The 61,419-nt window shown below is 42.2% G+C and overlaps 6 protein-coding genes across 9 annotated transcripts; all 6 read left to right on the top strand.

Moving 5' to 3' along the window:
• Nucleotides 1–1,936: 1,936 nt before the first annotated feature.
• On the top strand, nucleotides 1,937–49,785 carry LOC117432754 (uncharacterized). The gene is made up of 22 exons (XM_059020390.1): nucleotides 1,937–2,264; nucleotides 2,695–3,861; nucleotides 7,321–9,366; nucleotides 10,342–10,581; nucleotides 14,706–14,876; nucleotides 16,270–16,655; nucleotides 16,842–17,199; nucleotides 20,719–20,874; nucleotides 21,067–21,234; nucleotides 24,687–25,895; nucleotides 26,343–27,715; nucleotides 31,777–31,891; nucleotides 34,250–35,248; nucleotides 37,363–38,224; nucleotides 38,896–38,957; nucleotides 40,614–40,744; nucleotides 41,882–41,966; nucleotides 43,162–43,405; nucleotides 43,557–44,014; nucleotides 46,546–47,532; nucleotides 47,802–47,888; nucleotides 48,085–49,785. Exons 1-22 carry the CDS (start codon nucleotides 2,234–2,236, stop codon nucleotides 48,801–48,803), a joined length of 12,054 nt encoding a protein of 4,017 aa, XP_058876373.1. The 5' UTR covers nucleotides 1,937–2,233; the 3' UTR covers nucleotides 48,804–49,785.
• LOC131730130 (trichohyalin-like) lies at nucleotides 13,437–18,441 on the top strand. The gene is made up of 3 exons (XM_059020394.1): nucleotides 13,437–13,512; nucleotides 14,706–15,827; nucleotides 16,270–18,441. Exons 1-3 carry the CDS (start codon nucleotides 13,482–13,484, stop codon nucleotides 17,610–17,612), a joined length of 2,496 nt encoding a protein of 831 aa, XP_058876377.1. The 5' UTR covers nucleotides 13,437–13,481; the 3' UTR covers nucleotides 17,613–18,441.
• Nucleotides 20,233–22,226, top strand: LOC117965703 (GTPase IMAP family member 4-like). The gene is made up of 2 exons (XM_059020401.1): nucleotides 20,233–20,337; nucleotides 20,719–22,226. Exons 1-2 carry the CDS (start codon nucleotides 20,307–20,309, stop codon nucleotides 21,825–21,827), a joined length of 1,140 nt encoding a protein of 379 aa, XP_058876384.1. The 5' UTR covers nucleotides 20,233–20,306; the 3' UTR covers nucleotides 21,828–22,226.
• Nucleotides 38,254–42,094, top strand: LOC117963537 (uncharacterized). Of its 3 annotated transcripts, XM_059020398.1 has the most exons (5): nucleotides 38,254–39,543; nucleotides 40,169–40,744; nucleotides 40,925–41,177; nucleotides 41,313–41,638; nucleotides 41,882–42,094. In XM_059020398.1, exons 2-5 carry the CDS (start codon nucleotides 40,169–40,171, stop codon nucleotides 41,981–41,983), a joined length of 1,257 nt encoding a protein of 418 aa, XP_058876381.1. In that variant the 5' UTR covers nucleotides 38,254–39,543; the 3' UTR covers nucleotides 41,984–42,094. The 3 variants fall into 3 exon arrangements, with proteins under 3 accessions (XP_058876381.1, XP_058876383.1, XP_058876382.1); XM_059020400.1 differs by lacking the exon at nucleotides 41,313–41,638 and having other exon boundaries at nucleotides 40,925–40,960; XM_059020399.1 differs by lacking the exon at nucleotides 41,313–41,638.
• On the top strand, nucleotides 42,134–46,673 carry LOC117963538 (uncharacterized). Its single transcript, XM_059020402.1, has 6 exons — nucleotides 42,134–42,264; nucleotides 42,515–42,672; nucleotides 42,802–42,910; nucleotides 43,162–43,405; nucleotides 43,557–44,059; nucleotides 46,546–46,673. The coding sequence occupies exons 1-5, from the start codon at nucleotides 42,159–42,161 to the stop codon at nucleotides 44,056–44,058; spliced, it is 1,119 nt and encodes a 372-aa protein (XP_058876385.1). The 5' UTR covers nucleotides 42,134–42,158; the 3' UTR covers nucleotide 44,059; nucleotides 46,546–46,673.
• Nucleotides 49,786–52,949: 3,164 nt separating the features above from the next.
• Nucleotides 52,950–58,576, top strand: LOC117433158 (trichohyalin-like). Of its 2 annotated transcripts, XM_059020391.1 has the most exons (4): nucleotides 52,950–53,175; nucleotides 53,418–53,578; nucleotides 55,292–56,746; nucleotides 57,181–58,576. In XM_059020391.1, the coding sequence occupies exons 2-4, from the start codon at nucleotides 53,548–53,550 to the stop codon at nucleotides 58,554–58,556; spliced, it is 2,862 nt and encodes a 953-aa protein (XP_058876374.1). In that variant the 5' UTR covers nucleotides 52,950–53,175; nucleotides 53,418–53,547; the 3' UTR covers nucleotides 58,557–58,576. The 2 variants fall into 2 exon arrangements, with proteins under 2 accessions (XP_058876374.1, XP_058876375.1); XM_059020392.1 differs by lacking the exons at nucleotides 52,950–53,175; nucleotides 53,418–53,578 and adding an exon at nucleotides 54,747–54,860.
• The last annotated feature ends 2,843 nt before the right edge of the window (nucleotides 58,577–61,419 follow it).

The raw sequence follows: 61,419 nt of genomic DNA, 5'->3' as shown, positions 1-61,419 counted from the left end.
AATAAATAAATTGTCCGTTTTTATTTATTTATTTTTTTATTATTATTATTAATTTCATAGCAGACACCCTTATCCAGGGCGACTTACAATTGTTACAAGATATCACATTATTTTTTACATACAATTCCCCATTTATACAGTTGGGTTTTTACTGGAGCAATCTAGGTAAAGTACCTTGCTCAAGGGTACAGCAGCAGTGTCCCCCCCACCTGGGATTGAACCCACGACCCTCCGGTCAAGAGTCCAGAGCCCCTGACCACTACTCCACACTGCTGCCCTAAGTGTGCAAAGGTTGCTGGGATTGAGAAACTCAGTGTTTTTTAAATTTTATTATTATTATTATTATTTATTTATTTATTTATTTATTTATTTATTTATTTATTTTTCCCAGAAGCCACCAGGCCAGGACAGGAAGTCATTTTATCGTTCAGTGATGCCTGTGGCCCACATGACTTGAAAAGTGAAGAGGGGAAAGAATATTCAATAGAAATGTGTTGCTATCCAGATCAATCAATCAATCTTTATTTTATATAGCGCCTTTCATAGCCGACCCCCGTCACAAAGCGCTTTACAAGATACAGCAACGACGAGAAAATCCATAATACCTTAAATACAGAGAAACGCATTATTATTATTATTATTATTATTATTATTAATTTCATAGCAGACACCCTTATCCAGGGCGACCTACAATTGTTACAAGATATCACATTATTTTTACATACAATTCCCCATTTATACAGTTGGGTTTTTACGGGAGCAATCTAGGTAAAGTACCTTGCTCAAGGGTACAACAGCAGTGTCCCCCACCTGGGATTGAACCCACAACCCTCCGGTCAAGAGTCCAGAGCCCTGACCGCTACTCCACACTGCCGCCCCAGATCATACATGATATACAGTAAAAAACAATGCATAACACATTAAATACAGAGAAACGCATCATACATGATATGGTAGCATAATACATGAAACCGCAGCAGCTGATAGCAGATACCAGGCTTGAAGAGCGTGGAAAGCGAGAGAGAACAGGCGGGTCTTGAGAGGTGATTTGAAGCGAGCGACGGTGGGAGCGTCACGCTCGAAGCCGGGAGAGAGTTCCAGAGAGGCGGAGCCATGAAGCTGAACGAGCGCTCCCTCCGAGTGGGGATAACAAGCGGGCCAGAGTCGGAGGACTTCCGTTTACGGGCGGGGACATAATAGCGGGTCAGAGAGGCTGGAAAGATAAATTATCACAAGACATTTCAAACCGTTAGTAAAATAACTTTTATAAGATACTGGTCATATATATTAAAACGTTGCTAGTTTTAAACTTTTACACAATATTGACGGTTCTGTCCCGGTTAATTTGTCCATGTTATTTTATTATTATTATTATTATTATTATTATTATTATTATTATTATTATTATTATTATTATTATTATTATTAATTTCTTAGCAGACGCCCTTATCCAGGGCGACTTACAATTGTTACAAAATATGACATTATTTTTACATACAATTCCCCATTTATACAGTTGGGTTTTTACTGGAGCAATCTAGGTAAAGTACCTTGCTCAAGGGTACAGCAGCAGTGTCCCCCCCACCTGGGATTGAACCCACAGTGAGGCAGCGGTAGAATTGTGCGAGTGGTTTTTTTGTAAAGTTTCAAATGCTTTTGTATATTTTTAGTTAAAGTTTTTGTTTTCGTTTTAAGAAACTTCATGTTACTGTGCCTTTACTCAGACACACGTGTGGTTTCAATGGTTGTGTAAAGAAATCTGGTTTTGCTCTAGTGTGGGCGTCTGTGTTTCAGTGCGCTTCAGTTCTAGCTGCGCTGTCGTAGTTATTGTGAATCGGGACAGCCCTGGCTATAGGACTACAGCTCCCAACATGCCTCTGCGCCCGCGGACATGATGAGGGATGCTGGGAGCTGTAGTTCTTTAACTGCAATGCGCTGGCCGGTGCTGTATCACATTTCTACTGGTTCTAGTCCCTGTTGTTTAAATATCATTCTTATATTATCCGCGCATTACAATTTGAAGAAGCCTCGCCAGCGCATTTGATCCAATCCGTTCTCATGTCGGTACAGCAGCAATCCCTTCATATTAACAGATCCTCAGCGGTTGGTTTGATCCGCTTCTGTGCCGGTGTTGTAACACCTGGCTGCGGCTTATCCTGACGTCACGTCCCAGCGACACGCCCCCTGCTTCCTTGCCGTTTGAAAAGCCTCGTCAAAGCGCCGCTGTAGAGAGATGGCAGCTGCAGGTTTTGAACCCGGTGCCGGTGAGTTAAAAACATGACTGTCTTATTAAAGCAGAGGGCTATGTAATAATTACGAGACTGCGTCGAAACAAGAGTTTTATCAGGTTAAAGAAAAGAAAGAAGAACAAGTTTACTTTCGGTTTCAGGTTGAAACGAGCTCGCACAGACTCAGTTGTTACAGTCCATAGTTTTTTAGTCTTATTTGATAAAATGCACGTTTTTTTTTTCCTTTCTGATACATCTCGACGTTGCCTACTTTATCGAGTCGGATAATCTGCAGTATAAAAGCTTCTCCGCGGCTGAGTTTCATTCCCCGCGAGTGTGATACATTACCACGCATGTCTGTAATTATACAAAGTGAAAGTAAAACGTGTCCCGAGCGCGTCGCAGCGTCAGCAGCAGCCATGGCTTTCATTTCTAAGAGGAGCAAACTGTTCTTTCTCTTTAACAGGGCGGGGAATCATGGCTGCAGAACAAGAGTCTGAAGAAACTGTTTCTCAAGAGCTGCAGAGCGCCTCTGAGCTGAGGATCGTGCTGCTTGGGGGATGGTGGGCTGGAAAGAGTGCATCAGGAAACACCATCCTGGGCAGAGAGGAGTTTAGATCTGGATTCAGCCTCTCTAGAAGAACGAAGGAGTGTGAGAAGGGAACAGGAGAAGTGTCTGGGAGACGGGTCACTGTGGTCGACACTCCAGGCTTGTTAGACACAGACCGGGTCGAGATTGAGAGATGTGTTTCTCTGTCTGCCCCGGGACCCCACGCTTTCCTCCTGCTGATACCGGTGTTTACAAAAGAAACGATTGACACTAACCGTGAGTCTGTAGTAGAATGGTATTGCAAATCCTTTGATCAAGTGCAGGAGCTGTTTGGTGAGAGAGCTGTGAGGAACATGATGATCCTTTTCACCCGCGGGGATGATCTGACAGACAGGACGATTGAGCAGCACATTGAGGAAGCTGGTGAGGAGCTCCAGCAGCTTGTTGAGAAATGTGGGAACAGGTATCATGTTCTCAACAATAATAACAGGAGCGATCGCACTCAGGTCACACAGCTCCTGGACAAGATAGACAACATGGTGAAGGGCAGTGGAGGCTGCTACATCCCAAATGAGATTTACCAGGAGGTAGAAGAAAGGATTAGACTAAAGGAACAGGAGCTGAATGAGAAACACAAAGAGGAACTGAGCAGGAGAGAAGAGGAGAGGAAACTGAAATATGAGGAGGAACAGAGGAGGAGAGAAGAGGAGATGAAACAGAAATATGAGGAGGAACAGAGGAGGAGAGAAGAGGAGATGAAACAGAAATATGAGGAGGAACAGAGGAGGAGAGAAGAGATGAAACAGAAATATGAGGAGGAACAGAGGAGGAGAGAAGAGATGAAACAGAAATATGAGGAGGAACAGAGGAGGAGAGAAGAGATGAAACAGAAATATGAGGAGGAACAGAGGAGGAGAGAAGAGGAGATGAAACAGAAATATGAGGAGGAACAGAGGAGGAGAGAAGAGGAGCTGATGGAGAAGTTGAGGAAGCAAATGAAGGAAGAGGAGCTGGAGAAAGAGGCAGAGGAATCCAAGCTGCCTGTCAGGAGAAGGAATAGCAAAGAATTCTTACCCCCCATCAGTAAGTTCAGTTAAAATAATAATATTGTAATATTCTAATGAAGCTTTTCTATTGACCTCATTGTTCAATATTAATGTATTCTCGTGTCACAGGAAAAAAGTCGATATGACCTTTACTGCGCATTCGTGAATTTCTGAAATTAAAGGGAGGGTTCACGATGGCAGTTGGTATTTTCTATCTGTGTGCTTTTATCGTTGAGCACCCTCTAGATCAACGTCTTGGTTTTAAATTGGTTACCATAAAATTGTAAAACATAGGAAACTGTTTTCAACTTAAAAAAATCTTGGCTGAATCTTTATTAAAATCTACATTTCACGAGAAACATGACTTTGCTAATGAACTACAGACATAAATCACATCATTTTAAATAGCAGCACTTTTTAATATGACCACAGGCGGCACGTGAGTCTTTCGTTTGGGGACGCTGGGCCACACTTTTCCCCTGCATTTGTTGTACAGTAAGATATATATTTGTTGTGTAGGTCAGAACGTTTTTTTTCGGGGCTTTCGTTTTTGATATACTGTATGTGTGAAAGGGATCTTGCTTGTGGGTGCGTGCATTCGCTGCTGAGTGACAGGCAGGAGACCAAGACAGGTTGAAATTGACACGCCCCGCAGGCGCGCAGGATTTATTTACACACATACACATAGAACAGCTCACGTGACACTACCAGCCATGGTAGCTCACTGAGTGCGTACGGCCAGCGTACGAAAAAACAAAACAAAACACAATACAAAAAACTATAAAATAAAAGGTGCCGTAAAAACGGCGTGCGCTACTCCTTAATGCGTGGAGGTCCCGCTTGCTCACCTCGCTATACTTTAAAGGGATCTACCATGCCCGAACTAATCTTTAGTATCAACACAAACCCTGACTCCGGCCGTCTGCGGTTTTGGCAGCTTCTTTTGGCTCCGATCCCGGTTCACCATCACGGCTATCGGAGGATTTCAGCAACGTATTTCTCTCACTATGCTTGGGTAGCGTGGACGATCTTCAGCCCGTTGTCCGTGGCTTTGCAGCAGCTCCGAGGTGAAGAAACAGGACCTCTTTATACCTGACGCCGTGCTGATCATCCACAGCTGGCAATCGCACACAGCAGGCAGTTTATCCCAGGAACGTCAGGTACTGCACTAAATTAAACAACAACAATTACACAAAAACACTATGTACAATGCATACACACAAACCTCCTCTTCATGTGCAGGGCTCCTTATGAAACATTATGAAATTAGTGTTTTCAGTAAATTTTCCAAATGCTTGAGCGGTTTTTTTTCAGTATGTAATAGTAGTAACTGGACAGGACTTCCACTCTTAAGCTGTCCCTTCTTTCCTTTGCTGTCTTCCACAGTGAAATCCTGATTATGTGTAATCATTTTATTAAACCTGAACAGGAATGTGTGTGACTCTCTTCTCAATACAGTTGAGTGGAAATGATGTTTTTTTGTCGTCGTTGTTGTAATAGTGTCTAAATATCAATACTGAAACCGTATCCATTGTTTTCATTAATATATGTGTGACACGTATTTCATGACAATCAAATTATTATTATTATTATTATTTGTTTATTTAGCAGACGCCTTTATCCAAGGTGACTTACAGAGACTAGGGTGTGTGAACTATGCATCAGCTGCAGAGTCACTTACAACTACGTCTCACCCGAAAGACGGAGCACAAGGAGGTGAAGTGACTTGCTCAGGGTCACACAGTGAGTCAGTGGCTGAGGTGGGATTTGAACCGGGGACCTCCTGGTTACAAGCCCTTTTCTTTAACCACTGGACCACACAGCCTCCTACCAAATTAGCTTCTTGTTATTGTGGATTTAAAACAACCATACAAAATAAATCAAACCCTGCTGCTCACCGCTGCTAAATTAAACAAGGATTTACTTCTAAAGCAAACGTCACATTAATAAATAAATAAAACCTTAGTTTTTGTTTCAGAACTTTTTTTTTTGTCCTTTAATCTTCCATCAAACTCTCCCTTTAAATTCAGAAATTCGCGCAGTATAGGCAAGATCTACCAATTTCCTGTGACACCGCAACTATCCGTTATTATTATTATTATTATTATTATTATTATTATTATTATTATTATTATTATAATTATAATAATAATAATAATAATAATAATAATAATAATAATAATAATAATAATAATAATAATAATAATAATAATAATAATAGGGCAGCAGTGTGGAGTAGTGGTTAGGGCTCTAGACTCTTGACCGTAGGGTCGTGGGTTCAATCCCCGGTTGGGGACACTGTTGCTGTACCCTTGAGCAAGGTACTTTACCTAGATTGCTCCAGTAAAAACCCAACTGTATAAATGGGCAATTGTATGTAAAAAAATAATGTGTTAAAAAATAATGTAATTGTATGTAAAAATAATGTGATATCTTGTAACAATTGTAAGTCGCCCTGGATAAGGGCGTCTGCTAAGAAATAAATAATAATATTATTATTATTATTATTATTATTAATGAGTCGTTCAGCGGAGGCTTTTCTCCAAAGTGACTTCCAGAGACTAGGGGGGTGAACTCTGCATCATCAACAACTGCTGCTGCTGCTGCTGCAGAGTCACTTCCAATAGGAGCTCGTTTGTTTGACGTCTCATCCGAAGGATGGAGCACAAGGAGGTGAAGCGACTCGCTCAGGGTCACACACACACACACACACACACACACGCACACGCACACACACACACAGCGAGTCAGTGGCTAGTATTGAACCTGGAACCTCCTGGAATCAAGCCCCTTTCTTTAACCACTGCACCACCAGCCCCTTCCTTACTAATTTATATTGGTATCCCGGATTAGATAATTATCTGCTCATTAACAATATGCTAAATATTTTAATGAGCTATCTGTCCCACAAGTTCAGTGGTACCCTAAATATGATTTAATTTACTAACAATGCAGAATGACTGGGTGGAGCATTTGTTTAGTTTACCCAAAAAATGATTTTTCTGAGTGCCAACTGCCGATCCTGGGACAATATTCAAGGCAGGGCTGTCCTATTTCTGAGGGTAAAATGAAGAAGAAATGTCATTTCGCATTGGGAGCACGTGGATCGTGTTTCAGGTACCACAGAACTTATGAGAGAGGCTGTTCATTAAAATCTGCACATTCGTTTGTCTATTCAGGGATATCAAGATATTTAGCGAGAGAGTCGCCTGAGTGAAGTTATCCAGCAACAAACCCCTGTCCGCAGTGGTGCTGCTTTCCTAGAAAAAGCAGAACATTTTGGGGAACCATTCTACTTGTGAGAAATTAAAATATTTAGCATGATTTTTGAAGAGGAAACAATTATCTATTTAGGGATACCAAAATATTTAGTCATTCAGGGGTCTGAATGAGGAAAACAGGGGCAATACAATCCCCACCCCCAGTCGTTCTGTAAATCATTTGTTGTGTTCATGCTTTGTGTCAGTACTGTACATTTTTCTTGTTGTTTTTTCAGTGTCTGGAGGTGAAGGAGAGGCTCCCCTTGCAGATACCCAAGCGCCTCCCAGCCCCCCTGAGCTGAGGATGGTGCTGCTTGGGAAGACTGGGGCTGGGAAGAGTGCAGCAGGAAACACCATCCTGGGCAGAGAGGAGTTCAGATCAGTGATCAGCGGGTCCTCAGTAACCAGGGTGTGTGAGAAGAGAAGAGGAGAGGTGGCTGGGAGGCAGCTCACTGTCATCGACGCGCCAGACCTGCTTCATATCACTGGGTGTCTGAAGGAGATTTGCCACGAGATTAGAAGATGCATCTTGCTGTCTTCACCTGGACCCCACGCTTTCCTCCTGGTGCTACAAGCCAGGAGATTCACTGATGAAGAAAAGACAGTTCTACAAGCAATGGAAGACATCTTCAGTGAGACAGCCCTGGCCTACACAATGGTCCTCTTCACTCATGGAGACTCTCTGGAGGAACAGTCCATTGAAGATTACATTGAGACACAGGGCAGGGAGCTCCAGCAGCTTGTTGAGAAATGTGGGAACAGGTATCATGTTCTCAACAATAAGAACAGGAGCGATCGCACTCAGGTCACACAGCTCCTGGACAAGATAGACAACATGGTGAAGGGAAACAGAGGCAGCTTCCTGTACCAGGAGGCAGAGGAAAGGCTGACACGAAGGGAGCAGAGATATGAAGAACAGTGTAGGAAGGAAGAGGAGCTAAAGCTCAAATATGAAGAGGAACATCTTAGGAAAGTAGAGGAGTTAAAACAGAAATATGAGGAGGAAAAGCATCAGAAAGAAAAAGAGCTGAAACAGAAGTATGAAGAGGAGCAGAGAGAGAAAGTAGAGGAACTGAAACAGAAGTATAAAGAAGAACAGAGTCAGAAAGTCCAGGAGCTGAAACAGAAACATGAGGAGGAACAGAGCAGGAAAGCAGAGAAGCTGAAGAAAGAGTATGAAGAGGGGCTGCTGAGGAAAGAAGAGGAGCTGAACCAGAAGTATAAAGAACAGGAGAGGAAAGCAGAGGAGATGAAACAGAAACTTGAGGAGGAAAGACTCGGGAAAGCAGAGGAGGTGAAACAGAGATATGAGGCTCAGCGAGTGAAAGCAGAGCAGCGAAAGCAGCAATACGAAGAGGAGCAGCGCAGGAATGCACAGGAGATAAAACACAAGTACGAAACCCAGTGTACAAATATACAGAAGCAAATACAGAAATACGCAGAAGAACAAATTAGGAAAGTAGAAGAATTGAAGAAGACGTTTGGAGAGAAACTGTGGAGCAAAGCAGAGGAGCTAAAACAGAAATATGAAGAGGAAGAGCGTAGGGAGATCGAGGAGCTGAAACAGAAATACAGAGAGAGGGAAGGAAGGCCACTGCAGAAGCATGAGGAGGAACACAGCGAGGAAATCAAGGAGATAAAGCACAGGTATAATAACAAGCTGCACAGAGCGATAGAGAAGCAGAAGAAGGAGTATGAAGAAATAGAGCATCGGGAAGTGGAGACGTTGAAGCAGAAGCATCAGGAGGAGCTGCTGAGGAAAGAACAGGAGCTGAAGCAGCAATATGAGGAGGAATACAGTGAGAAGGAGCAGCAGCTGAAGCAGAGGTATGAAGAACAGTGCAGAGGAGTGGAGGAGATGAAGCAGAGATTTGAAGAGGAACAGCAGAGAAAGCTAGAAGAGGTGATACAGAATTATGAGAAACAGCGTCAGGGAGTGGAGGAGATGAAGCAGAGATATAAAGAGGAACAGCAGAGAGAGGTGGAGGAGCTGAAACACAAACATGAAGAGGAACTGAGTATGAGAGGAGAGGAGATGAACCAGAAATATGTGGAGGAACAGTGTAGAATCACAGAGGAGCTAAAACAGAAACACAAGGAGGAACTGAGCAGGAGAGAAGAGGAGATGAAACAGAAATATGAGGAGGAACACAGGAGGAGAGAAGAGGAGATGATGGAGAAGTTGAGGAAGCAAATGAAGGAAGAGGAGCTGGAGAAAGAGCCAGAGGAATCCAAGTTGCCTGTCAGGAGAAGACAAAGCTTTGATATAAACCCTCCCAACAGTAAGTTCAGTTAAAACTCTTAAAAAAAACTGTAAATGAATGACATTAATTGATTTTATTTTGTATTTCCTTAAAAGTTATAGAAAATAAAATGACACTGTGAGGCGTGTGAGTAATAATGGATTGTCCAGACAGTAATTTACGTGTAACCAAAATAAATTTTTAATATTATTTGTTACACGATAAAAAAAATAAAACAAAACAAATAAAGAATGGCGTGAGGGAGGGGGTGCTGGAATAATGATAAAAAGAATGGTACGGAAACTCCTTATTCCTCTTCACAAAATCCCTGGACTTAAAAAGGGATAAAACAGAAAAAAAGAAAAGGTTAATGAATTTTCCGCTCTGTGATAGCAAACAAACAATCACCACCAGCCAATGCTTCCTCTCTCCCTCCGACCCATTCACCCCGCCTATGCTTTTTAGGACCAACCCCGAACACAGTAGTACGTTCCCTTTAGTATGCAAAGCCCCGCCCCTGTAGTCAGTGGAACACCAATCCCCAACTGACAGGTGTCCTTACAACTCACTTGACTCCAGTGGCTGGAATTCCACCCCTCACCAAGGTGCCGCCCCCATAAAGATGACTTTCGTCATGGTCACGAGACCTTGGTAAGGGAAGTCCCGAGTTGGTTTGCTGCCTTCTACTGTCGGGAGGCTGAATTACAGACCGAAACCCCTTTGACTCATCGCAGACACAAATTCAGATGGTGTGATATTCAGATCCCTGCAGAACAGGGTGGTATAATATTCTATAATGATAATATTGTAATGTACCGATGAACAAAGGGGTGCGTCCCTGGACGACAGTGAGATTGAACGTTAAAAAAATTGTTTATTAAATATTAATAATAACGTTCGATTCGATTTATCACAGAAATCTGTTGTGCTTTAGAGAAGTTAGCTGCGTTAAGTACAGTCACAGATATGACTTTTAGATGTTTGGAGAAATAAACTTGCCCTGTTGTTTTTCAGTGTCTGGAGGTGAAGGAGAGGCTCCCACTGCAGATAACCGAGCAGTATTACTGGGAGCAGTGGCAGGGGCACTGCTAGGGGCAGCAGCAGGAGCTCTGAGGGGTCCATTGGGAGCTGCAGCAGGAGCTGCTATTGGATCTGTAGCAGGAGCACGAGTAGGATCTGTGATAGGAGGAGCAGCCAGGGCAGGAGTAGCAGAGAGCTCAGACACACACACACAGAGAAGCAGAGAGCTCGAATAAACTCCTAACCTCACCCCCTGTGCCACTCCAGGGCTCACAGCTGACAGAAAGAAATGTGTGGGATGACCCCGAGTCACATGACGACACGACATTTCCTGTCGGGGTGACATTAAAAGCCAGCTGGCTTTCTTGACTAAAGAGACATCCAAGTGTTCTCGTAATCCTCGCCCTTTTTATGTGATTATGAAAAGCTTCATCAAGCTGCTCATTATAATGACATGTTGTTAAATATGATTGTGTTTGTCTCCACGGCTGCGTATCCAGAGCCTTGCTTTCTACAGCACAGTGTCAGGTTTGAGGAGAGCACTGTGAGCCTCCTGTGAAGCTGTAACTCGCTGGGAAATGCACACTTTATCAATGGATTTGAATCAATGTCTAGAAACCACTGCAAGCTGGTGAATGGAAAATCTCTCTGTAGAATCACAGTGACAGATGAACGGCTGTGAATCTAGGAGGCAGTGCGGTCCAGTGGTTAAAGTCCAGGGCTTGTAACCAGGAGGACACCGGTTCAAATCCCAGCTCTGTCACTGACTGACTCACTGTCAATAGAATGTGCTTTGCCTAGGTCCTGAGTATTTCAACCGGGCAGCAGTGTGGAGTAGTGGTTAGGGCTCTGGTCTCTGGACCGGAGGTTTGTGGGTTCAATCCCAGGTGGGGGATACTGCTGCTGTACCCTTGAGCAAGGTACTTTATCTAGATTGCTCCAGTAAAAACCCAACTGTATAAATGGGGAATTGTATGTAAAAAAATAATAATAATAATGTGATATCTGTATAATGTGATATCTTGTAACAATTGTAAGGGCGTCTGCTAAGAAATAAATGATGTCTCTGTCAATAAGTCCTGAGTGTTTCAACCAAATATTCTTAGCCATGCCATTATGTGTGTTTGTGGCACTCTTGTATATTGATTGTGTGTATAACATGTTTTCCTATGGAGTGTGTGTGTGTGTGTGTGTATTGTCTGTGCTCTGATTCCCTGTGACAGCGTTGTAAAGAGATGTCTACTCAGGAGATAATAAAGTCATGAATAATAATACACAATAATATCACACTTTTAAAACCTCGTCCCGTTTTTATTTTTCATTTCTCTGAATGCATATTCTGGTGTAAAATGCTGTTGCCGTCAGCAGGTGCGATAGCTGCTAATGAGATCATGATCATTGCTGTGTTTAATCAGCATTAGCGACACAAAGCTGACATCTGTGAAATACTGAAGCCTTTATTGAAGTCTGTGTTGATGCATTAAACACAACGCGGTCTTCAAAAACTGTTGTTCAATCAGGCAGCGACGAGCTGTGAGTAGCAGACTTTATTTAATTCAGCAAAAACTACTTGATAAAAAATAATAATTTTAAAAAAATCCTGAAAAATCTCATGAGTTGAATCTTTGTGTTACAAAAACGGCTCCCAGAAAATGCAGCCGTGTAACACAGCGGGTGTGAAATGTCTGTGTGTTTATTGACACAGTTTCGTATCCCGGTGATTTTAAAGGACTCCGCTAACAGAACAGCAGGTTCGGGTCTCGCTGCTGCGGTTTTATATAAGGCTGCTGTTCATGTTAAAGCTTCAGATGCCATTGTCTTGTTACTGTCCCCTTACCTTGTTATGATGCGTGCAATCACTCGCAATGCTTCTCACTGCAATTACTCACACGCAGGGTGTTTATTTTTTATTTAATTGATTGTATGTTTTGAATCCGCAGTTTTGAGTCCCCCTGCAATTCCAGAGACGAGGCTGCGCTTGATACGCAAAGGCAGGCTGTGCTGTGCAGGGGGGGTCAGTCTGGGGGGTGTCTAGTTTAGGCTGCAGTGCGCGCATTGCAGCGGTCCCGCTCCGGGACTGTATTTGAGGTTTCACCGCTCCACATCAAACCCACAGTAACGCCACCTGTTCAAACCCCGATACACTCCTCCGTGACGCTGCAGACGGGAGAACAACTCGGGGGGGGGGGGAGAAAATGACGGCGCTGACTACTGAAGAGCAGAGAACTGGTAGGAGAAGCCCCGGGCTGCTGCTGTTTGTATCGACACCTGTAAGGATGTGCTTTTATTGAGGGCTTTTACCGTTTACATCTCCTCGGCATTGCCCGCCAAAAATGAACAAACAACACAGCGGCGCGGACCCCGAGCAGCGCGAGCTGCCAATTCAAACTGGAGGAGTTCGAATCCCAACGGCTGAAGCGGCGCTGCCTGAATATATTAGCGTGGAGTTAAAGATTACACATCAATAAATAAGATATTAGTACATACAGTTTAAAATAATATACGGTAGTATCAATACATTTCAAAAGTCTCGTTTACACCGGGTGGTTGTGTGAAAATGTTTCTATTAACGGAATATAAGAATGGTCAACATTAGCCTACGAAGGGGAATCTGTGGAGAAAACACAAGTTATCAGGTAGGTGTTTTTATTTTTATTATTAATATTATTATCGGGTTACGGATGGGTTAAGAGATGTTTTTAATTATTTTTTAAAGTTTGAATATGAATGAAAAATAGTTCAGGTTTGAATTTTGTGTTTTGGTAAATTGAGATGACGTTGATTTCTTATGAAGTCAGCGACCGTTGTTGTGTTTAAATGTAATTTTAAAAGTTTAAATATGAATGAAAAAATGTTATATTCAGGTGTTGATTATGAATTTTGGTAAAATGTGTGGCAGTTGATTTCTTATAGGCCAGCATCTTATCCGCAAACAGTTTTTTCTTTTCGTTTCCTTTCACGGCGCCCTTTTCCTGTCAGAATGAGTTTCTATAAAGAGTGACGCTACAAAGCGCATTAATTTTTAAGGATGATCGACACAGCAGACTGTGGTTTGTCCCGCGGTCACGTCCCAGCGACACGCCCCCTGCTTCCTTGCCGTTTGAAAAGCCTCGTCAAAGCGCCGCTGTAGAGAGATGGCAGCTGCAGGTTTTGAACCCGGTGCCGGTGAGTTAAAAACATGACTGTCTTATTAAAGTCGAGGGCGATGTAATAATTAACGGACTTTATTGAACCAATAAAAAAACAAGTTTTATTAGGTTTTCAGAAACAAAGAATACAAAGTTTACTTTCGGTTTCAGTTGTTAAAATTCGTATATATATATTTAATCTTATTTGATATGATACAATAAACGCTTTCTTTCTTTATAAGACATCTCGACGTTGCTTACTTTGATCCACATTTGCCACTAGTGTGTATAAATACCACAATACATGTCTGTAATTATGTGAAAGTTAAAAATGTCCCAAGCGCGTTACAGCGGCAGCAGCAGCCATGGCTTTCCGGAGACAGTGGAACAGTCTGAGATTCGGCGGTCAGTGAACTCGGTCTCTTCACAGGATCGCTTCTATTCTCTCACTGCTCGCTAACATCTCAAGCGCTGTGGGTTGAAACAACGCTCAGGAGACATTGCTGTTTGAGATTCTCTGCTATATTTGGTTCTATTATCAGGCTCACAAACCAGATGATATATTATCAATGACGCTGGTAATAAATAACATTGTTTGCAGAATTAAGAGAGTCCAAACAATGTTGTATAAAAACAATACAATAGCTCCATTTTGGACACACTGTTTGTTTTCGGAAATGTTGTGAAAGTTTATAAGATGATTGAAACAAATCTGTCATTTCATTTTTAGTTAACTTTCCTTTATTAAAGAGATAAGCTAAGACGGCTATTTGTGCCTGTTATTGAGTGTCCTTAAACTATTTTTTCAGAACATTTGCAAAGTCCTGGAAATAGTTGTGAAACCTCAGATTTCTTGGGGGGTTTAAAACTCAATAAATAATTTGTGTGAAGAAATCTTCTTCTGAGCTTCTCTGGACAAATTATTAGGACACTGTTACACCTGCACATGAAAGAACAAACAAGAAATCAAACTGCTAATGCTACAAACCTGCTGACAAACAATTCAGACACTTCACTGATTCTCCTGATTAATGTGCACTATTTGTTTGAAGAGCTTGCTAGTTGTGTCTCTGTACAGCAGCTCCACACATACAGGAACATGCCAGTGCTGTGTGTGACAGGGAGTGTTCTTTCAGCACAGCACGACAACAAGAGGAGAAAACTAATCCATGGCTTCACATGGAAAGCTTTCATTTCTAAGAGGAACAAACTGTTCTTTCTCTTTAACAGGGCGGAGAATCATGGCTGCAGAACAAGAGGCTGAAGAAACTGTTTCTCAAGAGCTGCACAGCGCCTCTGAGCTGAGGATCGTGCTGCTTGGGAGAAGCTGGGCTGGGAAGAGTGTAGCAGGAAACACCATCTTGGACAGAGAGGAGGGTAGATCTGATTTAATGAAGGAGTGTGAGAAGAGAACAGGAGAAGTGTCTGGGAGACAGGTCACAGTGGTCGACACTCCAGACTTGTTACACACAGACCGGGTTGAGATTGAGAGATGTGTTTCTCTGTCTGCCCCTGGACCCCACGCTTTCCTCCTGGTGATACGCGTGTATGTAAAAGAAAATCAAGACTTTGACACTGTACTGTGGGAGTCTAGTGTAAAAAAGGATTGCAAAGCCTTTGATAAAGTGCAGGAGCTGTTTGGTGAGAGAGCTGTGAGGAACACGATGATCCTTTTCACCTTCGGGGATCGTCTGAGAGGCAGGACGATTGAGCAGCACATTGAGGAAGCTGGTGAGGAGCTCCAGCAGCGTGTTGAGAAATGTGGGAACAGGTATCATGTTCTCAACAATCTGGACAGGAGCGATTGCACTCAGGTCACACAGCTCCTGGACAAGATAGACAACATGGTGAAGGGAAGTGGAGGCTGCTACCTCCCAATATCATCTGAGATTTACCAGGAGGTAGAAGAAAGGATTAGACTAAAGGAACAGGAGCTGAATGAGAAACACAAAGAGGATCTGAGGAGGAGAGAAGAGGAGATGAAACAGAAATATGAGGAGGAACAGAGGAGGAGAGAAGAGATGAAACAGAAATATGAGGAGGAACAGAGGAGGACAGAAGAGGAGATGAAACAGAAATATGAGGAGGAACAGAGGAGGAGAGAAGAGATGAAACAGAAACATGAGGAGGAACAGAGGAGGAGAGAAGAGATGAAACAGAAATATGAGGAGGAACAGAGGAGGAGAGAAGAGGAGATGAAACAGAAGTATGAGGAGGAACAGAGGAGGAGAGAAGAGGAGCTGATGGAGAAGTTGAGGAAGCAAATGAAGGAGGAGGAGCTGGAGAAAGAGGCAGAGGAATCCAAGCTGCCTGTCAGGAGAAGGGACAGCATTGAAGGAGGTCGTCCCAACTGTAAGTATTCCTTTTATTCCCCCGACTGTCAGTTCAGTAAAATCATCTTTCTGAGGCAAATACGAAGTTCAGTCTTTCTGTGGGACCTCTTGAGGCAAAATCATTGCTAGCTTACCTGCTGTATTGAACTGCAGTCAGTCTGTGTTATTAGGTGTGACATTGAAGCTTGCGGCTCTAGAACAAAGAAACATTGATTGATGCTTTAAATAATAGCAAATAAACTATTAGAAAAAATACCAATAAATCATTCTGTATCCTGTCACTCTCTATAAAGTGTGTTTTCAATATTGTAGAATACTACAACAATATTTCATGTAGAAATCTGACTTGTAAGTTAATCATAGAATATCTGTGGTGCTTTAGAGACATCGTTAGCAAAGTCAAGCACAGTCACAGATGTTACATTTCACTTTTCTGAAACAATACACTTGTTGTTTTTCAGTGTCTGGAGGTGAAGGAGAGGCTCCCCTTGCAGATACCCAAGCGCCTCCCAGCCCCCCTGAGCTGAGGATGGTGCTGCTTGGGAAGACTGGGGCTGGGAAGAGTGCAGTAGGAAACACCATCCTGGGCAGAGAGGAGTTCAGATCTGAAGCCAGCTCCTCTGCAGTAACGAGGGAGTGTGAGAAGAGAAAAGGACAAGTGGCTGGGAGACGTGTTGCTGTGATCGACACTCCAGAGCTCTCTCAGGACAAACTTCAGATTAGGAGCTGTGTTTCTCTGTCTGCCCCGGGACCCCACGCTTTCCTCCTGGTGGTACCGGTGGGCCGATTCACAGAGGAAGAGAGGAGAGCAGTGGAGACAGTCCAGGAGATATTCAGTGAGGAGGCTGTGAGGAGGTACATGATGCTCCTTTTCACACACAGTGACAAACTGAAAGGCAAGACCATTGAGGATTATATTCAGACAGGCAGCAAGGAGCTCCAGCAGCTTGTTGAGAAATGTGGGAACAGGTATCATGTTCTCAACAATGAGGACAGGAGCGATCGCACTCAGGTCACACAGCTCCTGGACAAGATAGACAACATGGTGAAGGGAAACAACGGCAGCTACTACACCAGTGAGATGTACCAGCAAGCAGAAGCAAAGATCAGACAAAGACAAGAGGAGATACTGAAGGAGAAGGAAGAGACGATATTGAAGGAGGAAAAAGAACTGAGGGCAAAGCACCTGAAAGAACTGGAGAACATGGAAAGGAAGATGAGATTGGAAATCCAGAAACGAGACGAGAAGATCAGAGAGCTGGAGGAGAGGATAGGAGAGCTGGAGGAAGAGCTGAGGAAAGAACAGGGAGAGAATCACAGGATCAAACTGGAGGAAGAGCTGAGGAGAAAGAGAGAGGAGAGAGAAAGGGCGGAGCGAGAGAAGGAGGAGTGTATGGAGAAGGGAGAGAGAGAGAGGGGAGAGTACAAGGAGAAACACAGGAGAGAGATGGAGGAAGTCAGGCAGCGCTACGAGGAAATCATTAGACCAGAAGCAGAGAGAGCCAACGAGTTTATAAGCACATATGAAAAGCCAGCTGAAGCGAGAGGAGAAAGGGCAGCAGAGAGGTCCAGCCAGCTTGTGAAGCACTATGTGAAGCCAGCAGCAGTATTACTGGGAGCAGCGGCAGGGGCACTGCTAGGGGCAGCAGCAGGAGCTCTGAGGGGTCCATTGGGAGCTGCAGCAGGAGCTGCTATTGGATCTGTAGCAGGAGCACAAGTAGGATCTCTGATAGGAGGAGCAGTCAGGTCAGGAGTAGCAGAGAGCTCAGACACACACACACAGAGAAGCAGAGAGCTCAAATAAACTCCTTTTTATGCGATTAGGAAAAGCTTCATCAAGCAGCTCATTATAATGACATGTTGTTAAATATGATTGTGTTTGTCTCCACGGCTGCGTATCCAGAGCCTTGCTTTCTACAGCACAGTGTCAGGTTTGAGGAGAGCACTGTGAGCCTCCTGCGAAGCTGTAACTCGCTGGGAAATGCACACTTTATCAATGGATTTGAATCAATGTCTAGAAACCACTGCGAGCTGGTGAATGGAAAATCTCTCTGCAGAATCAGTGACAGATGAACGGCAGTGAATCTAGGAGGCAGTGCGGTCCAGTGGTTAAAGTCCAGGGCTTGTAACCAGGAGGACACCGGTTCAAATCCCAGCTCTGTCACTGACTGACTCACTGTCAATAGAATGTGCTTTGCCTAGGTCCTGAGTATTTCAACCGGGCAGCAGTGTGGAGTAGCGGTCAGGGCTCTGGACTCTTGACCGGAGGGTTGTGGGTTCAATCCCAGGTGGGGGACACTGCTGCTGTACCCTTGAGCAAGGTACTTTACCTAGATTGCTCCAGTAAAAACCCAACTGTATAAATGGGGAATTGTATGTAAAAATAATGTGATATCTGTATAATGGGATATCTTGTAACAATTGTAAGGGCGTCTGCTAAGAAATAAATAATGTCTCTGTCAATAAGTCCTGAGTGTTTCAACCAAATATTCTTAGCCATGGCATTGTGTGTGTTTGTGGCACTCTTGTATATTGATTGTGTGTATAACATGTTTTCCTATAGTGTGTATGTATGTATTGTCTGTGCTCTGATTCCGAGAGATAATAAAGTCATGAATACTAATACAAAATAATATCACACTTTTAAAACCTCGTCCCGTTTTTATTTGTCATTTCTCTGAATGCATATTCTGGTGTAAAATGCTGTTGCCGTCAGCAGGTGCGATAGCTGCTAATGAGATCATGATCATTGCTGTGTTTTATCAGCACTAGCGACACAAAGCTGACATCTGTGAAATACTGAAGCCTTTATAGAAGTCTGTGTTGATGGATTAAACACAACGCGGTCTTCAAAAACTGTTGTTCAATCAGCCAGCGACGAGCTGTGAATAGCAGACTTTATTTAATTCAGCAAAAACTACTTCATAAAAAATAATAATTTTAAAAAATCCTTAAAAATCTCATGAGTTGAATCTTTGTGTTATAAAAACGCCTCCCAGAAAACGCAGCCGTGTAACAGCGGGTGGGAAATGTCTGTGTGTTTATTGACACAGTTTCGTATCCCGGTGATTTTAAAGGACTCCGCTAACAGAACAGCAGGTTAGGGTCTCGCTGCTGCGGTTTTATATAAGGCTGCTGTTCATGTTAAAGCTTCAGATGCCATTGTCTTGTTACTGTCCCCTTACCTTGTTACGATGCGTGCAATCACTCGCAATGCTTCTCACTGCAATTACTCACACACAAGGTGTTTATTTTTTATTTAATTGATTGTATTTTTTGAATCCGCAGTTTTGAGTCCCCCTGCAATTCCAGAGACGAGGCTGCGCTTGATACGCAAAGGCAGGCTGTGCTGTGCAGGGGGTCAGTCTGGGGGGTGTTTAGTTTAGGCTGCAGTGCGCGCATTGCAGCGGTCCCGCTCCGGGACTGTATCTGAGGTTTCACCGCTCCACATCAAACCCACAGTAACGCCACCTGTTCAAACCCCGATACACTCCTCCGTGACGCTGCAGACGGGAGAACAACTCGGGGGGGAAGAAAATGACGGCGCTGACTACTGAAGAGGAGAGAACTGGTAGGAGAAGCCCCGGGCTGCTGCTGTTTGTATCGACACCTGTAAGGATGTGCTTTTATTGAGGGCTTTTACCGTTTACATCTCCTCGGCATTGCCCGCCAAAAATGAACAAACAACACAGCGGCGCGGACCCTGAGCAGCGCGAGCTGCCAATTCAAACTGGAGGAGTTCGAATCCCAACGGCTGAAGCGGCGCCGCCTGAATATATTAGCGTGGAGTTAAAGATTACACATCAATAAATAAGATATTATTAAATACAGTTTAAAATAATATACGGTAGTATCAATACATTTCAAAAGTCTCGTTTACACCGGGTGGTTGTGTGAAAATGTTTCTATTAACGGAATATAAGAATGGTCAACATTAGCCTACGAAGGGGGATCTGTGGAGAAAATACAAGTTATCAGGTAGGTGTTTTTATTTTTATTATTAATATTATTATCGGGTTACGGATGGGTTAAGAGATGTTTTTAATTCTTTTTTTAAAATTTGAATATGAATTTAAAAAATAGTTCAGGTTTGAATTTTGTGTTTTGGTAAATTGAGATGACGTTGATTTCTTATGAAGTCAGCGACCGTTGTTGTGTTTAAATGTAATTTTAAAAGTTTAAATATGAATGAAAAAATGTTATATTCAGGTGTGGATTTTGTATTTTGGTAAAATGTGTGGAAATGTATTTCTTATTAGCCCGGGTTCTTATTCAGAAATACTTTTTTTTTTTTTCGTTGCCTTTCACGGCGCCCTTTTCCTGTCAGAATGAGTTTCTATAAAGAGTGACGCTACAAAGCGCATTCATTTTTAAGGATGATCGACACAGCAGACTGTGGTTTGTCCCGCGGTCACGTCCCAGCGACACGCCCCCTGCTTCCTTACCAGATTCCCAGATCTTCTTTGGAAAAGCGTCGTCGAAGCCCCACTGTTGAGAGATGGCAGCTGCAGGTTTTGAACCCGGTGCCGGTGAGTTAAAAACATGACTGTCTTATTAAAGTCGAGGACGATGTAATAATTAACGGACTTTATTGAACCAATAAAAAAACTAGTTTTATTAGGTTTTCAGAAACAAAGAATACAAAGTTTACTTTCGGTTTCAGTTGTTACAGTTTTCAGGGTTTTTTTACAATCTTATTTGATGTGATAAAATAAACGCTTTTTTTCTTTATAAGACATCTCGACGTTGCTTACTTTGATCCACATTTGCCACGAATGTGTATAAATACCACACGGCACGTCTGTAATTATACAAAGTGAAAGTAAAACGTGTCCCGAGCGCGTCACAGCGTCAGCAGCAGCCATGGCTTTAATTTCTAAGAGGAACAAACTGTTCTTTCTCTTTAACAGGGCGGGGAATCATGGCTGCAGAACAAGAGGCTGAAGAAACTGTTTCTCAAGAGCTGCACAGGGCCTCTGAACTGAGGATCGTGCTGCTTGGGGGAAGCTTGTATTGTGGGGCTGGGAGGACTGAAGCAGGAAACACCATCCTGGGCAGAGACGAGGGTAGATCTGGATTCAGCCTCTCTAGAGGAACGAGGGAGTGTGAGAAGAGAACAGGGGAAGTGTCTGGGAGACGGGTCACTGTGGTCGACACTCCAGACTTGTTAGACACAGACCAGGTCGAGATTGAGAGATGTGTTTCTCTGTCTGCCCCGGGACCCCATGCTTTCCTCCTGGTGATACCCGTGTATCCAGAAGAAATGATTGACACTGTGTGTGAGTTTATAGAAGAAGAGTATTGCAAGTCCTTTGATAAAGTGCAGGAGCTGTTTGGTGAGAGAGCTGAGAGGAACACGATGATCCTTTTCACCCACGGGCAATATCTGGAAGGCAGGACGATTGAGGAGCACATTGAGGAAGCTGGTGAGGAGCTCCAGCAGCTTGTTGAGAAATGTAATTACAGGTATCATGTTCTCAAAAATATGGAGTGGAGCGATCGCACTCAGGTCACACAGCTCCTGGACAAGATAGACAACATGGTGAAGGGAAATGGAGGTGGCTATTTCACCAATGAGATGTACCAGGAAGCAGAGAGATGGAATAGACTAAAGGAACAGGAGCTGAATGAGAAACACAAAGAGGAACTAAGGAGGAGAGAAGAGGAGATGAAACAGAAATATAAGGAGGAACAGAGGAGGAGAGAAGAGGAGATGAAACAGAAATATGAGGAGGAACAGAGGAGGAGAGAAGAGGAGATGAAACAAAAATATGAGTGGGAACAGTGTTGGAGAGAAGAGATGAAACAGAAATATGAGGAGGAACAGAGGAGGAGAGAAGAGGAGTTGAAACAGAAATATGAGGAGGAACAGAGGAAGAGAGAAGAGAAGTTAAAAGAGAAATATGAGGTGGAACAGAGGAGGAGAGAAGACGAGCTGAAACAGAAATATGAAGAGGAACAGAGGAGGAGAGAAGAGGAGATGAAACATAAATTTGAGGAGGAACAGGAGAGGAGATGAAACAGAAATGAGGAGGAAAGAAAAGGGTATTTGTTTAATCATTGAGTAAATGACCTGTATTTTATTATTAAAATATACTGAAATGCCCATCCGTAGTCTAAACGTGATTTTAAATGTCAGCTTTACTTACCAAAGGGTATACATGTAAAAGTTATATTTTTCGTTTTTCAAACATTACTTAAAAGAATAACTTTAAAATATCTAATAATAATAATTATAAAAACATTTTTAAAATGTACTCAATAGTAATACGCTTTTCCGCCAAAACATGTTGCAGGTTATTGCTATAATTATGTTTAAAAGGTTTGATGATATTTCATGTCTAAATGTGTTTGGTATAAGTAATGATGTTTTGCAGTTTGTATCTTGTGATTAAACAAAATCATTTTGAAATTTCAAGCAGGTTGTTTTATTTGCCTGTTCAAAAAGCCGAGGCAGACATGCACTTATTAAATTGAAATGTGGTAGAAAAAAGGAAAAATTGTGTAAGTGTGTTTTTAAATGAGTTTTGTCTACTATTTATACATCTACAACAGCATTAGGCTGCAGTGCGCGCATTGCAGCGGTCCCGCTCCGGGACTGTATTTGAGGTTTCACCGCTCCACATCAAACCCACAGTAACGCCACCTGTTCAAACCCCGATACACTCCTCCGTGACGCTGCAGACGGGAGAACAACACGGGGGGGAAGAAAATGACGGCGCTGACTACTGAAGAGGAGAGAACTGGTAGGAGAAGCCCCGGGCTGCTGCTGTTTGTATCGACACCTGTAAGGATGTGCTTTTATTGAGGGCTTTTACCGTTTACATCTCCTCGGCATTGCCCGCCAAAAATGAACAAACAACACAGCGGCGCGGACCCTGAGCAGCGCGAGCTGCCAATTCAAACTGGAGGAGTTCGAATCCCAACGGCTGAAGCGGCGCCGCCTGAATATATTAGCGTGGAGTTAAAGATTACACATCAATAAATAAGATATTAGTACATACAGTTTAAAATAATATACGGTAGTATCAATACATTTCAAAAGTCTCGTTTACACCGGGTGGTTGTGTGAAAATGTTTCTATTAACGGAATATAAGAATGGTCAACATTAGCCTACGAAGGGGAATCTGTGGAGAAAATACAAGTTATCAGGTAGGTGTTTTTATTTTTATTATTAATATTATTATCGGGTTACGGATGTGTTAAGAGATGTTTTTAATTATTTTTTTTTAAGTTTGAATACGAATGAAAAAAAAATAGTTCGGGTTTGAATTTTGTGTTTTGGTAAATTGAGATGACGTTGATTTCCTATGAAGTCAGCGACCGTTGTTGTGTTTAAATGTAATTTTAAAAGTTTAAATATGAATGAAACAATGTTATATTCAGGTGTGGATTTTGTATTTTGGTAAAATGTGTGGCAGTTGATTTCTTATATGCCAGCATCTTTTTCGCAAACAGTTTTCTTTTCGTTGCCTTTCACGGCGCCCTTTTCCTGTCAGAATGAGTTTCTATAAAGAGTGACGCTACAAAGCGCATTCATTTTTAAGGCTGTGGTTACGTCACGTCCCAGCGACACGCCCCCTGCTTCCTTGCCAGATTCCCAGATCCTCTTTGGAAAAGCGTCGTCGAAGCCCCACTGTTGAGAGAGAGATTTTGAACCCGGTGCCGGTGAGTTAAAAACATGACTGTCTTATTAAAGTCGAGGACGATGTAATAATTAACAGACTTTATTGAACCAATAAAAAAACAAGAGTTTTATTAGGTTTTCAGAAACAAAGAATACAAAGCTTACTTTCGGTTTCAGTTGTTACAGTTTTCAGTTTTTTTTTTTTTTACAATCTTATTTGATGTGATAGAATAAACGCTTTCTTTCTTTATAAGACATCTCGACGTTGCTTACTTTGATCCACATTTGCCACGAATGTGTATAAATACCACACGGCACGTCAGTAATTATACAAAGTGAAAGTAAAAAATGTCCCAAGTCCGTTACTGCGTCAGCAGCAGCAGCCATGGCTTTCCGGAGACAGTGGAACAGGTTGAGATTCGGCGGTCAGTGAACTCGGTCTCTTCACAGGATCGCTTCTATTCTCTCACTGCTCGCTAACATCTCAAGCGCTGTGGATTGAAACAGCGCTCAGGAGACATTGCTGTTTGAGATTCTCTGCTATATTTGGTTCTATTATCAGGCTCACAAACCAGATGATATATTATCAATGACGCTGGTAATAAATAACATTGTTTGCAGAATTAAGAGAGCCCAAATAATGTTGTATAAAAACAATACAATACGCTCCATTTTGGACACACAGTTTATTTTTGGAAATGTTGTGAAAGTTTATAAGATGATTGAAACAAATCTGTCATTTCATTTTTTATTAACTTTTCTTTATTAAAGAGATAAGCTAAGACGGCTATTTGTGGCTATTATGGAGTGTCCTTAAACTATTTTTTCAGAATATTTGCAAAGTCCTGGAAATAGCTGTGAAACCTCAGATTTCTTGCAGGTTTAAAACTGAATAAATAATTTGTGTGAAGAAATCTTGTTCTGAGCTTCTCTGGACAAATTATTAGGACACTGTTACACCTGCACATGAAAGAACAAACAAGAAATCAAACTGCTAATGCTACAAACCTGCTGACAAACAATTCAGACACTTCACTGACTCTCCTGATTAATGTGCACTATTTGTTTGAAGAGCTTGCTAGTTGTGTCTCTGTACAGCAGCTCCACACATACAGGAACATGCCAGTGCTGTGTGTGACAGGGAGTGTTCTTTCAGCACAGCACGACAACAAGAGGAGAAAACTAATCCAGGGCTTCACATGGAAAGCTTTCATTTCTAAGAGAAACCAACTGTTCTTTCTCTTTAACAGGGCGGGGAATCATGGCTGCAGAACAAGAGGCTGAAGAAACTGTTTCTCAAGAGCTGCACAGCGCATCTGAGATGAGGATCGTGCTGCTTGGGATAAGCTGGGCTGGAAAGAGTGCATCAGGAAACACCATCCTGGGCAGAGAGGAGGGTAGATCTGGATTCAGCTTCTCTGCTGTAACGAGGGAGTGTGTGAAGAGAACAGGAGAAGTGTCTGGGAGACGGGTCACTGTGGTCGACACTCCAGACTTGTTAGACACAGCCCGGGTCGAGATTGAGAGATGTGTTTCTCTGTCTGCCCCGGGACCCCACGCTTTCCTCCTGCTGATACCCGTGCACAAAAAAAAAAAAAAAAAGACTCAATGGAGGCAATCTGTAGTAGAAGAGTATTGCAAAGCCCTGGATAAACTCCAGCAGCTGTTTGGTGAGAGAGCTGTGAGGAACACGATGATCCTTTTCACCTGCGGGGATGATCTGGAAGGCAGGACGATTGAGCAGCACATTGAGGAAGCTGGTAAGGAGCTCCAGCAGCTTGTTGAGAAATGTGGGAACAGGTATCATGTTCTCAACAATCTGGACAGGAGCGATCGCACTCAGGTCACACAGCTCCTGGACAAGATAGACAACATGGTGAAGGGAAGTGGAGGCTGCTTCCTCCCAAATGAGATTTACCAGGAGGTAGAAGAAAGGATTAGACTAAAGGAACAGGAGCTGAATGAGAAACACAAAGAGGAACTGAGGAGGAGAGAAGAGGAGAGGAAACAGAAATATGAGGAGGAAAAGAGGAGAGAAGAGGAGCTGAAACAGAAATATGAGGAAGAACAGAGGAGGAGAGAAGAGGAGATGAAACAGAAATATGAGGAGGAACAGAGGAGGAGAGAAGAGATGAAACAGAAATATGAGGAAGAACAGAGGAGGAGAGAAGAGATGAAACAGAAATATGAGGAGGAACAGAGGAGGAGAAAAGAGATGAAACAGAAATATGAGGAGGAACAGAGGAGGAGGGAAGAGATGAAACAGAAATATGAGGAAGAACAGAGGAGGAGAGAAGAGGAGATGAAACAGAAATATGAGGAGGAACAGAGGAGGAGAGAAGAGGAGCTGATGGAGAAGTTGAGGAAGCAAATGAAGGAAGAGGAGCTGGAGAAAGAGGCAGAGGAATCCAAGCTGCCTGTCAGGAGAAGGGACAGCATTGATGGACATCGTCCCAACTGTAAGTATTCCTTTTATTCACCCGACTGTCAGTTCAGTAAAATCATCTTTCTGAGGCAAATACGAAGTTCAGTCTTTCTGTGGGACCTCTTGAGGCAAAATCATTGCTATCTTACCTGCTGTATTGAACTGCAGTCAGTCTGTGTTATTAGTCGTGACATTGAAGCTTGCTTGCGGCTCTAGAACAAAGAAACATTGATTGATGCTTTAAATAATAGCAAATAAACTATTAGAAAAAATAGCAATAAATCATTCTGTATCCTGTCACTCTCTATAAAGTGTGTTTTTCAGTATTGCAGAATACTTCAGTAATATTTCATGAATAAATCTGACTTGCAGGTTAATCATAGAATATCTGTGGTGCTTTAGAGACATCGTGAGCAGAGTCAAGCACAGTCACAGATGTGACAGTTCACTTTTCTGAAACAATACACTTGTTGTTTTTCAGTGTCTGGAGGTGAAGGAGAGGCTCCCCTTGCAGATACCCAAGCGCCTCCCAGCCCCCCTGAGCTGAGGATGGTGCTGCTTGGGAAGACTGGGGCTGGGAAGAGTGCAGCAGGAAACACCATCCTGGGCAGAGAGGAGTTCAGATCTGAAGCCAGCTCCTCTGCAGTAACGAGGGAGTGTGAGAAGAGAAAAGGACAAGTGGCTGGGAGATGTGTTGCTGTGATCAACACTCCAGAGCTCTCTCAGGACAAACTCCAGATTAGGAGCTGTGTTTCTCTATCTGCCCCGGGACCCCACGCTTTCCTCCTGGTGATACCGGTGGGCCGATTCACAGAGGAAGAGAGGAGAGCAGTGGAGACAGTCCAGGAGACATTCAGTGAGGAGGCTGTGAGGAGGTACATGATGCTCCTTTTCACACACAGTGACAAACTGAAAGGCAAGACCATTGAGGATTATATTCAGACAGGCAGCAAGGAGCTCCAGCAGCTTGTTGAGAAATGTGGGAACAGATATCATGTTCTCAACACTGAGGACAGGAGCGATCGCACTCAGGTCACACAGCTCCTGGACAAGATAGACAACATGGTGAAGGAAAACAACGGCAGCTACTACACCAGTGAGATGTACCAGCAAGCAGAAGCAAAGATCAGACAAAGACAAGAGGAGATACTGAAGGAGAAGGAAGAGACGATACTGAGGGAGGAAGAGGAACTGAGGGCAAAGCACCTGAAAGAACTGGAGAACACGAAAAGGAAGATGAGATTGGAAATCCAGAAACGAGACGAGAAGATCAGAGAGCTGGAGGAGAGGATAGGAGAGCTGGAGGAAGAGCTGAGGAAAGAACAGGGAGAGAATCACAGGATCAAACTGGAGGAAGAGCTGAGGAGAAAGAGAGAGGAGAGAGAAAGGGCGGAGCGAGAGAAGGAGGAGTACATGGAGAAGGGGGAGAGAGAGAGGGGAGAGTACGAGGAGAAACACAGGAGAGAGATAGAGGCGGTCAGGCAGCGCTACCAGGAAATCATTAGACCAGAAGCAGAGAGAGTCAATGAGTTTATAAGCAGATATGAAAAGCCAGCTGAAGCGAGAGGAGAAAGGGCAGCACTAGGGGCAGTGGTGAGTGCAGTAGCAGGAGCACTGAGAGAAGGGGCTGAGGTAGGGGCAGTATTACACACAGTATCCAGAGCAATAAGAGAAGAGACAGCGCTAGGGGCAGTAATGCACGCTGCAAAGGAAGCAGTAAGAGAAGGAGCAGCTCAAAGGGCAGTGATCAGTGCAGTAGCAGTAGCACTGAGAGAAGGGGCTGCGATCGGGACAGTATTGCACACAGTAGCAGAAGCAATAGAGGCAGCACCACCGGAACCCAGTCAAGAGCAGTGAGACAGGGGGTGGGGCTATTGAACAGGGGGTGGTGTTATTGTAGAGGGGGTGGGGTTATTGGGCAGCAGTGTTGAGTAGTGGTTAGGGCTCTGGACTCTTGACCGGAGGGTCGTGGGTTTAATCCCAGGTGGGGGACACTGCTGCTGTACCCTTGAGCAAGGTACTTTACCTAGATTGCTCCAGTAAAAACCCAACTGTATAAATGGGGAATTGTATGTAAAATAATGTGATATCTTGTAACAATTGTAAGTCGCCCTGGATAAGGGCGTCTGCTAAGAAATAAATTATATTAATAATATTGGAGAGGGGGTGGTGTTATTGGACAGGAGGTGGGGTTATTGAACAGGGGGTGGGGCTTATGGATTAGCGTTGCTGTTATAACCACATGTATATTTTACACATTTTAAATGAAAGACAACAGTTCAAATAGAGGCTGCTTGTATTGTGTGTGTGTGTGTGTGTGTGTGTGTGTGTGTGTGTGTGTGTGTGTGTGTATATATATGTATTGTTTATAAGATGTATTTGTAAGCGAGATAAACACCTTTTAAAATAAAAGGCCACAATACAGTTCCTTAAGACTGAGATGAACTTAAAATAGAATGTTAACGCAGATTTAATTTTGTTTGATTTTATTCATAAGAATCTTTAGGGGTGTCAATAATTCTGAATCTTTTTGAGAAAATGTTTCATTACTTGTTAATAAAATGTTTGTTTTTTTCTCTGAGCAATTCTATTAGAATAAAAGAACATGGTTTTCCCATATATTTGAGCATAAAATATAGCGCATTACCTGTGTTGTTTATTTTATACAGCCTTTTTAGCTCATCTTCATCAATCATTTTGAAGGTGACTGTATGTGTGTATATATATTGTTCATAAGATGTATTTGTGAGTGAGATAAACACCTTTTAAAATAAAGGGTGTCCTGTGGTGTTCTTGTAAAGATGTGTATCAGTAACCAGCCCGCGTGTTAGCCTTCTCACTGCAATTACTCACACACAGGATGTTTATTTTTTTATTTAATTGATTGTATTTTTTGAATCCGCAGTTTTGAGTCCCCCTGCAATTCCAGAGACGAGGCTGCGCTTGATACGCAAAGGCAGGCTGTGCTGTGCAGGGGGTCAGTCTGGGGGGTGCCTAGTTTAGGCTGCAGTGCGCGCATTGCAGCGGTCCCGCTCCGGGACTGTATTTGAGGTTTCACCGCTCCACATCAAACCCACAGTAACGCCACCTGTTCAAACCCCGATACACTCCTCCGTGACGCTGCAGACGGGAGAACAACTCGGGGGGGGGGGGAAGAAAATGACGGCGCTGACTACTGAAGAGGAGAGAACTGGTAGGAGAAGCCCCGGGCTGCTGCTGTTTGTATCGACACCTGTAAGGATGTGCTTTTATTGAGGGCTTTTACCGTTTACATCTCCTCGGCATTGCCCGCCAAAAATGAACAAACAACACAGCGGCGCGGACCCTGAGCAGCGCGAGCTGCCAATTCAAACTGGAGGAGTTCGAATCCCAACGGCTGAAGCGGCGCTGCCTGAATATATTAGCGTGGAGTTAAAGATTACACATCAATAAATAAGATATTAGTACATACAGTTTAAAATAATATACGGTAGTATCAATACATTTCAAAAGTCTCGTTTACACCGAGTGGTTGTGTGAAAATGTTTCTATTAACGGAATATAAGAATGGTCAACATTAGCCTACGAAGGGGAATCTGTGGAGAAAATACAAGTTATCAGGTAGGTGTTTTTATTTTTATTATTAATATTATTATCGGGTTACGGATGGGTTAAGAGATGTTTTTAATTCTTTTTTTAAAATTTGAATATGAATTTAAAAAATAGTTCCGGTTTGAATTTTGTGTTTTGGTAAATTGAGATGACGTTGATTTCTTATGAAGTCAGCGACCGTTGTTGTGTTTAAATGTAATTTTAAAAGTTTAAATATGAATGAAAAAAATGTTATATTCAGGTGTGGATTTTGTATTTTGTTAAAATGTGTGGAAATGTATTTCTTATTAGTCCAGGTTCTTATTCAGAAATACTTTTTTTTTTCGTTGCCTGGCAACGGCGCCCTTTTCCTGTCGGATGTTAGTAAGGATTGTGATCGGGGCTGCCCCGGTGATATTAGGGTCTGTTGGCATATTCGCGTTGTCTTGGGTCACTCGTGTCAGGCTGAGTTTCTATAAAGAGTGACGCTACAAAGCGCATTCATTTTTAAGGCTGCCCGACACGAAGCGGAATTGGTTCACAAACAGCCAGCAGACACGGCCCAGGGAACACGCTGTTAAACTGAGATATTCTGTCTCGCTGCGCTGGAGTTGCTGCAATAAAAATCACATTCTCAGTTCGGGGCTTTTCTCTTGAACCCTTATTTTGTTGAGGTTAGCTGTGAAACTAAAGGGTTAGGCTCATACATTTACCCATTAGGGGTCTGTCAGTCAGTATGTAACATCTCAAACTCTTTGGTTTCAGTATTGCGTTTATTTCATAGAGCGCTGTGTGTGTTTGTTCGGTGTTGCTGTATAATGCTTGACTCGGCTGCCCTCTTCAGGACAGATTGTGCACATGCGCAGATCCTGGCTGGAAGGTATTCTGTTCACCTGGCATCTAGCCTGGTTTGTTTGGAAATGGACAATACTGGAAATGAATTGTCTTGCGGGTTCAACGAGCAAGCTGGTTGCAGCTGGTCCAGTTTCTCAGGGATATTGTAGTCGCTGGAAAGTTGACCTGTTGTGTGGATTTGTTGATTTCTTCCAAAGTAATGCTTCTGTGTCTGTGGGTTTGCATGGAGTGCAGAATGACTGAAGGGACGCATTGCAAAGATGTTTTTAATACATGTATTGGATGCACTTCAAAATATATTCAGTTACATTATTTAATAAATGTACTTGCAATAATAACCCCCATGTTGTTAATGCGTGGAGCTCCATCCTTACAATAACAGAATCGGGTGTGAAGCGCATGCAGTAAATATTAGTAAATTATAACCACAGTATACCATGTAAGTATTGCACCTGTATTTTGAACTGTATCTCATTTATTGATGTTTCATGAGGTGTGTCTGTGTTTGTGCAGCTTGCTATACCCTCCATTTAAACGAGATCAATCTTTTAATTATAACTCAGTTATCATTCAGCTTGTTCTGCAATGCGGTCGCTGCCATGTTATTATTTTCTGAATATGGCAGCCCATAGTAACTGCAATGTAACTGCAATAGTATCTGAACATGTAAACAGCACGTTCGTTCCAGCAGTATAATAAATATATGTTACATGGATAGAATCAGTGTTGTATAAAGTCCAGGACCTCTAGTGTGTCTTATGTTCAGCATTAGTCTAATATACATGATGCTACCTGGATAGAATCAGTGTTCTAAATTACAGTACCATTAATGGAGCAGCAACTGGCTGTGGTTGAGACTAAAAGATTCTGGTTGGGGATCTCAAGCACAGTAGAAAGAAAACAACATTGATGTAAAGGAAGGTACGTAAGCTGGGCTGAGCTGAGTGGGGGACAGAGGGGGGTGACGCTGGGACGCCAGAATCACTGTCAAGCCCTCTTAAGGTGTCGTGGGCCCGTCGACGAAACACCAAGCGTGGAATGTGACCATTTGAAGACCCCAGAGATGTACCCTACTCCGCTCAGTCCAGACGGTTGTCATGCTGATGCGCTGGGGAGACCGCACTCCTGTTGATCCCTGGAGCCGGCATTACACTTCAGCCATCAACACCAGGCAGAAGGATATCTACACCATCAGATGGAAGGAAACGCAGATAGATCACATTAGATTACAGTAAATGAAGCTACGTCTCAGTTGGTGCTTATCTTGGTAAGAGCTGAGTCCAATATCAGCATGAAGTTTTAACACCAACTCTCATGTAATGGAAATCATGGTACCTATAAAGTACTTTATATTGATGAAGCAATCAACTGAATGTAAAATGGACTCTGTTTTAAAGTGTGTCAGCTCTATTGAGTGAACAGGAAACTTTTCTCACTGGCAGTAGACTGTTTACAGCAATAAAACAGTAAAACCATGTAAGTACAGGTGATGTGGCACTAAAGAATTAAAAACTGTACAGATCAAGCTCCATTTGGACTCCAGCGCCATTGTCTTCACTAGGGAGCAGAAGAAGGGAGAGATGGCGGCCGCCGGTTCAGACCCTGGTGAGTTATTTCTTCAGATCTTCATTTCTGTAAAGAATCGGTTCACTTAATGTTGTGCTGGACAGCAGGACCCTTATAGCAAGTATAGAGTCACTGAGTGAGAAACAGTGAAAAGTAACAAGCTAGAAATCAATGTGAGAGACTGGGCAGGGCAGGTTTGCTTTCCAGTTCAGGTATTTAGAGACGGTGCAATGATCCAGCCTTGTGCTTTTCAAAGCTTGCTCAGGCTGTAGCTTGCTTTCAAGTTGTATGAAAATTAAGTTAAATAAATGTTAACAACACATTTTAATACATATCAGCCAGTTCACGGATGGCTGGGCACACACCATTCTCACTGGATATGAAATCAGCTTTCAGTATTCAATTGTGTTGTTCTGTAGAAACCTCACTGAGGCTGTAGCATTTATCTATTGAAATTTTAATTAAATTAATAAAATAACTTAAAAAGACACATTAGCCACGGAAGCCTGGCCACACACGATTCCTGTTGGATAAACATGAAGTCAGGTTTTTAACATGGCAAATGTGATCAATTAATTTCCAAAACAAATCTAATAACAAGCAGAACTATTCAATTAAACAATGTGATTTCTAAACCTGGAGGGCAGGGAGAGGAGAGTGGGTATTTTGTGTTTTAGATGAGTTCTCATACTGTAGATATATAATGCTGTTTTTCAAAATCGAAGACACCACACCTTAAATTGACTGGACAGAGTCCGACAGGCAGCAATAAAAACTGGCACTGAAGAGAGAAGGAAATCAGATATGTGGTTTCTGATCTTATCTTATTCTGTTTAGATGGCAAATTGAACCCTCACAGTTATCGCCAGATACATTGTCATTGTGAGAAAATGATTCAGAGTGAATTTGAAAGTAAATCTAACTGTAAAAGTCAGAATTCTGAAATCAGAATTACATTTATTAAACATGTGCTCATAACAGTGTAATCTCTTTATAAACTATGGGGCTCCTTTAATTAGCATATATATATTTTAAACATGAGCTCATAACAGTGTACTCTCTTTATAAACTATGGGGCACTGCTCCTTTAATTAGCAGTTCGGAGGGTTCTGACCTTCTCTGGACAAATTATTAGGACACATGTTACACCTGCACATGAAAGAACAAACAAGAAATCAAACTGCTAATGCTACAAACCTGCTGACAAACAATTCAGACACTTCACTGACTCTCCTGATTAATGTGCACTATTCGTTTGAAGAGCTTGCTAGTTGTGTCTCTGTACAGCAGCTCCACACATACAGGAACATTATAATTATTATTTATTTATTAGCAGACACCTTTTTCCCGGGCGACTTACATTTGTTACAAAATATCATATTACAGATAAGAGCAGTTATAAAGTACAGTAAAATCAGTAGCAAATAAAAGGAAAATAAAGAAAAGTAAATAATAACATTAAACTTAAAGTAAAAATATTTGCTTATCAAAGTAAAGTCCAGTAAGTACGATAAATGGATGAGAGTGATTTCATATAAGAGCATATACAAAAAACGTGAATATGGATACCTATAAGAGATTTTATATATAAAAGCATTATATTATAAAATCAAATGCAAGATACAGAAAGTAGTTATAATTAAGAGCAGTAGTGGAATACGGCGAGGTATGGAGCAGTTCAGTAACAAGTACAAGCTGATGCAAGTACTGGTACAATTGGGTGCCATTTAGTCCGCAGTTGTGAAGTTTACAGATACTATCTGAAAAGGTGTGTCTTGAGGAGGTGCCGGAAGGTGGTCAGGGACTGTGCGCTCCTGATATCCGTGGGTAGGTCATTCCTCCACTGAGGTGCAAGGGGGGGTACAGCTAGTCTGCTGGAGGGGGGGTGTAGGGAGAAAGGTCAAGACAGTGATAGGCTAGTACAAGAGTTTTGAATTGGATGTGAGCAGTGATAGGGAGCCAGTGCAGAGAGCAGACCCGAGGTGTAGCGTGGGAGAAATGAGGAAGGGGAAAGCAAGGCAGGCAGCAGAGTTTTGGATGAGCTGGAGCGGACGGATACCAGAGGCAGGGAGGCCGGCCAGAAGGGAGTTACAGTAGTCAAGGCTGGACAGGACCAGGGCCTGAACTAGGAGCTGCGTAGAGTAGTTGGTGAGGAAGGGACTAATTCTGTGTATGTTGCTGAGGAAGAGTCCCAGGTCAGTGAGGGAGGGCAGGAGAATTGAGTGGTTGACTCTATCAAAGTCTGCAGAGAGGCGGAGGAGAATTAGAACAGAGGACAGGGCTGCCAGTGCTGTATGTGACAGGGAGGGTTCTTTCAGCACAACAACAAGAGGAGAAAACTAATCCATGGAAAGCTTTCATTTCTAAGAGGAGCAAACTGTTCTTTCTCTTTAACAGGGCGGGGAATCATGGCTGCAGAACAAGAGGCTGAAGAAACTGTTTCTCAAGAGCTGCACAGCCCCTCTGATCTGAGGATCGTGCTGATTGGGAGACGCTTGACTGGAAAGAGTACAGCAGGAAACATCATCCTGAACAGAGAGGAGGGTAGATCTGGATTCATCACCTCTGAAGTAACGGAGGAATGTGAGAACAGAACAGGAGAAGTGTCTGGGAGACGGGTCACTGTGGTCGACACTCCAAACTTGTTAGACACAGACCGGGTCGAGATTGAGAGATGTGTTTCTCTGTCTGCCCCGGGACCCCACGCTTTCCTCCTGGTGATGAAGGTATTTACAAAAAAATGTATTGACACTCACCGTGAGTCTATAGTAGAACAGTACTGTGAAGCCTTTGATAAAGTGCAAGAGCTGTTTGGTGAGAGAGCTGTGAGGAACACGATGATCCTTTTCACCTGCGGGGATGATCTGAGAGGCAGGACGATTGAGCAGCACATTGAGGAAGCTGGTGAGGAGCTCCAGCAGCGTGTTGAGAAATGTGGGAACAGGTGTCATGTTCTCAACAATGAGGACAGGAGCGATCGCACTCAGGTCACACAGCTCCTGGACAAGATAGACAACATGGTGAAGGGAAGTGGAGGCTGCTACCTCCCAAATGAGATTTACCAGGAGGTAGAAGAAAGGATTAGACTAAAGGAACAGGAGCTGAATGAGAAACACAAAGAGGAACGTAGCAGCAAAGAAAAGGAGATGAAACAGAAATATGAGGAGGAACAGAGAAGGAGAGAAGAGATGAAACAGAAATATAAGGAGGAACAGAGGAGGAGAGAAGAGGAGATGAAACAGAAATATGAAGAGGAACAGAGGAAGAGAGAAGAGGAGATGAAACAGAAATATGAAGAGGAACAGAGGAAGAGAGAAGAGGAGCTGGAGAAAGAGCCAGAGGAATCCAAGCTGCCTGTCAGGAGAAGGAATAGCAATGAAGGATTACCCCCCACCAGTAAGTTTGTTTCAAATTGTTCTACAGATACAACATTCGGAACACTTTCACAGACTCTCACAATGCCACCATTGAACTGAATGAGTTGTTGAAAACCTGAACTGTGTTGTTAAGTTACATGTATACATGTTGTGTGAGGTGGAAATGGAGCTGTCATCCACTAGCTAATAATGACTGTTATATATATACACATATATATATATATACCCATTGGAGACAGCATGAGATACAGACCAGGAGGGAAAGTGCAGCTGTAACAGATATGAAATGTCCTTCTTAACATGGCAAATCTGAGCAATACATTCCAACCAAACCTAATGCATTTAAACAATGTGATTTGTAAACATGGAGGGCAGGGAGGAGAGCAGATATTCTGTGTTTTAGACGAGTTCCCATGTTCTAGATACACCAGGAGACACAGCACCTTTAATTTACACCACATGCAGTAATAAAACTGGCCAGAGGGGGCGCTTGTTTGTAAATGTCTTTCTGACACCACTGCTGCAGCTTCACCTGCTAATATCTCAGAACCCATTTCACATGCCAGCTTCACATTTACCATGTTACCTCTTCACTACAGAGCTTGATGAGTTAATAATATTGATAACAGCATCGCTCCTGTACTTACCTCTTCACTACAGAGCTTGATGAGTTAATAATATTGATAACAGCATCGCTCCTGTACTTACCTCTCCACTACAGAGCTTGATGAGTTAATAATATTGATAACAGCATCAGAGCTGTACTTACCTCTTCACTACAGAGCTTGATGAGTTAATAATATTGATAACAGCATCGCTCCTGTACTTACCTCTTCACTACAGAGCTTGATGAGTTAATAATATTGATAACAGCATCGCTCCTGTACTTACCTCTTCACTACAGAGCTTGATGAGTTAATAATATTGATAACAGCATCAGAGCTGTACTTACCTCTCCACTACAGAGCTTGATGAGTTAATAATATTGATAACAGCATCGCTCCTGTACTTACCTCTTCACTACAGAGCTTGATGAGTTAATAATATTGATAACAGCATCGCTCCTGTACTTACCTCTTCACTACAGAGCTTGATGAGTTAATAATATTGATAACAGCATCAGAGCTGTACTTACCTCTTCACTACAGAGCTTGATGAGTTAATAATATTGATAACAGCATCGCTCCTGTACTTACCTCTTCACTACAGAGCTTGATGAGTTAATAATATTGATAACAGCATCGCTCCTGTACTTACCTCTTCACTACAGAGCTTGATGAGTTAATAATATTGATAACAGCATCGCTCCTGTACTTACCTCTCCACTACAGAGCTTGATGAGTTAATAATATTGATAACAGCATCAGAGCTGTACTTACCTCTTCACTAGAGCTTGACACAGGGAGCGCTGTCACTGTTTGACATCTTCCTCAGTTAACATCATTGAGGATCCAGTGTTTTTCATTTAATACCTGCCAGACTTACCTGTACAATACCTGTATAAGAAACAGATTAACCAGGGTTTATAATACTAGATAGACATTGTGTTTTGTGTAAAAGTGTATTTATTATAAGCAGTTTATTTATGGTGAAATATTTTGAAAGTTTCTAATTAAATTAAAAATTAAAATCATTTCATTATAAGTTAATTTTAATTTATTTGTGGGTATTATTGAGTGTCCTTAAAATTTGATATTTTTTCATAATTTTTGTAAAGTCCTGGAAATAGTTGTGAAACCTCAGATTTCTTGGGGGTTTAAAACTGAATAAATAATTTGGGTGAAGAAATCTAGTTCTGAGTGTTCTGAGCTTCTCTGGACAAATTATTAGGACACTGTTACACCTGCATATGAAAGAACAAACAAGAAATCAAACTGCTAATGCTACAAACCTGCTGACAAACAATTCAGACACTTCACTGACTCTCCTGATTAATGTGCACTATTTGTTTGAAGAGCTTGCTAGTTGTGTCTCTGTACAACAGCTCCACACATACAGGAACATGCCAGTGCTGTGTGTGACAGGGAGTGTTCTTTCAGCACAGCACGACAACAAGAGGAGAAAACTAATCCAGGGCTTCACATGGAAAGCTTTCATTTCTAAGAGGAGCAAACTGTTCTTTCTCTTTAACAGGGCGGGGAATCATGGCTGTAGAACAAGAGGCTGAAGAAACTGTTTCTCAAGAGCTGCACAGCACCTCTGAGCTGAGGATCGTGCTGCTTGGGGGAGGCAAGACTGGGAAGAGTTCATCAGGAAACACCATCCTGGACAGAAAGGAGTTTAGATCTGGATTCTTGGCCTCTGCAAGAACAAAGAAGGGAACAGGAGAAGTGTCTGGGAGACGGGTCACTGTGGTCGACACTCCAGAGATCTTCAAAACAGACCGGGACGAGATTGAGAGATGCGTTTCTCTGTCTGCCCCGGGACCCCACGCTTTCCTCCAGGTGATACCAGTAAAAAAAAAAAAAACTCAATGGAGGCAATCTGTAGTAAAACATCTTGGCGGAGGCCTTAATAAAGTGCAGGAGCTGTTTGGTGAGAGAGCTGTGAGGAACACGATGATCCTTTTCACCTTCGGGGATCGTCTGAAAGGCAGGACGATTGAGCAGTACATTGAGGAAGCTGGTGAGGAGTTCCAGCAGCGTGTTGAGAAATGTGGGAACAGGTATCATGTTCTCAACAATAAGAACAGGAGCGATGGCACTCAGGTCACACAGCTCCTGGGCAAGATAGAGAACACGGTGAAGGGAAGTGGAGGCTGCTACCTCCCAATATCATCTGAGATTTACCAGCAGGTAGAAGAAAGGATTAGACTAAAGGAACAGGAGCTGAATGAGAAACACAAAGAGGAACTGAGGAGGAGAGAAGAGGAGATGAAACAGAAATATAAGGAGGAACAGAGGAGGAGAGAAGAGGAGATGAAACAGAAATATGAGGAGGAACAGAGGAGGAGAGAAGAGGAGATGAAACATAAATTTGAGGAGGAACAGGAGAGGAGATGAAACAGAAATGAGGAGGAAAGAAAAGGGTATTTGTTTAATCATTGAGTAAATGACCTGTATTTTATTATTAAAATATACTGAAATGTCCATCCCTAGTCTAAACGTGATTTTAAATGTGAACTTTACTTACCAAAGGGTATACATGTAAAAGTTATATTTTTAGTTTTTCAAACATTAATTAAAAGAATAACTTTAAATATCTAAAAATAATAATTATAAAAACATTTTAAAAATGTACTCAATAGTAATACGCTTTTCCGCCAAAACATGTTGCAGGTTATTGCTATAATTATGTTTAAAAGGTTTGATGATATTTCATGTCTAAATGTGTTTGGTATAAGTAATGATGTTTTGCAGTTTGTATCTTGTGATTAAACAAAATCATTTTGAAATTTCAAGCAGGTTGTTTTATTTGCCTGTTCAAAAAGCCGAGGCAGACATGCAATTATTAAATTGAAATGTGGTAGAAAAAAGGAAAAATTGTGTAAGTGTGTTTTTAAATGAGTTTTGTCTACTATTTATACATCTACAACAGCATTAGGCTGCAGTGCGCGCATTGCAGCGGTCCCGCTCCGGGACTGTATTTGAGGTTTCACCGCTCCACATCAAACCCACAGTAACGCCACCTGTTCAAACCCCGATACACTCCTCCGTGACGCTGCAGACGGGAGAACAACTCGGGGGGGAAGAAAATGACGGCGCTGACTACTGAAGAGGAGAGAACTGGTAGGAGAAGCCCCGGGCTGCTGCTGTTTGTATCGACACCTGTAAGGATGTGCTTTTATTGAGGGCTTTTACCGTTTACATCTCCTCGGCATTGCCCGCCAAAAATGAACAAACAACACAGCGGCGCGGACCCCGAGCAGCGCGAGCTGCCAATTCAAACTGGAGGAGTTCGAATCCCAACGGCTGAAGCGGCGCTGCCTGAATATATTAGCGTGGAGTTAAAGATTCAGGGCTGCCAACACACACGCACTGGCCGTGAGACTCACACATTTGAGCATATTCTCACGCTCACACGCATTGGTAAAAAAGTGTCACGCAATTTTTGGGGTCAGTTTCTAACACTCTTCTTGGAAGACACTGTAACTGAATGGCTGCACGTGTAATGTTTTTATTTATTACTGCTGAAAAGTCAGAGTGTCGCACTTCATCTGCCGGAATGAACCACCTTGCTAACCAGTCAGGGGTTCGCGGGAAGAATTGTAACAGTCCATCACAAGTCCTCCGCGAGCTTAAGCAGCGGCGAGCGGGAAATGCGACAGAGACAGCAGTGAGAGGTGCAGATACAAACCCCGGTACAGCTTGAGAGGTAGGAAAACGGTTACACACAATTTTTTTTTTAATCTTCTTAAGATTTGTGCTTATCTGATCATCCGTGATTATTTATGATGCTAATAATTATGCGTTGCTTTGAAGTTCATAGATATAGCTAGTATCCTTCGCTGCTATTATAAAATCAGATTAATGACATCAATTGTAATTTTAACAAAAAACTTTATAATAGTTTATTTATATTATTCGTGGTTAAGTTCAAATTGCTTTGATGATGGTCTGTCTGCTTTGAGTTCTTTTTGACAGATAAACTGTTATATATAAATATATATATATATATATATATATATATATATATATATATATATATATATATATATAAAAGCATTCTAGAGCTCGATGTTGAATGATTTATAAATATGCAAATATCCGTTACTGAAATTATAGACCAGGAGTATTATTATTAATACGATTGTTGTTGTTATTATTTATTAATTTGTCAGACACCATTTTCAAATATAAACTAAATAACTGTCTAAATAAAAACTGTCTAAATGAATAACTTTGAACTGTCTAAATAACGAATTGCCACACTCCAGTGTTTGATCTCTTAACTGAGCACTAGACACCGATACAAAAAAAGTGTGTTTTTTTTTTTACAGATGAGTAAATCAAACAAGCCAAACCATGCAAAGGGCTCTAGAAGACAGCAACAACCCAAAGTGTGTCCACCAGGATCAAAGCGAAAAGTACCAGAGAGCCAAAAACTGACAGCCTTCTTTGGCCTAGGAAGGCTTGACACACCACTGTCACCAGAACCTGGTCATGCTGATGTACCTGCTGAAAAGGCAGCCAGGATAGAGTGTGTAGGGGAAGATTCAGCTGATGGGACAGAACCAGATGACTCTACAAAAAAGTCTGTGCCAGCCAAGAAGTCAAATTCTTCTGGAAAATCAAGAACCAAATGTGGGGCAGCCACTTATAAATCCAAATTCCAGCCCGGGTGGACAACAGAATGGCCCTTTATTAAGAAGGGACTCACGCAGCATCATTTTTGGTGTGAGATTTGCAGAACTGAGAATGCTTGTTACCATATGGGCCATGCAGATGTGGAGCGTCACATAGAGAGCGAGTCACACCAGAGGAAGGTCAAGGCAGTGGAGCAATCGCAGCAAATTACCAAATTTACAGTGAACACAGCTCCAAAGGTGGATAACATGACACAACTTGAGGCGAAGGTATGAATGAATAACTTCTTTAACATTTTGTTTTTCCAAAATTATTTTCTTCTTGTACAGAAGATATTGGCAAACACATTTGACTGGTACTTTTCCCATTTGTTACACTGGAAGACTAACCACAGAAACAGCTTTTTGTTCTGACTGTAAAAGTATTCTTTTTTTATACTTTGTTTTCAGGCACGACGAGCTGAGATCAAAGTTGCTGTGACGATGGTAAATCACAATGTCCCCCTTGCAGTTGCTGACCACTTCAGCCCACTGATGAAAGAGTGTTTTAAGGATTCAGATGTGGCACAGAGATATGGTGCTGCAAGGACCAAGACTACTTGTATTATCAACAGGGCGATAGCACCATACCTTCATGATGAGCTGGTCAAAAAGATGAGAAACAGGCCATACACCTTGTCAACTGATGGATCAAATGATACAGGTACATCTCATTTTAGAGAAAAGAAGGACTTTTAATGATTTTCATTAATCCTAGTTTTTGATTAAATGAAGCACAATAACTGTGATGTTTGTATTTATCCACAGTTTATTTTTTTTATCAATTCATTTTTTTTAGGAAGGGAAAAGATGAACCCATTGACTGTGAAGCTGTTTGATGTAGACAGGGTGGAACACATGTTCCTAGATATGTGCATCACAACTGGCACTAATGCTGCCACAGCAGAGACCATTTTTGAAAAAATGGACAGTGTCCTCAAGAAGGATAACATCCCATGGCAAAACTGTGTAGGTCTGTCAGTGGACAATGCCAATGTGAACATGGGTGTCTGTAACTCTATCAAATCAAGGATATTAAGCATAAATCCGACTGTTTATGTCCATGGTTGTCCTTGCCACATAGTTCACAACAATGCCAGTGCTGCTGGGACTCATTATATTGAGGTTTGTACCGACACTTTATACTGATGATATGCATTAAGTTTCAATTCCTTCAAGTTTCACTGTATCATTTAGAGGATTCAAATTAGTGTAAACAATCTAGTTAGAACCTGATAATTATAGAGTGATAATTTTCTGATAAAACAAAAATAATTATGCACAAGAAAAAACAATAATTTAAAAAGATATGTAGATAGAAAACTTTGGCTTAAATTATAAATGTTGAAATTAAATTTCCTATTTCAGTTGTCAGACTTTGATGTGGAGGATGTGGTTGTAGATATTGGATACTGGTTCAAAGCAAGCACAAAGAGAAAATGTAGACTGGATGGTAAGAGTTTTTCATAATATAATAAGCCTTTTTGAAATGATAACAATAAATCATGAAAAGCCAGTCTTTACCAGCACACAGTTTCAGGCAATAGAAAAAAGTTTTTTCCTAGTTGTATAAAATGCCACTATCACAGCATTTTAATTTTTTTTTTTTTTTTCTGAATTCTGTGTGTTTTGTGATACTGAGTACATGGCTGTCATAGACCATGTTTCCACACGGTGGCTGAGTCTGGAGACGGCAGTAGTCCGCATTCTACAGCTGTATCGAGCACTTGTCAGCTACTTCAAGTCTAACAGTGAGTACTAATTAGGCTTGCCACCCGTTCTGGTTTTGCCTGGATTGTTCTCTTTTTAAGGCTGCTGTCCCGGGAAATCTCTAAGACTTCCCGGGACATTAAATATTAAATATACTTAAAAGTATACTTTTTTTTTGTACAAAATGACTCTGGTGGCAGGTGACAACCCTAGCTCATCCACCTAGATATTTAAAATGCCAGTTGCATCTTGCTATAATGCTTGATATATCTTTGTCTCTGTCATTTACAGTTGAGAAACAAGCCCGCTTTAAGAGGCTTAGGAAGCATTTTGAGGATCCAATGACAGAGGTACACCTCTTATTCTACCAGGCCACACTGCCTGTCTTCACAGAGTTTAATTTACTCTTTCAGCGCCAAGAGCCATCTGTGTATCTTCTCCATGGACAGGTAAATATATAATATTCTTCACTTCTTTCCACAACATTATAATTAAAGTTGTATAATTAAATAATGATTTGTTTTGAACATTTTACCATTGTATTATTATTAATATAATTTGTGATTTTTTTTTTTCAGATGAGGTCTTATGTTAAGAAACTCATGTCCAAGTTTGTTACCACAACTGCAATAAAAAATGCTGATGTGTGTGAAGTTGAGTATAAAGACAAACAGAACCAGGTGGCAGGTATGTGCTAAAAATAGAAATCTATGTAAAAATAATTTTAAAGATGTGGAATTCAAAGGCAGGTATTAAAAATATTTGAAAAGATTAATTTCTAGGAATGTTTACTGTTGATGTTAATTACTCTTTTGGGTAATCTTAAACTTTGTAAAACAATGTCAAACTGAATCTGACTATAACAAAATAAAAACTTGCATAAAGCAATAAACACTAAAGGGAACAATATATTTATTCTAAGTTTTGTTATTAACTAGATCACAAGCTTAATGTTGGCTGGACAACAAGAACAACCCTCAACCGTCTGCATGAAGCTGGTGAGATCAGTCAGTACCAGGTAGACAACTTCCACAAGGCTGTGAGGGCATTCTTTGTTGCAGCTGTTGACTATGCCTTTAAGAAGCTGCCCTTCAAGGAGCCAGTCCTTGAACATTCACAATTCATTGACTTTCAACAGAAGATGGACTGTGATGTGAATGATGCCCTATACTTTGTGTACAGGTATGCTTCTTAGATTCATGGTAATGTATTTACTAAAGATAGCAACACAGGAAACAGATACAATGTTTTAAAAAAATGATAAAACATGTGAAAGAAACAGAAAAGTAAAGGGTTTTTAATTATATAATGTCTTTCAATCTAAATATTTCAGGTTTAGTCATCTGCTTCCATATGGAGATCCCAAAGAACAGGACAAGTTGAGTGAGGAGTTCCTGGACTATCAACTTATGGAGGAAAAGGACATTCCCAGAAGCATTTGGGAGCAGGCGGTGAGCAGAGTCAGTGAGCAGGAGGTGTACCACAGGATGGATAAAGTGTGGGCACACATGGCCACAATCAAGAGTCCAGTAACAGGAATGCCTAAGCTACCCATGCTGAGCAAGGTGGCACAACTAATTCTAACCCTGCCACACTCTAATGCTGATGCAGAAAGAGTTTTTTCAATGATTGGACTAAACAAGACTGACACACGGAATGCTCTGGCCTTGGAAGGCACACTGTCTTCTATAATGACAATAAAGATGTCCGGTATGGAGCCCAACTGCTTCAAGTATGAGCCCCCAGCAGAAGTAATCAAGGCCTCCAAGTCAGCTGCTTCCAGTTACAACCGTGAACATGCAGCAGCTTCAAATGCTGGCTCAGAATGCACCTAAGGTAATGATTTTCCATCTTTTAAAAAAAAATGTCTATTTGTTTTGCAACTAAGTCACTCACAGCACTTCACCGCGCGCTAAAATTGTACTTGTTCAAAAGTCTCACTCAAACAGTTTCCTAAAAGTTGGCAGCCCTGAAGATTACACATCAATAAATAAGATATTAGTACATACAGTTTAAAATAATATACGGTAGTATCAATACATTTCAAAAGTCTCGTTTACACCGAGTGGTTGTGTGAAAATGTTTCTATTAACGGAATATAAGAATGGTCAACATTAGCCTACGAAGGGGAATCTGTGGAGAAAATACAAGTTATCAGGTTGGTGTTTTTATTTTTATTATTAATATTATTATCGGGTTACGGATGGGTTAAGAGATGTTTTTAATTATTTTTTTTAAGTTTGAATATGAATGAAAAAAATAGTTCCGGTTTGAATTTTGTGTTTTGGTAAATTGAGATGACGTTGATTTCTTATGAAGTCAGCGACCGTTGTTGTGTTAAAATATAATTTTAAAAGTTTAAATATGAATGAAAACATGTTATATTCAGGTGTGGATTTTGTATTTTGGTAAAATGTGTGGAAATGTATTTCTTATTAGCCCGGGTTCTTATTCAGAAATACTTTTTTTTTTTTTTTTTCGTTGCCTGGCAACGGCGCCCTTTTCCTGTCGGATGTTAGTAAGGATTGTGATCGGGGCTGCCCCGGTGATATTAGGGTCTGTTGGCATATTCGCGTTGTCTTGGGTCACTCGTGTCAGGCTGAGTTTCTATAAAGAGTGACGCTACGAAGCGCATTCATTTTTAAGGCTGCCCGACACGAAGCGGAATTGGTTCACAAACAGCCAGCAGACACGGCCCAGGGAACACGCTGTTAAAACCAGTTTGTACTGGTAATAAGAAGCCTCTAAAAGATGCTGCCAGTGGATTTTCTACTGGTTCTAGTCCCTGTTGTTTAAATATCATTCTTATATTATCCGCGCATTACAATTTGAAGAAGCCTCGCCAGCGCATTTGATCCAATCCGTTCTCATGTCGGTACAGCAGCAATCCCTTCATATTAACAGATCCTCAGCGGTTGGTTTGATCCGCTTCTGTGCCGGTGTTGTAACACCTGGCTGCGGCTTATCCTGACGTCACGTCCCAGAGACACGCCCCCTGCTTCCTTGCCGTTTGAAAAGCCTCGTCAAAGCGCCGCTGTAGAGAGATGGCAGCTGCGGGTTTTGAACCCGGTGCCGGTGAGTTAAAAACATGACTGTCTTATTAAAGTCGAGGGCGATGTAATAATTACCAGACTGCATCGAAACAAGAGTTTTATCAGGTTAAAGGAAAGAAATAAGAACAAGTTTACTTTCGGTTTCAGGTTGAAACGAGCTCGCACAGACTCAGTTGTTATAGTTCATAGTTTTTTACAATCTCATTTGATAAAATACACGCTTTTTTCTTTATAATACATCTCGACGTTGCCTGCTTTATCGAGTCTGTTAATCTGCAGTATAAAATCTTCTCCGCGGCTGATTTTCATTCCCCGCGAGTGTGATACATTACCACGCATGTCTGTAATTATACAAAGTGAAAGTAAAACGTGTCCCGAGCGCGTCGCAGTGTCAGCAGCAGCCATGGCTTTCCGGAGACAGTGGAACAGTCTGAGATTCGGCGGTCAGTGAACTCGGTCTCTTCACAGGATCGCTTCTATTCTCTCACTGCTCGCTAACATCTCAAACGCTGTGGACTGAAACAGCGCTCAGGAGTCATTGCTGTTTGAGATTCTCTGCTATATTTGGTTCTATTATCAGGCTCACAAACCAGATGATATATTATCAATGACGCTGGTAATAAATAACATTGCTTGCAGAATTAAGAGAGTCCAAACAATGTTGTATAAAAACAATACAATACGCTCCATTTTGGACACACAGTTTATTTTTGGAAATGTTGTGAAAGCTTATAAGATGATTGAAACAAATCTATCATTTCATTTTTAGTTAACTTTCATTTATTAAAGAGATGAGCTAAGACGGCTATTTGTGGCTATTACTGAGTGTCCTTAAACTATTTTTTCAGAATATTTGCAAAGTCCTGGAAATAGTTGTGAAACCTCAGATTTCTTGGTGGGTTAAAAACTGAATAAATAATTTGTGTGAAGAAATCTTGTTCTGAGCTTCTCTGAACAAATTATTAGGACACTGTTACACCTGCACATGAAAGAACAAACAAGAAATCAAACTGCTAATGCTACAAACCTGCTGACAAACAATTCAGACACTTGACTGACTCTCCTGATTAATGTGCACTATTTGTTTGAAGAGCTTGCTAGTTGTGTCTCTGTACAGCAGCTCCACACATACAGGAACATGCCAGTGCTGTGCGTGACAGGGAGTGTTCTTTCAGCACAGCACGACAACAAGAGGAGAAAACTAATCCGGGGCTTCACATGGAAAGCTTTCATTTCTAAGAGGAGCAAACTGTTCTTTCTCTTTAACAGGGCGGGGAATCATGGCTGCAGAACAAGAGGCTGAAGAAACTGTTTCTCAAGAGCTGCACAGCCCCTCTGAGCTGAGGATCGTGCTGCTTGGTAGAAGTTGGACTGGGAAGAGTGCAGCAGGAAACACCATCCTGGACAGAGAGGAGTTTAGATCTGAAGACCCCTTTACAGAGGAGTGTGAGAAGAGAACAGGAGAAGTGTCTGGGAGACGAGTCACTGTGGTCGACACTCCACACTTGTTACACACAGACCGGGTCGAGATTGAGAGATGTGTTTCTCTGTCTGCCTCGGGACCCCACGCTTTCCTCCTGGTGATACCTGTGTATAAAAAAGAAATGATTGACACTGACCGTGAATCTCTAGTAGAACAGGATTGCGAATCCTTTGATAAAGTGCAGCAGCTGTTTGGTGAGAGAGCTGTGAGGAACACGATGATCCTTTTCACCCGTGGGGATTATCTGAGAGGCAGGACGATTGAGCAGCACATTGAGGAAGCTGGTGAGGAGCTCCAGCAGCTTGTTGAGAAATGTGGGAACAGGTATCATGTTCTCAACAATAAGAACAGGAGCGATCGCATTCAGGTCACACAGCTCCTGGACAAGATAGACAACATGGTGAAGGGAAGTGGAGGCTGCTTCCTCTCAAATGAGATTTACCAGGAGGTAGAAGAAAGGATTAGAAAAAAGGAACAGGAGCTGAATGAGAAACACAAAGAGGAACAGAGGAGGAGAGAAGAGGAGATGAAACAGAAATATGAGGAGGAACAGAGGAGGAGAGAAGAGGAGATGAAACAGAAATATGAGGAGGATCAGAGGAGGAGAGAAGAGGAGATGAAACAGAAAAATGAGGAGGAACAGAAGAGGAGAGAAGAGGAGCTGATGGAGAAGTTGAGGAAGCAAATGAAGGAAGAGGAGCTGGAGAAAGAGCCAGAGGAATCCAAGCTGCCTGTCAGGAGAAGGAACAGCATTGAAGCATTGTACCCCACCAGTAAGTGTGTTTAAGATTGTTCTACAGATACAATATTTTGAAAACTTTCACAGGCTTTCACAATACCATAATGGAATTAAATAAGTATTACAGTTTAATAACATTTTGAAAACCTGAACTGGATTAATAAATTACATGTTATTAAGTTACATGTATACATGCTGTGTGAGGTGGAAATGGAGCTGTCTTCCACTAGCTAGTAATGCCTGTTATATATATACAGTGTATGCTGTGTGAGGTGGAAATTGACCTGTCTTGTTCTTTTGCAGTGTCTGAAAGCAAAGTGGAGAAAGAATCAGGGGAATCCAAGCTGCCTGTCAGGAGAAGAAATAGCAAGGAGACCATCAGCCCCAACAGTGAGTGAGACTGAAATTGTTCTTCTAGGATAGAAATGAGTTTCTTCCATCAAGGTGAAATAATACAGAACTGAAACCTAATTGTAAGGTTTCAGCTGATGCTTATTCTGGTGGTAAGAAGCTTGTTTCTCACTTTGATTATGATCAATATTGTTTTGTCTTTTTTGATTATTATCCAACTGCTTCTCTTTTTCAGTGTCTGGAGGTGAAGGAGAGGCTCCCCTTGCAGATACCCAAGCGCCTCCCAGCCCCCCTGAGCTGAGGATGGTGCTGCTTGGGAAGACTGGGGCTGGGAAGAGTGCAGCAGGAAACACCATCCTGGGCAGAGAGGAGTTCAGATCTGAAGCCAGCTCCTCTGCAGTAACGAGGGAGTGTGAGAAGAGAAAAGGACAAGTGGCTGGGAGATGTGTTGCTGTGATCGACACTCCAGAGCTCTCTCAGGACAAACTCCAGATTAAGAGCTGTGTTTCTCTGTCTGCCCCGGGACCCCACGCTTTCCTCCTGGTGATACCGGTGGGCCGATTCACAGAGGAAGAGAGGAGAGCAGTGGAGACAGTCCAGGAGATGTTCAGTGAGGACGCTGTGAGGAGGTACATGATGCTCCTTTTCACACACGGTGACAAACTGAAAGGCAAGACCATTGAGGATTATATTCAGACAGGCAGCAAGGAGCTCCAGCAGCTTGTTGAGAAATGTGGGAACAGGTATCATGTTCTCAACATTCTGGACAGGAGCGATCGCACTCAGGTCACACAGCTCCTGGACAAGATAGACAACATGGTGAAGGGAAACAACGGCAGCTACTACACCAGTGAGAAAGGGGAGCTGAAGAGAGAGGGAGGAAAGGAGAGAGCTGGAGGGGAGCTGAAAAGAGCGAGAAAAGAGGAGGAAGAGGAAACCAAAAATGATTTTTAAAGTTGAAATCGAAGACCAGAAGAATAAGGAGTCGTGTTTACTGCAAGCCTGTGTTTTCTACCTTAGAGCTTCAGCCGCTAACATGGAAAGCTTCAAGGAGATCTCAGGAATGGTTCTTACATGCCTGCTGTTATCCTTCCAGGAAGGGAGACAGTTCAAACACATTCAAACAGAACAACATCTAACTGATAGAACAGACAGGACACCAGATTCTTATCACAGCAGATGTTGGTTTGTGACATCCAGCTGTGGTAGAGCAAGACCATCGAGTAAAAAGACACGTCTCAACTGGCGACATGTGTCTCACTTCATCCGACAGCAAAGGAAAAGCAGATTCCTGGCTTCGGCTAGAGATAGAATAGGTAGAGGGTGACCCCTTGTGGAAGAAGCACGAAGGACATGTTACCAGCAGTGCTTATGACAAGAGACAAAATAAAACTAAAGCAGCTGAGAACATTCTTAAAACATCTTGATTTATAAATCACTGCCAGCAAATTTGCTAGGAAAGACTCCAAACAAGAACACACCCCGATATATCTAGTATGTAAAGAAAGGAAATTGCTTCAAGGAAACATGACAGAAATGTGGAATAAACTATAAAATACCCAGCAAGAGTTATATCCTTTCAAAAGGTTTTCATTCTTTTATAACTTTTATAAATCACTAAAGATGCATTGACTATAAGCACTGTTAACAGGACAGGGTTAAATACATTTTTTATAATGTTTTAACTTGAGTTTTCTTTACGTATTACTTCAGTTTTGGTATTATGTTAGCATTATTTTTTAGCCAGCGGTGCGTTGATGTAAAGTATAACAGTGTAATTGTTTAATCATTGAGTAAATGACATGTATTTGATTATTAAAATATACTGAAATGGCCCATCCCTAGTCTTAACGTGCATGACATATTTGGTGTAAGTTTTGATGTTTTGTGATTAATATGTAACTTCTGCTTAAATAAAATAATTTTAAAATTTCAAGTAGTCTTTCTTTTGTCTTTTCAAAAAGCACCATCAAGCATTTAGTTGAACCTACTGAGGCAGACATGCAATAATTTCCATTACATGAGAGTAGATGTTAAAACTTCATGCTGAATTGAACTCGGCTCTCGCCAAGATAAGCACCAACTAAGACGTAGCTTTACAGTAAACTAATGTGATCCATCTGCGTCTCCATCCATTTGCGTTTCCTTCCATATGATGATGTAGATATCCTGCCTGGTGTTGATGGCTGAAGTGTAATGCAGAAAATGTAAAAAGATCTGGTAGAAAAAGGAAAAATTGTGTGTGTGTGTTTTCAAATGACTTTTGTCTACTATTTATACATATACAACAGCATTAGGCTGCAGTGCGCGCATTGCAGCGGTCCCGCTCCGGGACTGTATTTGAGGTTTCACCGCTCCACATCAAACCCACAGTAACGCCACCTGTTCAAACCCCGATACACTCCTCCGTGACGCTGCAGACGGGAGAACAACTCGGGGGGGAAGAAAATGACGGCGCTGACTACTGAAGAGGAGAGAACTGGTAGGAGAAGCCCCGGGCTGCTGCTGTTTGTATCGACACCTGTAAGGATGTGCTTTTATTGAGGGCTTTTACCGTTTACATCTCCTCGGCATTGCCCGCCAAAAATGAACAAACAACACAGCGGCGCGGACCCTGAGCAGCGCGAGCTGCCAATTCAAACTGGAGGAGTTCGAATCCCAACGGCTGAAGCGGCGCCGCCTGAATATATTAGCGTGGAGTTAAAGATTACACATCAATAAATAAGATATTAGTACATACAGTTTAAAATAATATACGGTAGTATCAATACATTTCAAAAGTCTCGTTTACACCGGGTGGTTGTGTGAAAATGTTTCTATTAACGGAATATAAGAATGATCAACATTAGCCTACGAAGGGGAATCTGTGGAGAAAATACAAGTTATCAGGTAGGTGTTTTTATTTTTATTATTAATATTATTATCGGGTTACGGATGGGTTAAGAGATGTTTTTAATTATATAAGTTTGAATATGAATGAAAAAAATAGTTCCGGTTTGAATTTTGTGTTTTGGTAAATTGAGATGACGTTGATTTCTTATTAAGTCAGCGACCGTTGTTGTGTTTAAATGTAATTTTAAAAGTTTAAATATGAATGAAAAAAATGTTATATTCAGGTGTGGATTTTGTATTTTGGTAAAATGTGTGGAAATGTATTTCTTATTAGCCCAGGTTCTTATTCAGAAACACTTTTTTTTTTTTTTCGTTGCATGGCAACGGCGCCCTTTTCCTGTCGGATGTTAGTAAGGATTGTGATCGGGGCTGCCCCGGTGATATTAGGGTCTGTTGGCATATTCGCGTTGTCTTGGGCCACTCGTGTCAGGCTGAGTTTCTATAAAGAGTGACGCTACAAAGCGCATTCATTTTTAAGGCTGCCCGACACGAAGCGGAATTGGTTCACAAACAGCCAGCAGACACGGCCCAGGGAACACGCTGTTAAACTGAGATATTCTGTCTCGCTGCGCTGGAGTCGCTGCAATAAAAATCACATTCTCAGTTCGGGGCTTTTCTCTTGAACCCTTATTTTGTTGAGGTTAGTTGTGAAAGTAAAGGGTTAGGCTCATACATTTACCCATTAGGGGTCTGTCAGTCAGTATGTAACATCTCAAACTCTTTGGTTTCAGTATTGCGTTTATTACATAGAGCCCTGTGTGTGTTGTTCGGTGTTGCTGTATAATGCTTGACTCGGCTGCCCTCTTCAGGACAGATTGTGCACATGCGCAGATCCTGGCTGGAAGGTATTCTGTTCGCCTGGCATCTAACCTGGTTTGTTCGGAAATGTACAATACTGGAAATGAATTGTCTTGCGGGTTCAACGAGCAAACTGGTTGCAGCTGGTCAAGTTTCTCAGGGATATTGTAGTCTCTGGAAAGTTGACCTGTTGTGTGGATTTGTTGATTTCTTCCAAAGTAATGCTTCTGTGTCTGTGGGTTTGCATAGAGTGCAGAATGACTGAAGGGACGCATTGCAAAGATGTTTTTAATACATGTATTGGATACACTTCAAAATATATTCAGTTACATTATTTAATAAATGTACTTGCAATAATAACCCCCATGTTGTTAATGTATGGAGCTTCATCCTTACAATAACAGAATCGGGTGTGAAGCGCATGCAGTAAATATTAGTAAATTATAACCACAGAATACCATGTAATTATTGCACCTGTATTTTGAACTGTATCTCATTTATTGATGTGACTTGTGGTGTGTCTGTGTTTGTGCAGCTTGCTATACCCTCCATTTAAACAAGATCAATCTTTTAATTCTAACTCAGTTATCATTCAGCTTGTTCTGCAACGCGGTAGCTGCCATGTTATTATTTTCTGAATGTGGCAGCCCATAGTAACTGCAATGTAACTGCAATAGTATCTGAAGATGTAAACAGCACGTTCGTTCCAGCAATATAATAAATATATGTGACATGGATAGAATCAGTGTTGTATAAAGTCCAGGACCTCTAGTGTGTCTTATGTTCAGTATGACTAATATACACGATGCATTTCATTTCATTGTGTCTGTCACACACGACATTGTGAACATCATTGCCTTGATTTGTTACCAATCTCCACCAAGCTTTATTATTATTTTATTATTCAATTCTAGCCTCCTGTGTACGTTTCAGATGGCATTTTACTACAATCTATCACTCCCTGTCCTCTTACTGTGTGATTATGAGGACCCTCTCTCTCTCTATAAACACTATAATCTATCACTCCCTCTCCTCTTACTGTGTGATTATGAGGACCCTCTCTATAAGCACTATAATCTATCACTCCCTGTCCTCTTACTGTGTGATTATAAGGACCCTCTCTCTCTATAAGCACTATAATCTATCACTCCCTGTCCTCTTACTGTGTGATTATAAGGATCCTCTCTATAAGCCTGCACTGGGTTTTATGAAAGGCAATGGCTGCAGATACCAGAATACATGATTTTAGTTGATCCTTCTGGACAGCCCCTTATATCAACAGAAATATTCTGTACATTATAAAGTACTTCTGAATTTACATGTAGGTATTTTATTTACTTATTTATTGTGTTGATTCTAAACTGAATCATTCAGGAAGGATTTTTTTTTTAAATGTGAAAGGAAGGAAATAGTGGAGCTGCTCCGAAACCTCAGCTCCACATCCCCACCTCCAGCTCCGCTCCGGCTCAGGAGCTCAGCTCAGAAACCTGGCAAGCTCCACTCCGACTGCAGCACCCAGCCCCCTGCTTCCAAACACTGGAGCCGCGCACACACTGTCCCGGATGCTGAAACTCAAACCGGGACGAGCAGCCACAGACTTCCCCTGCAATTCCAGAGACGAGGCTGCGCTGTGACAGTAGGCTAATATTCTTTATTAATCGCGTCTTTTATTAATGTTACATTTATTTATTATTCTTTAATTTATTTATAGTTCTTGAGAGCACACCTAACAGTCTGGTACTTGCTTGCTTATTTATTGATCTCTAGGCTGTAGAAAAAAATAATATACACCAGAATGCTTAGAGAGTTTGGTCTAATTCTGTGTCAAACATTTGAAACGATACAAGCCTTGTTCGTGTTAAACTGTTTCTTTTTCAGAAGGCGCTCTGATCTGCACATTCAAACCCACAAACATCCTGTCACTGAGTGCTTGTCATAGTCTTCCTGTAAACCGTGTCGCAGCATCTTTAACTGGAGAAGGACACTACATGACCGTTATTTTAAAGAGATGGCTACTGCAGGGTTAGACCCGGACGCCGGTGAGTTGTGTATTTTGATCGTGTTTTTAAAAAAATACGAGGCGGTACAATATGTCGAAATCTTAACAATTAAAAAGGAGAACACAATTCTGAGAGGAAGTTAAAAGCTTGCTTTCGCATTCAGCAGAAAGGCCACCATTACCCTAAACCTCTCCCTTCTCAAACCCCGCTGTGCTTTCTCAATGTCATCATTACCCTAAACCTCTCAAACCGATCAAAAAGGTCGGGAAAGTAGGAATCTTTATGAAGCGTCACATTGTGGGGATTTCCGGACACGCACGAGGCCTTGGGGAGGGGGAGGGGGAGGGTTAGTGAGACTCTGTGCTCACATTAATGTGTGCTGTAAAGTGGATATCTTAGCCACAGCACTGTTTTAAAAATAAAACATTTCGTTTTTTTTTTGTTTATTGGAAAAATGTAAAATATGGCTCTTCGTTTTGAGTGATGTTTTTTTTTCATTAAATATTTTTTACTAATTCAGGGAAAAGTGCATTTATTTATTTATTAAAATCTTAGCATTAGTAATGTAATTGACCAAAATAATTAAATATAGACCCAGGCCTCGAGCGGCATATTTAGTGGGGTGCCCTTTTCCTGTCGAATGTTAGTAAGGATTGTGATTGTGGTTCACAAACAGCCAGCAAACACGGCCCAGGGAACACGCTGTTAAAACCAGTTTGTACTGGTAATAAGAAGTCCGAAAATATTCTGCCAGTGGATTTTCTACTGGTTCTAGTCCCTGTTGTTTAAATATCATTCTTATATTATCTGCGCATTACAATTTGAAGAAGCCTCGCCAGCGCATTTGATCCAATCCGTTCACATGTTGGTACAGCAGCAATCCCTTCATATTAACAGATTATTATTATTATTATTTATTTATTTATCAGGCGCCTTTATCCAAGGCGACTTACAGATATTAGGGTGTGTGAACTTTGCATCAGCTGCAGAGTCACTTACAATTACGTCTCACCCGAAAGACGGAGCACAAGGAGGTTAAGTGACTTGCTCAGGGTCACACAATGAGTCAGTGGCTGAGGTGGGATTTGAACCGGGGACCTCCTGGTTACAAGCCCTTTTCTTTAACCACTGGACCACACAGCCTCCTGTGATCCTTAGCGGTTGGTTTGATCCGCTTCTGTGCCGGTGTTGTAACACCTGGCTGCGGCTTATCCTGACGTCACGTCCCAGAGACACGCCCCCTGCTTCCTGGCCGTTTGAAAAGCCTCGTCAAAGCGCCGCTGTAGAGAGATGGCAGCTGCGGGTTTTGAACCCGGTGCCGGTGAGTTAAAAACATGACTGTCTTATTAAAGTCGAGGGCGATGTAATAATTACGAGACTGCATCGAAACAAGAGTTTTATCAGGTTAAAGGAAAGAAAGAAGAACAAATTTACTTTCGGTTTCAGGTTGAAACGAGCTCGCACAGACTCAGTTGTTACAGTTCATAGTTTTTTACAGACTTATTTGATAAAATACGTGCTTTTTTCTTCTTTCTAATACATCTCGACATTGCCTACTTTATCGAGTCGGATAATCTGCAGTATAAAAGCTTCTCCGCGGCTGATTTCCATTCCCCGCGAGTGTGATACATTACCACACATGTCTGTAATTATACAAAGTGAAAGTAAAACGTGTCCCGAGCGCGTCACAGCGTCAGCAGCAGCCATGGCTTTCATTTCTAAGAGGAGCAAACTGTTCTTTCTCTTTAACAGGGCGGGGAATCATGGCTGCAGAACAAGAGGCTGAAGAAACTGTTTCTCAAGAGCTGCACAGCCCCTCTGAGCTGAGGATCGTGCTGCTTGGGAGAGGCTATGCTGGGAAGAGTGCATCAGGAAACACCATCCTGGACAGAGAGGGGGGTAGATCTGGATTGAGCTCCTCTGCAGGAACAAAGGAGTGTGAGAAGGGAACAGGAGAAGTGTCTGGGAGACAGGTCACTGTGGTCGACACTCCAGCCATCTCAGACACAGCCCGGGTTGAGATTGAGAGATGTGTTTCTCTGTCTGCCCCGGGACCCCACGCTTTCCTCCTGGTGATACCCGTGTATCCAAAAGAAATGATTGACACTGACCGTGAGTCTATAGTAGAAGAGTATTGCGAATCCTTTGATAAAGTGCAGGAGCTGTTTGGTGAGAGAGCTGTGAGGAACACAATGATCCTTTTCACCTACAGGGATCGTCTGAGAGGCAGGACGATTGAGCAGCACATTGAGGAAGCTGGTGAGCAGTTCCAGCAGCTTGTAGAGAAATGTGGGAACAGGTATCATGTTCTCAACAATGAGGACAGGAGCGATCGCACTCAGGTCACACAGCTCCTGGACAAGATAGACAACATGGTGAAGGGAAGTGGAGGCAGCTACACCATGGAGATGTACCTGGAGGAGAAACTTAGACAAAAGGAACAGGAGTTGAATGAGAAACACAAAGAGGAGCTGAACAGGAAAGAAGAGATGAAACAGAAATATGAAGAGGAACAGAGGAGGAGAGAAGAGGAGATGAAACACAAATATGAGGAGGAACAGAAGAGGAGAGAAGAGATGAAACAGAAATATGAGGAGGAACAAAGGAGGATAGAAGAGGAAATGAAACAGAAATATGAGGAGGAACAGAGGAAGAGAGAAGAGATGAAACAGAAATATGAGAAGGAACAGAGGAGGAGAGAAGAGGAGATGAAACAGAAACATGAGGATGAACAGAGTAGGAGAAAAGAGGAGATGAAACAGAAATATGAGGAGGAACAGAGGAGGAGAGAAGAGATGAAACACAAATATGAGGAGGAACAGAGGAGGAGAGAAGAGGAGATGAAACAGAAATATGAGGAGGAACAGAGGAGGAGAGAAGAGGAGATGAAACAGAAATATGAGGAGGAACAGAGGAGGAGAGAAGAGGAGATGAAACAGAAATATAAGGAGGAACAGAGTAATAGAGAAGAGGAGATGAAACAGAAATATGAGGAGGAACAGAGGAGAGAAGAGATGAAACAGAAATATGAAGAGGAACAGAGGAGAGAAGAGATGAAACAGAAATATAAGGAGGAACAGAGGAGAGAAGAGGAGATGAAGGAGAATTTCAGGAAGCAAATGAAGGAAGAGGAGCTGGAGAAAGAGGCAGAGGAATCCAAGCTGCCTGTCAGGAGAATACACAGCATTGATGGAGAGCGTCCCAACTGTAAGTATTCCTTTAATTCCCCCCGACTGTCAGTTCAGTAAAATCTTCTTTCTGAGGCAAATACGAAGTTCAGTCTTTCTGTGGGACCTCTTGAGGCAAAATCATTGCTAGCTTACCTGCTGTATTGAACTGCAGTCAGTCTGTATTATTAGTTGTGACATTGAAGCTTGCTTGCAGCTCTAGAACAAAGAAAAATAAATAATAGTAAATAAAGTATGAGAAAAAAATACCAATAAATCATTCTGTATCCTGTCACTCTCTATAAAGTGTGTTTTAATATTGCAGAATACTACAGTAATATTTCACGTATAAATCTGACTTGCAGGTTAATCATAGAATATCTGTGGTGCTTTAGAGACATCAATAGCAAAGTCAAGCACAGTCACAGATGTGACATTTCACTTTTCTAAAACAATACACTTGTTGTTTTTCAGTGTCTGGAGGTGAAGGAGAGGCTCCCCTTGCAGATACCCAAGCGCCTCCCAGCCCCCCTGAGCTGAGGATGGTGCTGCTTGGGAAGACTGGGGCTGGGAAGAGTGCAGCAGGAAACACCATCCTGGGCAGAGAGGAGTTCAGATCTGAAGCCAGCTCCTCTGCAGTAATGAGGGAGTGTGAGAAGAGAAAAGGACAAGTGGCTGGGAGACGTGTTGCTGTGATCGACACTCCAGAGCTCTCTCAGGACAAACTCCAGATTAGGAGCTGTGTTTCTCTGTCTGCCCCGGGACCCCACGCTTTCCTCCTGGTGATACCGGTGGGCCGATTCACAGAGGAAGAGAGGAGAGCAGTGGAGACAGTCCAGGAGATATTCAGTGAGGAGGCTGTGAGGAGGTACATGATGCTCCTTTTCACACACAGTGACAAACTGAAAGGCAAGACCATTGAGGATTATATTCAGACAGGCAGCAAGGAGCTCCAGCAGCTTGTTGAGAAATGTGGGAACAGGTATCATGTTCTCAACACTGAGGACAGGAGCGATCGCACTCAGGTCACACAGCTCCTGGACAAGATAGACAACATGGTGAAGGGAAACAACGGCAGCTACTACACCAGTGAGATGTACCAGCAAGCAGAAGCAAAGATCAGACAAAGACAAGAGGAGATACTGAAGGAGAAGGAAGAGACGATATTGAGGGAGGAAGAGGAACTGAGGGCAAAGCACCAGAAAGAACTGGAGAACACGAAAAGGAAGATGAGATTGGAAATCCAGAAACGAGATGAGAAGATCAGAGAGCTAGAGGAGAGGATAAGAGAGCTGGAGGAAGAGCTGAGGAAAGAACAGGGAGAGAATCACAGGATCAAACTGGAGGAAGAGCTGAGGAGAAAGAGAGAGGAGAGAGAAAGGGCGGAGCGAGAGAAGGAGGACTGCATGGAGAAGGGGGAGAGAGAGAGGGGAGAGTACGAGGAGAAACACAGGAGAGAGATAGAGGCAGTCAGGCAGCACTACCAGGAAATCCTTAGACGAGAAGCAGAGAGAGCCAATGAGTTTATAAGCACATATGAAAAGCCAGCTGAAGCGAGAGGAGAAAGGGCAGCACTAGGGGCAGTGGTGAGTACAGTAGCAGGAGCACTGAGAGAAGGGGCTGAGGTAGGGGCAGTATTACACACAGTATCCAGAGCAATAAGAGAAGAGACAGCGCTAGGGGCAGTAATGCACGCTGCAAAGGAAGCAGTAAGAGAAGGAGCAGCTCAAAGGGCAGTGATCAGTGCAGTAGCAGCAGCACTGAGAGAAGGGGCTGCGATCGGGACAGTACTGCACACAGTAGCAGAAGCAATAGAGGCAGCACCACAGGAACCCAGTCAAGAGCAGTGAGACAGGGGGTGGGGCTATTGAACAGGGGGTGGTGTGATTTAACGGGGGGTGGTGTTATTGGAGAGGGGGTGGTGTTATTGAGAGGGGGTGAGGTTCTTGAACAGGGGGGACTGTTCTAGGGCAGCAGTGTAGAGTAGTGGTTAGGGCTCTGCACTCTTGACCGGAGGGTCGTGGGTTCAATCCCAGGTGGGGGACACTGCTGCTGTACCCTTGAGCAAGGTACTTTACCTAGATTGCTCCAGTAAAAAAAAAAATGTATATAAACAGCTGAACCCTGATTTGAATGTGTTGTTCACCGCTGTGATGATCAATGTATATAAACAGCTGAACCCTGATTTGAATGTGTTGCTCATCGCTGCGATGATCAATGTTTATGATCATCTGCTTTCTTATCAACAAGATCTGAAGCTGAGGGAACAGGAAGTGAGGAGCAGCGGTTTGAAACCTGGTTCCAGGAGATCACCGGGAGACCTAGTTTGAGGCAGCTTTGCTGTATCAAACCCCAAGTCTCCCCTGGTGTGCCGTGCAGCGGCCTGAAACCTCGTCTCCTGAAACCAAGTTACAAGCCACAAAGTGACTCCGTGTTCCTTCAGTTTAAGAGCTATAATCAGTGAACAGAACAGAACTGAAGCTGTGTGTCTGCGGGAGTTCACTGCTCTGAGTTATTCTGCACGAGAAAAGGTCAAGGGTAAGATTTTATTAATGGCGTAAGAAATATAGATTTTCATTTTGTTTTATTTGAACTAACAGGTCCCTTTTTTAGTTGAAATGAAATAAGAAAGTTTGTCTCAGACTTATTCTTGTTGATAAATCTGAATGATTTGATATGCTTTTGTTAAATGATATTTAACAATAAAATGTAAATAATGTAAAAAGCATTATTCCAAAGTGGAATATTATTTTCCAGTGTATAATGAATACACCCTGTTTTATACTAATAAATATTCCTTCAGCAGCTAAGCACCGAGACGCTGTGTATAGCAGAGGACTATAAGGTGTGTGTACCAAGCAGTGTATTAATAAAAGTGTCACTATAGACTCCCTGCAAGCCTGTGTGTGGATCCCTTCATTCTCCAGTCTGACCCTGGATACAGGATAACAAGCCCTTTACAATTCACATGCATTTGCAGGGTTTGTAGCGATCTCAGGGGCTCTCAATAATAAACGCCTGTTTCAATGTGAATTCTTCTCTGTGTTGTTGTTCAGTGTGTGTGATCAGCAGGTGGGGGAGTCCCAGGGAGCAGGTTGTGATTTGCAGAGCTGACCTGGGATACAGGGAGGGGGAGGGTGCTGGTGTTGATTCAGCTCTCACCTGGTACCAGCGTGCAATGGGATGACACTCCTCTCTTACCTGCGGGGCACATATTGCACTGGATCAGGGATTCAAAACAACTGGCTTTACAATGAGAGAACACAAAGACCCTTGCTTACTAAGAACCTTCAATATATACAGGATGACAGCGTGGATCCTATTGCAGAGCGGTTTGAGCCAGTCCAGGTTTTACATGAATAAGATTCCCATTGCCTACCCTGTGGGAGTATTTACAGCTTCACAGTGATTTGATCAGTTTCACTTCTGGCGTTTCAACAACACTCTGCAGTAGTTCAATTAATTAGTTAATTAATTATTCAAACCCGATTTTAAGAAAACATTATTTTTGATGTTCATGTTAAATCATTGTGTTACCAGTTTAACCACAGCGTTTATTCCCAGCCCGAGTCTGGTTCCGATTAACCCTTCACTGTCCGGGGCGCTGAAACTCAAACCGGGACGAGCAGCCAGAGAGTCCCCCTGCAATTCCAGAGACGAGGCTGCGCTTGATAAGCAGGCAGGCTGTGCTGTGCAGGGGGGTCAGTCTGGGGGGGGGGGGGGTGTAGATTTAGGCTGCAGCGCGCGCATCATTCAGCTTCAAATGCAGTCTATTTTTTAGTCAAATGAAAAAGCCTACCATTAACTATTACGTATAAAACTCGTGTTTTCTATCGACGTAATTAGAAAAAAATACAAATAAAGCTTTGATACCTCCTCAGTAGTGGAGAGTATGAAACTGCCACCATTGCGGCTCCTGTATAGAGTCAGCATCACCTACTAAACTATAGGGCAGCTAGAGCCAACATGGCAGACATGGGAGTCAGTTTCATAACTTTATCAACTGCACGAGCGCGACCACACCCGGTTGCCTGGTTACGACAAATCAGAGCAAGGCAAGCTGGGAGATGAGCAGCGCCCAGCACACAAAATCACAAAGAAAACATCTTAAACAAAGAGCAGACCTGCGCATTTAAATAAACACAAGCGGCGTTTTTAGATGGCATGTATGATTTCACGCAGCCGCGCATGTCCCCAGCTGCTCTCATGCGATTATGAAGTACAATGTCACACGTTTGCGAGCTACGATCATTTGTACTCGTGTGTATAATAATTATAACGAACGTGTTTTTAATGTATTGATGTAGTTTATGCGGACTCTGTGTAGACTTGAGTTAGAGATTTCAGAAGGAGTTCGGTCCCGGTAGATTCGAGTCGTGTCTGAATCATTTCATCACTTGTTCTTGGGCTGATAACTCGATCTCAATCGGATGCAGACGAAAGTCGAAAACTTTGTGCCCGGGGGAGATGAGATATATATTATATAAACTGTGCTAGTTTTAAACTTTTACACAATCTTGACGATTCTGTCCCGGTTAATTGTTCCATGTTATTTTAGTTCTGCCTTAACTGGGTTCATAGTAACCCTATGTGTTTTTAAAAATGTTAGGTTTCAGAAGTGAGGCAGCGGTAGAATTGTGCGAGTGAGTGAGTGGTTTATTTGTAAAGTTTGAAATGCTTTTGCATATTTTTAGTTTATTTTTTTTCGTTTTA

The sequence above is a fragment of the Acipenser ruthenus genome, unplaced genomic scaffold (genome assembly GCF_902713425.1).
Source record: "Acipenser ruthenus unplaced genomic scaffold, fAciRut3.2 maternal haplotype, whole genome shotgun sequence".
In the NCBI taxonomy this organism is placed as follows: Eukaryota; Metazoa; Chordata; class Actinopteri; order Acipenseriformes; family Acipenseridae; genus Acipenser; species Acipenser ruthenus.
The sequence above is the reverse complement of the archived record's forward strand: the minus strand, read 5'-3'. Positions and strand labels throughout refer to the sequence as shown.

What these genes read in the sequence shown, in the direction of transcription:
- LOC117432754 (XM_059020390.1), top strand. Translation starts at nt 2,234, where the DNA reads ATGGCAGCTGCAGGTTTTGAACCCGGTGCCG. An exon ending in TGATATAAACCCTCCCAACA is followed by an intron (nt 9,367 to 10,341) that starts GTAAGTTCAGTT and finishes GTTGTTTTTCAG; the next exon opens with TGTCTGGAGGTGAAGGAGAG. An exon ending in AGATATTCAGTGAGGAGGCT is followed by an intron (nt 16,656 to 16,841) that starts GTGAGGAGGTAC and finishes CTCCTGGACAAG; the next exon opens with ATAGACAACATGGTGAAGGG.
- LOC131730130 (XM_059020394.1), top strand. Translation starts at nt 13,482, where the DNA reads ATGGCAGCTGCAGGTTTTGAACCCGGTGCCG. An exon ending in AGGTTTTGAACCCGGTGCCG is followed by an intron (nt 13,513 to 14,705) that starts GTGAGTTAAAAA and finishes TCTCTTTAACAG; the next exon opens with GGCGGAGAATCATGGCTGCA. An exon ending in TGAAGGAGGTCGTCCCAACT is followed by an intron (nt 15,828 to 16,269) that starts GTAAGTATTCCT and finishes GTTGTTTTTCAG; the next exon opens with TGTCTGGAGGTGAAGGAGAG.
- LOC117965703 (XM_059020401.1), top strand. Translation starts at nt 20,307, where the DNA reads ATGGCAGCTGCAGGTTTTGAACCCGGTGCCG. An exon ending in AGGTTTTGAACCCGGTGCCG is followed by an intron (nt 20,338 to 20,718) that starts GTGAGTTAAAAA and finishes TCTCTTTAACAG; the next exon opens with GGCGGGGAATCATGGCTGCA.
- LOC117963537 (XM_059020398.1), top strand. Translation starts at nt 40,169, where the DNA reads ATGAGTAAATCAAACAAGCCAAACCATGCAAAGGGCTCTAGAAGACAG. An exon ending in TGATGGATCAAATGATACAG is followed by an intron (nt 41,178 to 41,312) that starts GTACATCTCATT and finishes CATTTTTTTTAG; the next exon opens with GAAGGGAAAAGATGAACCCA. An exon ending in CTGGGACTCATTATATTGAG is followed by an intron (nt 41,639 to 41,881) that starts GTTTGTACCGAC and finishes TTCCTATTTCAG; the next exon opens with TTGTCAGACTTTGATGTGGA.
- LOC117963538 (XM_059020402.1), top strand. Translation starts at nt 42,159, where the DNA reads ATGGCTGTCATAGACCATGTTTCCACACGGTGGCTGAGTCTGGAGACG. An exon ending in TGTATCTTCTCCATGGACAG is followed by an intron (nt 42,673 to 42,801) that starts GTAAATATATAA and finishes TTTTTTTTTCAG; the next exon opens with ATGAGGTCTTATGTTAAGAA. An exon ending in CAAACAGAACCAGGTGGCAG is followed by an intron (nt 42,911 to 43,161) that starts GTATGTGCTAAA and finishes GTTATTAACTAG; the next exon opens with ATCACAAGCTTAATGTTGGC.
- LOC117433158 (XM_059020391.1), top strand. Translation starts at nt 53,548, where the DNA reads ATGGCTACTGCAGGGTTAGACCCGGACGCCG. An exon ending in AGGGTTAGACCCGGACGCCG is followed by an intron (nt 53,579 to 55,291) that starts GTGAGTTGTGTA and finishes TCTCTTTAACAG; the next exon opens with GGCGGGGAATCATGGCTGCA. An exon ending in TGATGGAGAGCGTCCCAACT is followed by an intron (nt 56,747 to 57,180) that starts GTAAGTATTCCT and finishes GTTGTTTTTCAG; the next exon opens with TGTCTGGAGGTGAAGGAGAG.